Raw genomic sequence first — 72089 nt, forward strand, 5'->3', positions numbered from 1 at the left:
TTGGAACGCTGTCGACAACAGCTACCGGGCAGGAGGGAGACGCAGCTTCTTCTGCTAACACCACCATGCTTCCCTTGGACGTGATGTTACGCGACAGATTTGTGTGCGGACTGAGTGACGAGTCACTGCAGCAGCGCCTGTTCGCTGAGAAGGACCTCACATTCAGCAAAGCTTACGACATCGCCGTTCGAGCGGAGAGCGCCGGTCACCAGCAGAGAGGGATTCGCCGGAACACCGAGCCGGTACACCAGACAAGCAACCAGGTGCGCAAGCCTTCTGTTGTTGTAAAATCGGTCAAAAAGGCACAACGCTGCTGGCGGTGTGACGACCAACACAACCCCCAGGGATGTCGATTCCAGTCAGCCACGTGTAATTTTTGCCACAAGCGAGGGCATATCGAAAGAGCATGCATTACGAAACGGAGACTTGCCAAGATAAAGTCACCTTCCCAGCCTAATCACAGCGTCAACGCCTCAGAGAATACGCCGCTATCTGATCTCCATGGAACAACATCAGCAACACCATCTGTGTTGTACGACCTGAACACCATGAATCTCGGCACGCGACCGAAGATTTTTACAGAAGTAAGCGTACATCACCAGCTGATTAAGTTCGAGGTGGACTCCGGCGCAGCCTGTACTCTGATCAGTGAGGACACGTTCCGAACTTCATGGCCATCTGACGCACCCGCCCTGCAACAAGACGACACGCACCTGCGAACGTGGTCAGGACAGAATCTGCCACTATTGGGCTCTGCCAACGTGCAGGTTAACTACAACGGCCAGACCCATACGCTACCTCTGCTTGTTGTGAAGGGCACATGATCAAGCCTTCTAGGGAGAAACTGGTTTTCTCCACTAGGCGTGATGATATGCGGCATAGACCAGACGCCGAGCCAGAACATGGTTGAGCAACTGCAAGAGAAATACGAAAGAGTATTCTCGGAAGAGATTCCAGGAAACGAAGGGCCCCCGGTCACACTGGAGTTGTTGGACAACGCGCAACCCAAATTTCTGAAGGCCAGGCCGGTGCCGTTTGCTCTCCGAGATTCAGTTGAAAAAGAGTTGGACAAACTGGAGCAGCAAGGTGTCATCGAGCCGACGCAGCATTCAGAATGGGCCACACCACTTGTCGTAGTTCGCAAGAAGAACGGAACCATACGCCTCTGCGGAGACTACCGGAGCACCGTCAATCTTGCGACTAAAGCGTCCTCTTACCCGCTACCGACACCTGAAGAAGTATTCAGTGTACTGCGTGGCGCAAGAGTCTTCAGCACATTGGACCTCACCCAGGCGTATCAGCAGCTGAAGGTGAGCGAGTCAACTGCTGAATTATTGGCAATTAACACACTGAAAGGCTTGTACAAAGTCAAGCGACTGCCTTTTGGCGTAGCTGCAGCCCCGGCCATATTTCAAAAATTCATGGAGACAGTGCTTCAGGGCATCCCAGGAGTTTGTGTCTACCTTGACGATGTCATCATCAGTGGCACTTCCACTGAAGAGCATGCAGTGCGCCTAGAGCTCGTTCTCGAAAGGCTAGCAAACGCTAATTTGTGCATAAGCAAATCGAAGTGCTGTTTTGCGGTGCCAGAGGTGCAATTTCTGGGACACCGAATTGATGCGGAAGGCATTCACCCTACCGAGGACAAAGTGCGAGCGATCACAGAAGCACGAGCTCCAACAAACAAGCAGGAGCTACAGGCTTTTCTCGGACTCTTGACGTTCTACGACCGGTTCTTGGAACAAAGAGCTACCGTGGCCAACGACTTATACCAACTCCTTCGGAAAGATGTGACATGGACATGGTCGCCACGCCATCAGCAGTCATTCGATGCCCTGAAAGACCTGATTCGAAGATGTACAGTCCTCCGCCACTACGACGAAAGGAAGCCTCTGCTTTTGGCTTGCGACGCATCACCGTACGGAGTCGGCGCGGTTCTATCGCAAACTGACGAGCAAGGAAGGGAAGCTCCCATCGCCTTCGCCTCACGTACGTTGTCGCAAGCAGAACGCAACTACGCGCAACTTGACAAAGAAGGGCTAGCCATCGTCTACGCGGCGACACATTTTCACCAGTACATTGCCGGCCGGAAGGTGACCTTTATAACCGATCACCGACCGCTATTGGGCATTCTGGGACCACAAAGGCCTATGCCACCAACTTTGTCTCCGCGAATGACACGTTGGTGCATCAAACTCTCAGCGTACGACTACGCTCTGGTCTACCGCAATGGGAGTAAACATCAAAACGCCGATGCGCTAAGCCGTCTGCCACTAGACGCAACTGTTGACGAACCATTTCCCCCAGGAGACGTTCTGATGTTCGAAGCACTGCCAGAACCTCCGCTTACAGCAGGCACAGTTGCAGCATCTACGCAGAAGTGCGCAGCTCTCCGGCTAGTTTACACAGCTGTTCAACAAGGCAACGTGCATAAACTCAAAGGGGACAACTTCGACGCTTACCGCAGGCGAGCTACAGAGTTGAGCACCCATCGCGGCTGCATCATATTTGGGTCCCGAGTTGTGATGCCGAGAGAACTACGCGCACAAGCTATGTCTCTCATCCACGCCGGACATCGGGGCATCGTTGCAATGAAAAAGTGTGCCAGAAGCTACATGTGGGGGCCTGGAATTGACAACGACATCGAAACAGTGGTGCGAGAATGCAAGCCTTGTCAGAGCAGCCGGAGCGCCCCGCCGAAAGCTCCTGTCCCAGAATGGGAAAAGCCAGACACACCATGGCACACACTGCACATTGATTTTGCAGGACCAATTGAGGGCTGCACTTTCCTTGTGGTCGTAGATGCCTACACAAAGTGGCTTGAGATAAGGCAAATGGGACAGACGACTTCGGCAGCAGTCATTGACAACCTCCGATCACTATTTGCAACGTTCGGCCTGCCGCGCAAGGTAGTGTCGGACAACGGAACACCGTTTGTGTCTGCGGAGATCCTCAAGTTTTATCGCGACAACGGGATCTCATCAGTTACATCGGCCCCCTACCACCCAGCGACAAACGGACAAGCCGAGCGCTACGTAGCCGAGCTAAAACGCGCCCTTGAAAGAGATCAGACAGGCTCACTGCAGCGCCGCCTTGCGCGCTTTCTCTTCAAGCAGCACACGACGGTTCAGAGCACAACAGGCCAGACCCCCTCGAAAATGATGTTCGAGCGTGAAATGCGAACCCAGCTCACAGCCATCCTCCCCGAGCCAAAGGCAGAGACGTTCCGGGAAGAAAAAGCAATTCCGCGCTGCGGCACGCTTAATGAGGGGCAGCGCGTCCTCGCCCGACAGTTTCTGAAAAAGCCACGCTGGGAGGAAGCTACAATTGTCAGACGCATAGGCCTGCGCTCTTGGCTCGTCAACATACATGGCACAGTAGCACGCCGACATCTCAACCAGCTGCGTAGATTTACGACGCCGTCTGAGAGCTGTCCGCCAGCGGAGAGAACACGTGCACCATCTTCCCACATAGCCTGGCACCTCTTCCCGGAAGAAGAGACTTCGCCCAGGACAGACCTAGGAGACACAGCGAACAACAGCCAGCCTACAAGTGTTTCTCCCCCGAGCGCACAAAGCCAGCGCGCCTCCACGCGTGAGCGCCGACCCCCTGCACGATACCAGGCAACTTTCTAAGGGGGAAGGAAGTGTTGTGTCCCCTTATTGCTTTTGTGTGTGTAACGACCACTCGCATCCTCCTCCTAACGACCACTCGCATCCTCCTCCTAACGACCACTCGCATCCTCCTCCTAACGACCACTTGCCCCTCGTCGCACGCTGTCGCCAGATGCCCCCCCATGGTGCGCCCCCGCATCCTCCTCCTGTTTTGGGAAGCCACTCCCTCCCGTGGACGCTTCTCCGCTCCCTCCTTTCTTCGGGCGGCCAGTTCGGCTCCTGCCTCGGTCGACGCTGGTCGCACCCTCATCGGCTTTAAATAAACGAAGTCTTAAAGTACCGTGTGCGTCTTTCGCTGCATTCAACACAGCGACCGGACACGACACGCATATGAGATCCCTCGAGTACAGATCGATTAAGAGATATTGAATCAAGTACATAACAATGCAGCAAAGAGTCGGTCGCCACAATCGCCCTTTTTCTTTTCACACGCTTCTGTTTTGAAACAGAGCGTATGCATACATGTCGCATGTATTTCGACCTTTGTCTTATTGCTCAAGAACGTACTTTTAAAACTATAAATCATTTCGGCCACATTAAATTACAAATAGAACGCTTTTATGAGCGCTCCCTGGTGCAGAACAGCGAACCAAAAAGCCCCCAACCCTAAAAGCAAAGTTCGCATCTGTAGCATCCGCACGAATCACGAATTTCTCGCTTCCTGTGGCCTCTTTGGCTGAGGCTTTGGGTTAATATACGCTACGCGAAGCTGCGACAATTCTAATAAACAAAATTGGGCTGAACAAAGTTTCCTTACATTAAAGAAAAGGCGAAAACAGGGAAACTGCTCGAGATCGGCGAGTGAATTCATATACAGGGTGTTTCACCCAAGACTTTCTGCAATTTTTAAAAATAAGCTATTTGAATTAGATGTGCGCTTTTTCTGGCATAGCATTGTCAGTGGTTTAGTACATCATAATGCAGCTAAGACGTGCTAACTAGCAGGCTTGTTAACCAATATTTAATAGTTAACTTTTAAACTATTACCGTTGGGCTCCTTAATTATTGAGAGGCATGTAGCCCACCGTAAGTAATGTCCATATCCGTTTTTAGAATTTCGAGAATGCGATTATCCTCGGCGCTGTGGCCCAACAAATTTCGCCTACATCGCGCCAAAACACATGCGGTTTGAGAAGCTTGCAGGCAAAGCAACCTCTCCAGTGAACCTAACTCGTCGAAATAGCCAAAATTTGTTGGGCCACAGCGCCGAGGATAATTGCGTTCTTGAAATTCTAAAAACGTATATGGACATTACTTACGGTGGGCTACATGCCTCTCAATAATTAAGACGCCCAAGGGTAATAGTTTAAAAGTTAACTATTAAATATTGGTTAACAAGCCTGCTAGTTAGCACGTCTTAGCTGCATTATGATATACTACACCACTGACAATGCAATGCCAGAAAAAGCGGGCATCTAATTTAAATAGCTTATTTTTAAAAATTGCAGAAAGTCTTAGGTGAAACACCCTGTATATTTCAATGGGCGAGCTCGTTTAATAGCAAAGAGCATGCGTCTGGGACGCCACCTGGCGGCTTGCCGCAACCGCTACTCTGAAGATCGCAAAGGTAGATTAACCAGTTGTTGCTTTCGCATTTCAGTGCTCCCCATGACAGAAAAGTGCAAATTTCGCTGCTCGTGCAATTTCTTTAATCACGAATTTCTCGCTTTCTGTGGGCTCCTTTGCAGTGGCTGTGGGGTAATATATGCTAGTCGAGGCTGCGAAAATTCTGAGAAACAAAACTGTGCTGAATAAGTATGTGTAAATAAATAAACCATTCTTCACGCAGTGAACTTTGTTAGCTTGTGGTTAGCTTATGTTAGCATGCATTTCATATGTAGCATCATTGTTCGTCGATGCACTTAAGTACGCATTTAGTGGCCGTATTTTCCCCCTGTATGTTTAAGCAATATCCGCACCGTTCTCTTTCCGCCTTTATATCCCAAATTCACTGTTCACAGCCTTGTGAACAGAGTGGCATGCCAGCGATTTTTAGAGGCTGGCTAAAGGGCTTCTCTTTCTCACGATGACGCCGGGAACGTAGTTGACTGCATGTATTTGCATTTAAGGCTGCGTTAATTTGAAAATTGCATTTTAGAGAAAGGAAATGGCATAGTAATTGTCTCACATCTCGGTGAACACCGGAACCATGCCTGAAAGGAAGGAAGGAGCGAGTGAAAGAATAAAGAGCGAAATAGGTGCAGTAGTGGAGGGCTACGCAATAATTTCGACTACCTTGTGGTCTTTAGCGTGCACTGATATCGCATAGCCCATGGGCGCCTTTGGTTTCTCTCCATCGAAACACGTCCGCCGCGGTCGGGTTCGAACCTTGGTACTCCGGCTCGGTAGACGTGTGCCTTAACCACTGAGCCACAGCGGAGAGTTTGGACAAATAATTTTGGAACGGGAAAAAGTTTATGAGCGCCATTTTTTCATATGTTGTAAGATTTCACTATAACAATCAGCATATCCGAAGATCTCCCCCGGAAAGCCACGCATATTTTTGCTTTTAACGATTTTACTATCTTCAAAAGCATTCCCCATTGTTTTTCCATGGTAGTCTTAACTGCCTGATACGAGTGACGGAAGCACTATAAAAGAAGGATTTTAAGGCGAAAGCCTTTAATGCCTCATCGTTGTATACAGAAGGTTGTCGACAGAAGGTTGTCAGCAGAGGTGACACGCCTTTTCTAGTCAGACCAGAAAAAAAAAACTGTGCACGATGGGACTCGAAACAGCACCCTTCCTTTCCGCAGCCGAGCGTACTAATGGCTACGCTTCTTACTGCCAACGCCCCGCCGCGGTGGCTGAGTGGTTATGGCACTCGCCTGCTGACCCGAAAGACGCGGGTTCGATCCCGGCCGCGGCGGCTGAATTTCGATGAAGGCGAAATTCTAGAGGCCCGTGTGCTGTGCGATGTCAGTGCACGTTAAAGAACCCCAGGTGGTCAAAATTTCCGGAGCCCTACACTACGCCGTCCCTCATAACCTAAGTTGCTTTGGGACGTTAAACCCCCAATAAACCAAACCAATCTTCCTGCCAACGCATATGTAGTTCTCCTTGTCTAGGACGCTGGAGAGTGCTTGCAGCAAGGCGTCGAATCAGACGGATGCCTCCCAAACGCCCTCTAGTGTCTCCAGCCTTTAATACTCACAAGCAATTGTGTGCTTAATTAACATGTCAACCACACATCAATGACACAAGCAGCAACACCGCGCTAAAGGCTTTCGCCTCACCGCACTTTAGGTCAACAAAGTGACCCCCTGAATTTTTTTTATGCATGTCGGAAGAATGGACCATTACTTTCAATATTTCTAAACCAGTATATTTCTATACCAATATTTCTATACAAGGGCCCCCGCCGCTGCGGCTGCTGGTTAGGCCTACGGCCACCGGCGCATCTAAACACCTCGCCCCCGTACTGACCTCAACAATGATGGTTGACGAAATCGATCCCAAAGACTTCGCTAACGACCCGCACGATTAGGTGTCCACTGCCTCAGGGGGCCAGATATCCTTTGCTCCTGAATCTCCCGCTCTTCATTGGTTTCATACAGTTTGACGCGCGACTAAGGTGTCAGTGCACTGTCCCAGGGGGCCATGGAGTTATGCACTTTCCTTTCCTTGCTTTATCTGAAGGTCAAATGAAGGTGAAAACCTCAAGCGCCAGATGCAAATAAAGCACGAGGTTGAAGCTTACACCTCAAAAAAAAAAAAAAACGCAGTCCGCGCACGTGCACTGCAGGTTCAGATTTTTTAGGTTGCATTGTTGCAGCTTATTGTTGGTTGGTTGGTTTATGGGGTTTAACGTCCCAAAGAGACTAAGGCCATGAGAGACGCCGTAGTGGAGGGCTTCTGAAATTTCAACCACCTGTGGTTCTTTAGCGTGCACTGACATCGCACAGTACACGGGCCTCTTGAATTTCTCTTCCAAATAAATTCAACCGCCGCGGCCGGGATCGAACCCGCATCTTTCGGGTCAGCAGCAGCGCCATAACCACTGAGCCACCGCGGCCAAAAGTGCCACTACTGGGGCTAGTTGGAAATACATTCTTGAAGGTATTGGTGAGCGCCATCAAAATACGGAAAAGAGACGAAGCGCTTCGTCCTGTGTGTTCGTCCCTTTTTCCGTATTTTGATAGCGCTCACCATTACCTTCAAGAATTATTGTTAAGGTGCCTCGATCCGTGTGCGCGCGACGCACGTGCGACGGAACGCCCTAGCGTGTGTTCTCTGGGCTGAATAGAATGTCGAATGCCCGCTGCTGCTTAGCATCGGTGGCGTCAGTCACTGCTGGAGCGCAGCCAGAACTGGCGTACCCCTGAGGTTCGTCAACGCATCTCAGCCTTTTCACATTGGAAGATTCAGGACCATGTCTGACGCCGCTAAACTTACGACGCCGAAAGGTGAGTTTTCGAACTTTGACAATGCCTGTACGTCTACTTGGCTTCACTGAAGGGGCTGCTGGCTCAATGTCGATCCGAAACGGGACGCTCGAATGCGCACCTGTGGGGGTTTGTCCAGGAAATCTTTTCATTCGGCACCTGCTGCAAGATGACATAGATTATCGCTGCTGTGTTGCCACACGACAGTTGGCTTTCGTAAGCTCTTGGCCTGTCGAATTCCCCAAGTTCAGTCAAGGTGGGGAAGGCCACGTTTCGATGGAGGCGGAAAGCTTGCGTGCTCTGCGATGTCAGTGCACGTTAATGATCCCCAGGTGGTCGAAATTATTCCGGAGACCTCCATTAAGGCACCGTTTTCTTCTTTCACTCTCTCCTTCCTCCCTTCCTTACTGCGCGGTTAGGGTATCAACCGAGGTATGTGAGACAGTTATTGCGTGATTTCCTTTCCAAAAATTGGCTGAGGCTTAGCTTGGTTAAGACTGGTAAATTTCCCCTGGCTGAGCCTAGGTTGGCTGGTGGTGTGTTTTGGTGGTGCTCTTAGTAAGGGTTATGTTATCAAAGTTAGTTAATGACGCTTAAGCTTCGCCTTTAGGAGTGGAACGCGACAGCGTGTTGTAGCGCTGCCAGGTAGTGCACGGAACGCCACCACCCGTTCGGCGCGATGCCTTGCCCTTTGAACGCGACGCTTTTTGAGAAAAGGAAATTACGCAGTAATTATCTGTCATCTCGGTGGACACCCGAACCGCACCGTACAGGATGGGAGGAACGCCACCACCCGTTCAGCGCGATGCCTTGCCCTTTGAACGCAAGTCTTTTTGAGGAAAGGAAATGGCGCAGTAATCCTCTGTCATCTCGGTGGACATCCGAACCGCACCGTAAAGCGGTGAGCCTCGCGCTCCTCCCGCTAAGGGGCGCTACAGCTGCTCACCGCTGTTGGTAGCTACCGCCGCTCCACACTGACGGCGCGAGCTGGGGCCCTGGTTTTTCGCAGCTGGTGTGACGTCACTCCGGCTGTAGCGCCCCTAGCGGAGGATCGCGAGGCTCACCGCTGTTGGTGCTCTAAGCGGTGGTGTGGTCCGGGCGCTATTATTTTTCTTTCCTTTTTACACGCCCACCCTAATTTTTGTTGGTAGCGAGGCTCACCGCTGTTGGTAGTTACCTTGCAGGGGCTTATTATTTTTATTTCGTTTTCGGCTGCCCCAACCTATTCTTTGTTGGTAGCTAGCGCCGCTCCACACTGACGGCGCGAGCTGAGGCCCTGGTTTTTCGCAGCTGGTGTGATGTCACAACAGAGGTCAACCTAAAGGTCAATGGTAACTACCGCCGCGCGACGCTGAAGGCACAAACCGCTAGAAGTATTGCTTTCGCAATAAAAATTGGCTGTGGTTTAGCTCTGTTTAAACCTGGAGTGACGCGATAGCTACAGCTGGCAGAGTGGAACTCGCTCAGTCGAATTGCAGAGTCGGTCTTTCACCGTTGCGTTTTGCTGGGCGTTCCTTCTTCATCTTCCTCCCTGGACGAGGATTCACAGTTACTGCCGCAATTTTCTTTCCTCAAATTCATTTTCTTCATTACGGCCCCTCTTTCTCTCTCTTCTTTCACTCCCACTTCCTCCCTTCCTCTACAAACGGATGAGGGGTGTCCACCGAAATATGTGAAACAGTTACTGGTTAATTTCCTTTCCTCAAATACAATTTTCGTTTTCTTCATTACGACCCCTCTTTCTGTTTCGTCCTTCACTCCCACTTCTTCCCTTCCAGTACGGTGGTGGTGGTGGTGAAAAACATTTATGGGCAATTAAATTTTTACAGAAAGGTGATTGGGGTAGGACCCTATTGGCCCTTTCCCCTCACAGTACTAGGTGGAGCCCCTATTCCGGGGCCCCATTGGCAAGCAACGCCGCCCGCGTCCGTTGAACCAAGGCCTTTTGGCTCTTTAGATCTTGACAGCCGAGCAGGACCGCCTCCCAGTCCTCTCTGGTGGGGTTGGGGTTGGGGGGGATAGATGGGTGCGGTTCGGGAGTAAATAAAATTACCGACGATTACGTTACTTCCTAATGCGAAATTTGAGCGCAGCAAATAGGCTGTTTCACCTTTTCGATAGATTGAGGCAAAGAAATCGAGCAACACATGTATGCGCTATCACAGAATTTTTTTTTTAGCAGACGGAGGACTTCCATCGGTCGTCTCGCTCATGGCTCAGAAAGAACTGGCAGATAATTTCGCAGTGGCGAACGGCAGCGGCAATTTCGGCTCGGGCGGTGCACATATACAGATCCGCCGCCACCGATCTGGCTCTCTGATTGCCACCGCACAGGGCGAACGGCAGCGGCAATTTCGGCTCGGGCGGTGCACATATACAGATCCGCCGCCACCGATCTGGCTCTCTGATTGCCACCGCACAGGGCGAACGGCAGCGGCAATTTCGGCTCGGGCGGTGCACATATACAGATCCGCCGCCACCGATCTGGCTCTCTGATTGCCACCGCACAGGGCGAACGGCAGCGGCAATTTCGGCTCGGGCGGTGCACATATACAGATCCGCCGCCACCGATCTGGCTCTCTGATTGCCACCGCACAGGGCGAACGGCAGCGGCAGTTTCGGCTCGGGCGGTGCACATATACAGATCCGCCGCCACCGATCTGGCTCTCTGATTGCCACCGCACAGGGGTTGCATTGGAGGAGGAGCGAAGAAAGGAATTAAGTTCGAGCCGGCGCTTTGACAACCGGAGACTCGCAGGAAGAGGGGGGAGGGGGGCGGCGTGTACACCCAGCGGCAAACGATGGGGGCAGAAGCGCGCGCAGCAAGCGGACAACACGATAAAGGGAGGAGGGAAGAGATAGCAGCGACTGACTGATGCCGCTGACGCCGATAGTGAGTCAACCCCAGCTGCGGATGAAAGGGGGGCGGAGCTGGTTACGAGGCCGACGCCGACGACAACGCCGCCGACGACGCGAAACCCAGGAACGGACGCCAAAGAGCTGCGCTCTAAAAAATTGTTTTTTAAGGAAAAGAAATGGCGCAGTATCTGTCTCGCATATCGGCGGACACTTGCACCGCGCCGTCAGATAAGGGAGGAAGGTGGGAGTGAAAGAAGAAAGAGGTGCCGTAGTGGAGGTCTTCGGAATAATTTCGACCACCTGGGGATCTTTAACGTGCACTGACATCGCACAGCACACAGGCGCCTCGTGCGTTTCGCCTCCATCGAAACGCGGCCGCCGCGAAGGCGAAACGCAAGAGGCGCCCGTGTGCTGTGCGAGTCAGTGCCCCAGGTGGTCGAAATTATTCCGGCGAAATTAGTGGAGGTCCTCGGTATAATTTCGGGTGTCCACCATGGCGGTTGCTAGGCAACGGCTCAAGGTCGGTGCGACCACGGCCGAGGTGCAACCACGGCGAAAGTGCTACCATCGGCGAAAGTGCCACAATGCTGAAGAGGCGAGGTGGCTGGCATAGTGTAGCTATCGCTACAGAAACCATTTTTTATTTGTTGGATGTCAGTGCACGTTAAAGACCCCCATGTCCTTCCCTCTTTCGTTCCTCATCCCTTCCCTCAGGATGCGGCTGGGGTGTCCACCGTGCAGCGAGATAGATAAGGCGTTTTTCCTTTCCTGAAACGGTGTTTTAGAGCGCAGCTCTTTGGCGCCCGTTTCTGCGTTTCGCGGCGTCGCCGTCGCCGTTGTCCGTTGTAACCAGCAGCGGACACCTTAGTCGCACTTAAATCTGGAAAACCAATGGAGCGGGTGTGTCCACTCTCCTGGGGGGAAGAGGGGGGGGGGGGGGGGGGGCATTTATGCGCCTTTCCTTTGCTTTCGAAGCTTCCGCTCTTCATCGGTTTCGCAGCATAAAGCGTGACTAGGGCGTCCACTGTCCCAGGAGGACAGTTATACACCTTTCCTTATCTGTTGTCAACGTGGCATGGACTCTGGTTATGAAGATAATTTGAAGGTCAAACTTTCGGCCACGGCGAAACTGGCTTTACCTTGTGCAGTGAAGCTCTCGCTATAAAAACTGCGGTGACGGCGTATTGGTCACATGCACGACCAGCGAAGCTGATCTGGTTCCCACGCCACGGGTTCGAGTCCACTGGCGGCCATGAAGTTGTTGTTTTTTTTATTTATTAGGTCATCTGTCTTCCTGACACTTGACGTCCCTTGCTACGTTTGCGTTGTAGCTGTCTTTACGGCCGCAGGCTCCCAGCTCCTCCGGTGGTGATAGGGTTAAAAATTTGGCAGCGCGCTTTGATTGGTCCATGCTTGTCACGTGACTCCTGCGACGTCATAATTGTCTCGACCAATCACACAATTTTCCGATATCCAGGGGAAATTTTTCTGATGTTTTGCCGGAAAGTTTAATCTGCCATTTAGAGGGCACAGCATAGAGATATATTTTTACTTTTCTCAACGCAGTGAAAACGCCCCCAGGGATTCTGTTGGGACCACAGAGGCTTCTGGCGTTGGCGGCAGCGATGACCGGCTGCATTTTAACCTACTTGACATTACTTGACCCCACCAGGCCCGAGAGCAGGATGGGACGATTTTCGAAGTCGTCGACGGCTTTCACCAGTCCACGGGAATCCACCTCGATGCTGAACGTGAACTGTACGTGTAGACATCTTTATTTTGAAATTTTAAGCGGGAAACCGCTTATGAGCACATTTTTTTAATATAATGTGAGACTTCACTATGACAACCAATATATCTGCAGATCACCTGACGGCATTCTTGCAATTTTTTTCTTCTGTTAACGTTTTTGCTATCGTCAAAACCTTTCCAGGTTGGCTTTCTATGGCAGTCTTAACTGTTCGTTTCGATCATTGGAAACACTGTAAAAGAAAGATTTTGCCACATCTGTAAAGAATGGGCCATTGCCTTAATATTTTCATAAGAGTATCTTGCAATTTTTCAATTTCAAAATTTTTCTCCAAGAATGTTGGACATGCGAATAACACGTTGCACAAATGTATTGAAAACTTCCGTACGAGCCACCTCAACCGTGCAAACGTAATGATGGGAATGCGGAGCTAGCGTGATATAGAAAATAACTTGTTCTGTACAATCTCTAGCTGTTTTTTGTTTGGTTTCCATATTTTTTTTCCTGTGGCTTTCACATGATGATCGTACGATGTGAATGCCGTAAAATGTACGTACTCAGTTTTCAACATATGGTTTCAGAAAGAGGCATAGGAAAGCGTACCGAAAAAAGTTTCAGGGGGCACTTCGTCCCTCTAAAGTGCTGCAAGGCGAATGCCTTTCCTGGCGCACTGTTTGGAACTGACTGCGAGACTGTTTGTGCTGTACTAGTGCTTTATTTGATACACACTTCGACTACACATTACAACTACACACCTTGACTGCCGACTTTGACTGCTTTTTTAGCACGACTCTCTCTCTGTTTCGATGAGTTCGGTTGTATCCATGACTCTGATCGCAGTAATGAGGTATGTAATGGGGTCACCCACGGACGCCTTACGCCCCCTGTCGAAGCGGACGACAACTATTTCATTAGTTGTCGTGTGCTCCAAAAGGGGGCGCCAGGCATCCGGGGGTGACCTCATAACTGCGAATCCGCGCACTCTGACGTCATAACTATTTGTACCAACCGAAAAGCGTAACACCTCTTCTGACAACCTTCTGTCGACAAGCTTCTGTCGACAACGATGAGGCATTAAAGGTTTTCGCCTTAACAAGTAAGCGGATAGCTTGAAAGCTGCACCAGGAAAGCGAGCTCCCTGGCCGCTTTCACTTCCTTGGACGTAAACTCCTCATCCCCACACCGCCGTTCTGTTGTGACGGCAGCTGTGCGAGCGTGATGCACGGGTACTGCGTTGCAGTTTCGCCAGAGCGTGTTCTTTTGTACATGTTGATCGCAGTTATAATCGCACTCAAAGCGCAGTTGTCGCTGCCAGAAGAACGACATATCGGACGAGTTGGTTGCTTTTTTTATAGGTATTTAGAGAACATCGCTACCAAACATAACACAAAGTAGGGAAGATATACACGATACTGAAATTACAACTTTGCCTTGTCGCTGTGGGGCATGGAGGAAGGAGAGAACTGAGGAGAGACAGTTGCGTCACATCTTTTGAAGCCGGCTCCCCCCTGCTGCCTCCCTACTTGGCCTCCGTCTCAGCGAGCTTGCGCATGCGCAGCTGACAATGCAACAGACGACGCTGCTGCGCCCAGCGGCCAAATACTCCCAGAAGCCCTTGCGGAAGCACGTGACTTGCGGCACACTTTTTTGGCATGTAGCTCGGATAGCGAGGGCCTCTCCTGAGTTTTCCTCCCTCCAAGAATATGAGTCAGAAAGGCCAATGTATTAACGTAAGGCTTTTAGAGCGCCATAATTTTTTAGAGAAGAACTCAACCAACGTGGAAAAACATTGTTTCCCGCTCAAAAGTATACCGTTTTTGTTGATAGTTAAATATTGTATGTTAGCAATGAGCTAAGGAAACGGATAGAGGCAAGGGCTTTCTCATTACACGGAAAGCAAATGGGTGTATTAGCCAGCCTTTCGTAGCATAGACTTCTAAGGAAGGCTTGCTAAACAGCGGAGGGCGATTGGTGATGATCACACGTGTGATCAGGAGGCAATTTTAGAAGTTACAAGTGCAGCGTAATGGCTACAAGCATGCGCGCATGCTTGAGGACTCTCATGCTCGACCGAGAAATCGGAACTGCTGAGAGTCTGGAGAGGCAAGCAAAACCGGACCGTCCCAACCAACGAGGACCTAAAACTCAACGTCTACATAGAAGGGACGCCCATACCCGAAAAGACAACAATAAGAATTTTGGGCATGTGGGTTCAATCCAACCAACGCAGTACTCACACTTTTACCCTACTGAAAGCAACAACGCTACAAGTCGCACGCATGATCACCCGCATCACCAACAGGCGACATGGCATGCGTGAAGAAGACACACTAAAACTAGTCAGAAGCCTAGTAGTTAGTCGAATCACGTACAGCCTACCCTACCAGTGCCTCAACAAAAATGAAATACAACAAGCGGATGCCCTGCTACGCAAAGCGTATAAGACAGCGCTCCGACTACCACGCAACACGTCTACAGAAAAACTCATGGCCCTGGGATTACACAACACCTTTGAGGAGCTACGAGAGGCGCAGCTTGAGTCGCAAAAACTCAGGCTGTTGCAAACAACGACAGGAAGAGCGCTCCTGCAGAGGCTCGGATACCGCGAGCAGATGCGAGAAATGTCGAGGACGGCAACGATCCCCGACAAGCTTCGCAAGACCCTCAAGGTAGCGCCAATACCAAAAAACATGGATCCCAACCTCCATCGAGGCAGAAGAGAAGCGAGGGCCGAATTCATCGAGAAAACATACGCTCCTCAAGCCACGACCGTGTATACAGACGCGTCTTGGAGAGGAGGAGATACCAAAATCGCTGTAGCGGCGGTGGTCGATTCGTCTTTACGCGAAATGACCAGCGCGTCTCTCCGAGGCTGCACAGCTGCAGAGTCCGAGGAAGTAGCCGTTGCTCTAGCGGTGGCGGAGGGCTATAGAACCGGGCGGTCACTAACAATACTTACGGACTCTCAAACAGCCTGCCGAAATTACATGAATGGCAGGATAGGTCGTCACGCGCTCCGTATACTCCTCGCAGCGAGTGACAGAATTAAAAACCGGGAAGAACAAAACGACAAGATCCGACACAAAATTGTGTGGGTACCGGGGCACACGGGGGTGGCAGGGAACCGAGAGGCCGACAGGATAGCTCGAGGATACATTACTTTCCGAGCTTCCGACGAGACCGCGGAACTCGCGCCAGCACCCAGGGATTACTCGGCCATTCTACAAAACTATAGAGGCAGAAGAATGCGATATCCCCCACCGCACAAATCTCTCAGCAAAGAGGAAGCTGTCACTTGGAGACAATTACAAACAGGCTCTTTCCCAAACCTACATATACTAAACAAAATGCACCCTACGATATACACGAACAAATGTCCCTGGTGCGACGAAAAACCTACTCTATACCACATCACATGGGCCTGCCAAAACATAGACGTGGTCCCCAAAATACAAAACCCGAGTGCGGAGCAATGGGAGACTCTGCTGTCCAGCGACCGCTGCGAAGACCAACAAGGTCAGGTACAGCGAGCTCAACGGGCGGCAGTGGCCAGCGGAGCCCTGGACTGAGGGCAACCGACCACTGATTAGAGGCGGACGACTTCGACAGAGAAGGCTCCTGGGGGTAGAACCAAGACGTCTCTGAAGATGCCCCCAAACCGCAGGAAAAACCATTAGTGTAAATAAAGTTTTCCCTTCCTTGGGGTTTGACTACAAATTTCAGGCACGTTTTCCCAGTAAACTTAATCGTAAATTCAGCGCCTTTTATGCCTTTTGTACTTTTTCATTGTTCAGCTGCGTCGCTTTTAATTCGCGATTTTATATTTCATCTGCTGGGATGCTTCGCAAAGGCCCGCGCGCTATTGCAGGGATTTTCCTTGCTTACGTGGTCTCTCTGAATTTCCTCGTTTGCACAGTAAGGTCATGATGCGGGATGCAGATTCTGAGAGATTTAGCACAGAATTGAAAATGGCGTGGCACACATTTGAAGCTTCCACGTTGTATTATTGTGTAGGAATAGGGGAGAGATGAATAGAAAGCGGATGTAGCATTCGGATATAGGTTAGGCTCAAGAAAAGCATATAGGCTATAGGATATAGGTTGGGCTCAGGTTAGCCCAGGATAAGTTTGTGAGGAGACCCGAACAGTTCAGTAGGATTCCAAAGTTTAGCGTCCTTGCATAGGCGGCTTGGTACCAACAGACCCAGCAAAAATAAGATTCCAAGTTCATAAAGTGACTATGATTGGGGATTGGACAACGTAGCCCTTAAAGACAATATGAGTGCAGCGCTCATTAAAACGATCAAAATAGGAAGAAACAGGAAATGCACCGTATAGGCGCTGTTTTTGAATAGTACTACCTGCCTGCAGACACAACACGGCAGAAAAATTCAGGGGGAAATTAGTTGACCTAAAGTGCGATGAGGCGAAAACATTTTGAGCGGCGTTGCTGCTTCTGTCACTGATGTGTGGTTAAGATGTTAATTAAGTACGCAATTGTTTGTGAATCGTAAATGCTGGAGAAAATGGAGGGCGTTTGGGAGTCATCCGTTTGATTCGACGCCTCTCTGGAAACACTCTGCAGCGTCCTAGACAAGGAGAACTACATATGCGTTGGCAGGAAGTAGCGTAGCCATTAGCACGCTCGGCTGCGGAACGGAAGGATGGTGGTTCGAATCCCATCGTGCACCTCCTGCTGACAACCTTCTGTCGGCAACGATGAGGCATTAAAGGCTTTCGCCTCAATACTGCCGTGACGACACCACGTACTGAGCGGGTCGACACGGAACGGAGAGGCGATGAGACACCGCTAGATTCAGGTGGAACAAAACAGATGTATTGAAGAATTACATATTACCGAGCACAATATGCAGAGGCTGGGGCAAGGGCGTCCGCGGAACTTTTTTAGGGGGGGGGCAAGGGGGGGGGCGGGGGGGGGGGGGGGCACCCGATGGCCGGGTATGGGGGAGGCTGTAGGATAGCTTTAAAAAGGAACTATTTGTGGTCTAAACTGTGCGCATGAAACAAGAATTGGAAACAGCAAATTAGTGCTAGGCTTGCAGAACAAACATTGGAATTTATTAATGAACATAGAATTGAACTCAATAAGCAAAATCCGATAAGTTAATATCACCTAAGCGTGCTAATCAAGCTCTCCTGTGTAGATTTTTACTAGTGCATAAATAGGCGCCTGCGGCATTCCCCGTCTTCTCCGGGCCTCCCGCCGGCTTGGGTCTTTTCTCCTCCGGCCGGCGCTACTGTCACTCTTGCGTGGAGTGCTTGGCCAGTTGAACGCTTGTCGGCGTGCGAGTAAAGATGACGGCCAGGTTGTTGGCATTCGGACTGTAATGAGTGTTGACCCCCGAAACCCGATGGTTCCTGGCGCCGTACAGTCTCTTGCTCAAGCGCCTCCGGGGTCCCAGGAAGGGAAGATGCCGCCGGAGATAGCGGCACTCCGGAGACACGCAGCGCACTCTCGCACTGCACTGACAGGTTGCTAAGCTTTGCAATTTACACAATAACAACAATAAGAAGAATTTAGACGCAAGACGTCGTTAGCACTGCTCTTTTTTTTGCATTCCAGCGCGATTTCATGTTCGCAAGGAATTTCGTAGCTTTAGGTTACTCCAGAAGAATAAAAAGCCTGAGTGAAATCTTCAGTGTTCCCTCCTCTAGCGATCGTTCTGGCTTGCAAAGCTTGATGAGTATGTTTAACTGATACGAACGCTTATTTTATTTCATTTTCAACAGGGGCGAAATGTCCAAGCGAAAACGAGTTTCGGGCACAGCAGTACTTCAGCCCCTGGGAAGAGCGTCTTGCGCAAAAGTTACGCCTTCTTTCGCAAACCACTCCCAAGATGGAAGAAGAACGGTGGCACGCTGTCAGCGCTGATGTGCACATCTTCACCGCTTTTCTGGTGACCACAGTAGGGCGCGCCATCCACATTACCAGCCTCGTCCGGAAGCGGCTGACTGAAAAAGACGCCTCCAAAGCGCTTCCTCTTCTAGTGTGCCTTGTTCGGTCCTCTAATCGGACAACCGAATATGCCGCTAGCATCAAAATAATGTGGACCTGGAACAGGGACAAACCCGCCTTCAAGAATGCCTTAATCCTGTGTCCGCCACCGGACAAAACAAGTCTCGCTGCTCCTGACATTCAGGTTGCTGTCACATTTCGAGGTACGCGCAATAGTTCGCTCAGGTGGCTCCAGCTTCACATTCCTTCGGAAAAAGCCAAGGAGAAGTGCTGCGCTGTCTGTGTCCAGCCAATTTACGGCTCTTCCATCAGCCTCTGGAAGGTCGTGGAATTCATCGCCCACTACAGACTACTGGGAGCGGCCCGATTCTACTTCTACGACCTCGAAATGTCCCTCGACGTGAAGCTCCTCCTTGGCACACTGCAAGCTGCTGGAATCGACATAACAGTCGTTGCATTCAAACTTCTCCTTAAGGCTTCAAATATGGATATTCTCGTTCAGACTCGCGGCCAGTTGCCGGCCATGTACGACTGTATCTTCCGATCCATGTCCGAGGTGGAGTACTACATTTCCGTCGACCTCGACGAGTTAGTTATTCTGCCACTCAATGTCAACTTCACGACGATGCTCCGACGGGAAGAGCGTAAATTAGGCGAGGAACAATTGGGAAGCCTCATAATCAGCAGCAGGTTATACTGCGCCGAATATCCTATGGCTACCCTTCACGCCATTAATGGGCACCTACCTCTTCAAATGAGAACCTTCACGTACTATTGCGAAGAAGAAGCGCACGTGCAATACTCCGGATACAGAAAGTATGTCGCCCGTGCCAGGTCTGTTTGCAGCGCCGGTGTTCACTCCGTCGATAAGCTCTGCGGCAATGCTAAGCAGATATGGGTGGACACGTCTGTGGCTGTGTTCAATCATTACCGACGCTGCTGCGACCTTCGTAGAGTTCCCAGCTGTACTACCAGCAGGGTTAGTTTTCACGAACCCCCACGAGAGTACTTAGCAGGCATTGAAAGGGATCTCGCCGTAATGACTATGATATCTATTTCCCAAAGTACAAGCCAGTGAAGAAATAGCTGTGTATCACATTGCCACTCATTACATGTCGCTGTGACGGGCCCGAATAAAGGTACCGAAAAAAGACGCGTATTTCGTAATTAACAGTATATTTTTGTTTAATTTATTGGGGCTTAACGTCCCAAAGCAACTGAGTCTATGAGGGACGCCGTAGTGAAGGACTCCGGAAATTTCGACCATGTGGGGTTCTTTAACGTGCACTGACATCGCAGTATGGTGAATTGGACTCAGTATGCTCATTGGATTGTTTGACTTCGTCGCAGGCGTTGCAGACTACCGTTGTGGTGTATAAATGCGTAACGCGCTGAGGAAGGGATTCCATGTGTGAAATTCTTTGTTTCTTAATGCTGCATCTTAGAAGCAAGTTGCGCATGTGCGCTTAGCTTGCAAATGAAACGAAATAAAAGCTTTACTCTCTATCGAATTCGTTAAACACCAAGATGACGAAGATCCTCGCCATCTGGAAACGCTTTATCACCGACTTCGCCTGAACGCTGCATTTAGGAAAGCGGTCGATTAAACAGTCCGCTCTGTGGCGGCTGCGGCTCGGTAGAAACAATGGAACATAATCCTTAGCGTGCCTTAGGCAGCACAGACATGCAAGCAACTTTTGTTTGCATATTCAAAGGACATTGGACATCTTGACAAACTCGAATTTCACGAAACCTGGCGGCTTGCCGAGACCGCTGCCCTGAAGATCGCAGAGGTAGGTTAACCGGGTGTTGCTGTAGGATTTCAGTGCTCCACAGGACAGCAAAGTGCAAATTTCGCAGTTCGTGCGATTTCATTATTCACGAGTTTCTCGCTTCCTGTGGCCTCTTTTGCTGAGGCTTTGGGGTTAATATACGTCAGGCGAAGCTGCGACAATTCTGAGAAACAAAACGGGCTGAATAAAGCTTTCTTGCATGAAAAAAAGGCGAAAACATGGAAACTGTCCGAGATCGGCGGGTGTATTCATATCGATTTCAATGGGCGAGCTCGCTTTATAGCAAAGAGCATGCGTCTGTGACGCCACCTGGAGGCTTGCCGAGACCGCTACCCTGAAGATCGCAAAGGCAGGGTGTGGCTGACGACAGCGGTAATTTGAAATCATACCTTCTGTGATGTCACGCTGAGTTTCCCTGCACTCCTCTTGTGTATTGCGGAGAAGCGCAAAATTCAATCGTCGATTACGCCACTATTTTAAATGCTAGTGCGAAAACACTTGGCATGGTTTACCTACAACGTATATAGATTTGAATCCTTGAATATCACGAAATTCTCAGAAAAGTGCTGCAGTTGCCCTTTAAAGCCAACATCTTGTGGATCGCCAGTCGCCTTTATTAAGGTCCTGATGACAGCCTTCGATTTTAAACGGACAGGTCATTTTTCATTTTTTTAGCGACCGCTTCACTTCATGAGCATTTGGTGCCGTACTTCCGTATAATTTCAATGGCGACGTTGTGCAAGATGTCATTCGCCCTGTATCCGAGGGCAAAATCTGCGTGGCGGAAAGTCTTATCGGGAACCACGTGGTGAAGGACAACATTGGAGCCGAGTCTGGCAACCATGTCTTGTACGTCGTACTTGTCAGCCGCAATGTCTTCCAACGCGGAGAACAAGGCCACCGGCACTTGAATGCGCTCCAGGGGGTAAGGGAGTGGTGTAATCTGCGGGTTCCAGAGCGAAAGCAAAATACAGTCAGCTAAGGATTGCTCAGTCCCTTCCCAGCACTAATGACGCAAAGTGAAAGAATCTGAGCGACGAATGGTCGTCAGGTTTTTTATCCTTGCGGTTCCTGAACCTTACAAATGTTTGTAGGCAGCCTACATACTGTCCATAGACTTTTGTCTAGGAAGTCTACAGACTGTCCACAGACAAAGCATAGAGAATAGTGTATTGTTAAATCAAATACTATCGACAGTCTACACACAATATATAGATATAGTAGACTTTTGTCTACAGACAGTCTATAGACTGCGAACAGGCAGATGGAAATATCTATAGGAAGGCAATAGAGTCTCTAGGCAGTCAGTGGACTGTCTATAGACTACTTTTATAAGTGGACACCCTTCACTTTCTTTGGCACTGTCCGTACTCTGTATCTCTGCGAACCTCTGCCATCTCCCATATGTACACCCCATATTCTTCCTTTGAGTCAAGGCTCGAGAACTCATCGGCTCCGGCACCCAACACGTACACCCTAGGGCCCCGGGCTTTAGACCTGGCAATCTCGGGCAATATGTCCCCAATACAGATTACAACATCCCCGCCCCAGAATTCTGGCATGAAGTTAATAAGGTTTTCTTCGTCTTTTGTGCTCCCTTTCTGAGTATTTACTGAGCCGGTTAGCTATTTGGCAACAGTAGACAAGGAATGTTTCGTCTGTCGAGCATCAGCGTGTTTCTTGCGATGCAAGTGGAAGGTGATACATTAAGATGTTACTTATCATAGATGACAAGTCTCAACTTAGTATGGTGAGATTATGTTTTGCTTAACCTATATGCTGTTTCTTGCGGCAAACTTAAACCCTTTGTTTCTTAGCCATTTATGATCAAGATATAATTGGTTTACGGAAGCAAGTTTGCTTTCACGAGAAAAGGCTCGTTTCAGGCCCTCGCTTGTTTCGAACTTTTAAAAGCCACGGATGTTTTAATCAGAATACGAGGTTCCTGAAAGGCACAAGTAAGTTTTAGCCATCAAACAAATAAAAACATTTCCATCCAGGCTCGTGTCTGGCGCATGATGACCGTAGCTGCTTCCTTATCCATAGGAAACCCGGTATAACTAATCAAATAAGCAAAATTAACTATTTAACTAATCGGCACATATAATAATCGACAAATACTCAACCATCATCATCAGGCTGACTGCGACCACTGCAAGGCGGAGCCCTCTCCCATGTCTCTCCAATTAACCCTGTCCTTTGCCAGTTGCGGCCACCGTATCCCCGCAAACTTCCTAATCTCATCCGCCCACCTAACTTTCTGCCGCCCCCTGCTACGCTTGCCTTCTCTTGGAATCCCCTCCTTTGCCTTTAAGGACCAGCGGTTGTCTTACCTTCGCATTACATGCCCTGCCCAAGCCCATTTCTTCCCCTTGATTTCGACTTGGATGTCATTAACCCGCGTTTGTTCCCTCACCCACTCCGCCCGTTTCCCATCTCTTAACGTTACACCTATCACTAAACTAGGGTGGCTGAATCCTGGCCTGGATCGAGAGTGGGTTGTTGGCTCTGATCATTAGGATGAGGCTGCACCCTGTTTTGATTATTTAATTCCATTAGCCCTGGAATTTGTTTTGTAATAGGGTGGAGAATTCCGGTGCGACCGGGATTCGAACGGGGTTCCTATTGCACGCTAGGTGGAAGCTCTACCTGTACGCGATCGTCACATCCTTGTTGCTTTCATTCGAAAGCTAAATATGCGCACCGCAAGAGAACGCGGAGAAAAATAGCACTGCTAGTATATCAGACATTGTGCAAAGAGGCATTAATTAAAAGCCACGCAGGTGGTGCCCACTGAGTAATGCGTGCGACCTTGCGCAATGTGTGCGACGATAAGTACCCAAGCGCTTCAGCTACGAAAGCTGGAGGGGGAGGGGGGGAGTTCTCTTCCTGCACATGCGATGACACCAGTTGCACAAGTAATAGTAATAACGAAAATAAAGGGCGGTTGTCTGACGGCAGCTACAGTGAATACTGCATGCGTCGCCCACACGAACGGGTTGCACAAGGATATCATTGTATAAAAACAAAAAATATCATTTTTGATGCTGTTAAGTTTTTACGGAGAACTTGATAGCTCAGAGCATGAATGACGTGAACGGCTGATCTACGCGCAGTTTCTAAAGTAAGAGAGAGTGAGAATGATGAACGGAAAGAGACGGGAGGTTGTGAAGTATAGTAATATTTCTTGTCGGAGTCATAGCCTCAGTTATTACCTACATGCCCATTGGTCAACAAAGTTGAATTTTCACAAATTAGCTATTTACCTTCATATTCGAAATATTTTATATATTCGCGTACCACTACATTTAAACTTTCGAGCAGTGGTTTAGTAAGAAAAACAGAGTGCTTTGCAGGTTTCTGATAAGCCTCAATGCGCAAAAGCCGGAAATAAGCAGGTTTTAAGCTGTTGGAAGGTAAGGAAACGCTTGAGATTTATTTCACGGTGACGCAGCGAGTAATGGAAAAGGAAAAGGTAAGTATTACATCAAGAGAACGGAAGACCGCGCAATGGGTTAGGGAACAACCGCTAGTTAATGATCTCGTTTCAAATCAAGGATAGGAAATTGATGACAGTAAGGCAGCTAATGCGGCGAACATGTAACTGGTCATCCCGAGTGAATTCCAAGCGAAGGCAAACGTTGCAGGGGCGCGGCGGCAGTAAGTCAGGTTGGCAGATGAAACGAGACGAAGGTGATGATGAGTGAGGAGATGATTACTAAACTTACACTCGTGCCCATGCTAATGCCGGACTGAACTACTGCTGGAATGTATTGGTGTGCGAATATATATATATATATATATATATATATATATATATATATATATATATATATATATATATATATATATATATATATATATATATATATCAAATATTTTGAACATGAAGGCGAATTGTTAATTTGGAACACAGAATCAAAATCGAATAATGGAGAGGAGATACATATACAACAATTATAATGAATAACGTTGCTTTTTACTTAGTGTTTTCTTTTTTGGTTCTGTCTCTACTTTCCATTCGTGCGAAAAAATGATGTCTCAAGATTTCCCTCCTGTACTGCCGAGTTGAAAAAGGGGGCAGGACCCTTGTCAAGCTTACGAGCTTTTTAGTCTTCTCCTTCTCTATTTAGAGAAAATGAAACGTTGATTGATTGATTGATTGATTGATTGATTGATTGATTGATTGATTGATTGATTGATTGATTGATTGATTGATTGATTGATTGATTGATTGATTGATTGATTGATTGATTGATTGATTGATTGCGCAGCTTTTAGTTCCATCAGAAAAGACTTTGCTCCCCGCCCACAGCACGCAGGCCTCGGAGACAGAGATTTGCGCGTCCACGGTTAGAGGCTGACTGGCAGCCATTGATTAATATCGGCCTCTTCCGCCAGGTGGATGGTGGTGCGCTGTGTATCGTGCTGGGTCATGCCGGCATATGGCACGTGATGCGCACCGTGTTGCGCGTCAACCGAGAACGGCCTATATAAGCGCCCACAATAAACCCAGCGGGAGCATTGCCGCTCCCGGATTCGTAGTCGAATGTCAGTCCCTTATCAGCCTGTCTGGGGCTGATACATGGTGTGAGAAGTGGGATTTGGTGGAACCCCGCGTTAGCGTCGAGGCGACTGAAAAATTTTGCGCCGGATAGCTCCGCCTCAATATCTTCGCGTTGTGGCATCTGGTAGTGCTCCCGTTTCAAACATGCGTTTACATTTCTTGGATCCATGCACACCCTGAGGCTACCATCTTTTTTCCTCACACTAACAAGAGGACTTACCCAATCAGTGGGCTCGTCCACTTTGCAGATGATGTTCGCCTTTTCCATGCGCAAGAGTTCTTTCCGCAGGGGTTCCCGTAACGCCAAGGGGACGCGACGCGCTGCTTGGATCACCGGAACTGCATCGTCACGAAGCACCATCCGATATTCTCGCTTCGCGCAACCAGTGCCTTCGAAAAGGTGGGGAAATTGCTGTACTGCTGGGGCAACCTTGTCTGCGGTCACGGAATCCACAGCACGGGACAGTAGTGTAAGGGATTCAGCCAGTCCCAGACCTAAGATGGGCTGGCCCCGCTTCACAACGAAGAAGTCTGCTAGGCACCGACGATCGTTGATCGTGACTACTTGAGTTGTCACTCCGCAGTGCATGATTGCATTCCCGCTATAGGACCGCAAGACGGAATTACTTGGCCTCAGGCGTGGCTTCGTTCGGAATCTGTTGTACACAGACAGTGGTAATAGATTGGCTTGGGAGCCAGTGTCCACTTTGAATGCAACCTGCTGTTCTCCAACTTGGGCATTAACAATCCAGTCCATTTTCTGGATTCCGCATACGGTGACGTCCAGTATTTCGAAGTCCTCATTTTCGTGTTGCACTCCGGCAACCTCATGCTTTCTGCAGCAAACCGCGAAATGATTTCTGCCTGCACAAGCGCGGCAGATTTTGCCAAAGGCGGGGCATTTCCTTGGCTCGTGTCTTCTGTTACACTTAGAGCACTGGAACGCATTTTTCAGCCCTTGGCTGCGACGTGGATACCCTTTTTCGGCAGCGTCCACTTTTGCCTCGTTACTTTGCCATGCTTCGTTGTGTTTGCTCGCCACTTCTGCGGCCTTGCATATTTGTTCTGCCTTTTGGAGCGTCAAATTCTTCTCTCTCAGCATTTTTTTCCCTTAGTTTACCGCTGCAGGTACCAAACACGATTTGGTCGCGAATCATTGAATCGGAAAGCAGTCCGAAGTCACAGTACCTTGCTTGCTTGCGCAGGTCTCGTATGAAGTGCTCCACTGGGCTGATACACGCTGGAGCTCAGAATCCAGGCTTCATGGCAGGTTCTCCCAGGCTTCTCTATGGTCAATATTTTTGCCCGCGTCGGAAAAATTTGGGCACTCCCAAATGATGTAGTCGAGGGTCCCTCTCACCCCACAGTCTGAACTAGAAAGGCAGATGTGACATCCACCATTTTCGCAGCAATAGCTCAACGGGTCATTCCCAGCTCAGTGCTTTCCAGAACACAAATACTAACCGTTCCTTGTAATAAGCGAGTTTCACGCAAGAAATCTGAGTCGTTTGCGCGAAGCCCTCGTGGATAAAGCACGAAACGTTGCCACTAAGCGCGCAGGGTCGTCGACCGGAGAGCGTTTAGCAATATTCCTTTCACGGGCAACAGTAAATCGATAAAGCAACCGAATTGGTGACAGATTGGTGTCGTCACTGATTTTATGACGTCATAATTAACTAAGAGTAAAAAAACTTGACAATTGCAAAATTGTAAAAATTCAAGACTGCTGTCGGTGAAAGGATATATTGATTGCTATAATGAAACATCGCAATGTTTTCGTCTCTTTTAAATTTTACGAAGTTCCCGTCACTGCGGCGTAGTCTTCAGGACTAAAGAAAACAGCCAATTTTGCTATGAAGTTTGTTTTATTTCTCGCACATTCTTATGACAACGTTAGTGAATTATTTGTGCTTGCGAATGTAGGTGTCTGCAAATGTTGTAAGGCTTTATACTCTTCTCAACACTTTACTCAAATGCTTTTTCAGTACACCACCACTTCAACTTACGCTCGAAGCTGGGCAACTCCGTAGGTATTCATAACTAAAAAAATGGCTGAGGCTTAACTTGGTTAACCCTGTTGAGATGCGAAGCATATTGTGGTTTGACTTAAACGTGTAGTTTAGCCTTCATCGTGGGGGAAGACAACGGCATGGCTACAGCGGAACGCCGACTAACCCCGAGACGCGCGTTGGGTGAGCGCCTGGATTGCCACGGAAGCCGCGTCCACCTGCCCGATGGAGCGAGCGTTTCACCTACACCGAGTGTGAACGCGCGTTCGAAATGCGCGGGAATGCCGCTCGAGGACATTCCGGCGTCTGTGCGATGGCATCGTTCTCCCTCTCCCAGCGCGTGACGGCGATCTGTCGTGACGTCATTGTGTCACGTGGTGTGACGTCACCATACCACGTGGTCTGCACGGCGTGCAATCGCAGCGACGGCACAAGTTGGAGCCCTGTCTCTCATCTGTCGTGACGTCATTGTGTCACCTGGTGTGACGTCACCATACCACGTGGTCTGCACGGCGTGCAACCGCAGCGACGGCACGAGTTGGAGCCCCGTCTCTCATCTGTCGTGACGTCATTGTGTCACGTGGTGTGCACGGCGTGTAACCGTCACGAAGGGCTTGGGTTACCTATTATAATATGCTTCGCATAAAAGCATGACTAGGAAAGACGAAAGAAGACAAGCTACGTGATTCTCGTATTTCAGCCCTCATCGGCTCGTCCGCACTTTTTAGTTGTGAATTCAGCGCTTCTCAGAGCTTATGTTTATTCGACGCTTGCGCATTAGCGCCTGGAAGCTTTACAAGCCATCCTCCCAAAAAGAACAATTTTTGTCAGTGCGGCACACGTTCGGACGCAGCTTAAACCACGGATCAGTAGTGTCGTTGTTTCCCTTAGCCCCGTGCAGATGGCCCCGCTTGTCCAATCGGTTTAAAGTGAGTAGAATTTTTCTGGTAGTAGCGCAAACCTCGTCTCCCCATCCCACTATTGGAAGGCAGTGAATTTCCCAACCCTGACGTGGCCATATTGCTCTCTGGACTGCATTTTGCACCTGGAGCTACTAATCCACGTACTGCATTTGCTGCAGGGGCGCACAGCGGATCAGCAAGCTAGAAGGCCGAAAAAAAATGGTAGCTGATTTAGCATGGTTAGACCTAATGCAAAGGAGGTGCGCCAGCCCGTTTTAGTCACTGTTTTGCTGGTTATCGCAAGGTTATGGCAAAACGCACGCAAAGTAAGCATTCAGAGAACGATGAGTTCCGCACGAGACTCGATTGGTGTTAAAGTATCTGCTATAGACTTATAGTACACGTCTATGATAAAACGTAACATAAATGTACTTCCAAAGCCAGCCGTCGCTTCATAGAGGGCTTTACAATAAAGTGTTTTTCGTAGTGAGCCATAAAGTCTGCTGACAGGTTGCCACCTGCCCACCGTGGCAGGCGGCACCTGCCAGCAGGCTTCGGAGAAACAAACAAATACCAGCAAAATCTTAACCTGGGAGTTTTAGTCCTAGCGCACTAAAAATAGTTTTTGTAACTTGCTTAGGCAGCACCTAGGGCACCTATTCAGTCTTTAAAGGGACACTGAGGAGAAATTGAAGTTGGCTTGTATCGACAGAGTACCAGCTCCTGATTACAAAAACGCCACTCATACTGACAACAAAGCTCTTGTAACGTAGAAAAGAGCAAGAACCAAAATACAGGTGTCGCCGCCACAGGCCAAACTCGCAAGTACAAGCGTGATTACGTCATAGGACAAAACAGTGTTGCTGGAACCAATGGTTCTAGCAACACTAGGGCACAAGAAGCCACGAATCACTGAAGCGCAGCCAATGCATGCGCAAATCTCCTTGACGTCGCCAGATGGCGCCACGTACCGGGCAGCTACGCGCGCGCCTGCAGCATCGGGACCAATCAGCGCCTGATCACCGGTGGTAGGCGTGCCCCCGGCATTCCTCTAACGGTAACAAGGTACACGGTATGCTAAAGGTGTCTATTTGCTAGAACTTAGTTGACGACTTCGAGAACAGGATCCATCGTAACGCTGGCAAAACGCCGGTGCAAACGTAAACGAAGCGACGGTAGCGACGGCCGCAATAGCCGATAGATGCCTTCAACGTGCGGCCAGCGGTAGCTGTCTTTTCGGCTGCTGCCAGGCCGCACTGTTGACCGTCAGAAATCACGGAGTCGGCGTTACGTCATGTGCACGTCATTTGCACGTCATGTTCACGTCACTTAGTCCTGTATCGCCATAAGAGAATCCCAAGTTTGAATCAGAGCGGCGGGAGAAACTTTTTGAACTTCGAATCCAAATTTCTTAGAAATAAATCAATCTTTCGCTGCCGGCCAAGTGGCAACAAAGCCATGAAGTGCCAAACTATCGGATTTTGCTGTAAAAAAAAAATATATTAATAGAGCTCTCCTCATTGTCCCTTTAAAGGATAGCCCGGAGGCTCTAGAAAGCCGCTTATCTATGCAAATTGCGTGCAAGATATCGTGCTCGCTGCTCTGGTAACATTCATTACATGCCCTGTGATGCGGAGAGAGAGAAGGAGAAACTGTCGGCTGGCGTGGCTCCTGTAATTGCGGCAGGCGTCTTTTTCGGGTTGAGTCGACTCTGCCCGGTTTTCCGCAGCCCACCTCGAGATGGCGCAGCTGTTTACATCACCAGTATGAGAAAAGGGCTGTGGGAAACTGGATACAACTACGCAGTGACTGTAAATCTACAATTATCTTCAAGTGAAAAACAGCCCAGTGTGTGAGGGCCCAGTGAACCGCATGATGCCTAACGCTAAGCTACAAATAGAGGCTTATTCAGACCAAGATGACGCACGCGCATGTTCTTCACAGCAAGCGGAATTTTAAAGCGTCACCGGATGAGAGCATCGCTCCCCGCAATATTTCGATATCATCAATGCTTAGTGCATATGCATTAATGCTCTTTGCCTCTGCGGTGAGGGCCAGTAATTTCTTGCAGGCCATTTAGCCAGTATCAAGCAGCTAAGAGAACTTTACAACATGCTCGGGTTGAGTGTCTCTCTGCATTTCGCTCAGTTTGAACCAAAGCGTAGAGCTGCTTGGTGACCAAATGCGACGCTGTCTTCGAAAACCTGGAAACGGGCTGATGACGTAGCGTTGTTGCGATTAACGCATCCCTGAAAGAAAAAGCAAAATCTATAGAGTATGCAACGTGATCGAGCACGGACACGGTGCTTTCACACCAGTTCTCCTACGGGCCGCCCGATGGCAGCACTAACCAACCTTCTGATAATATTCCGCGCGAAACACCAGGACGAAAGCCATAGAGCTGCTTTTTAGGATCTTTGAACACCCAGCGCCACACTTCGGTACACTACAGAACACATGTCCAGCTTTCTCGGCCAAAAATTTTGCAAACTGGAAAATTTGTAAGACACGTTTATGCAAATATTGAAGATAATGGCTCATTACTGTGACATGCAGCAAAATCTTTCTTTTACAGTGTTTCCATCAATCGCATCGAACAGTCAAGACTGCAATAGACAACCAATTGGAAACGCTTTTCACGATAGCAAAAATGTGAATAGAAAAAAATACAAAACTGCCGTCGGGTGATCTGCGGATATATTGATTGTTATAATGAAATCCTACACTATATAAAAAAACTGCGTTCATAAATGGTTTCCAGTTCAAAACTGCTTTTGTTCAGAATTGCAGGGTGTGTTACTATCCCTGACGAGCAATCAGACTATCCTGGCTTTTTCATGGCACTCCCGATGCATTAAAATAAAAGCGCTAGGGCACACAGCAGCGAAATAAAGCCGGAGACGTACTTTAGAAAATCAGTGGGCATAATGAACAATGATTTCTTTAAAACAGCGCGAAAGACAGGGACACAGATAGAAAAGACACACACAGCGCTGACTTACAACTATATTTATTCATGAAAAAATACATGTATATATACATAAGGCAAGATGCGCGAAGGCGGCAAACTGGTAAAATGCGCCAAAAAATTGAAAAAAAACCTAATGACGTGTCGCGCGCGTTGCCAAGTACGCCCGTTCTTTATCAGATAGCGCAAGAGAAGGGGTGCTGACACAAAGGTCACCCAGAGCTGATATCCTTTGGGCCTCAATGATTTCCCTCGTGGTTCGGTCCTTGCTTCTTTTGAAAGTTCGGCACCTATGAAACATGGGTTTACACACTTCCTGATTTCCCTTTGTGCATTCAGAGCAGTGAAGCGGCAGGTTGCGGTCATTGGAGGTAGCCAAATCATTTTTATGTTCTCTTAATCTGTCGTTGAGGCAACGCCCTGTTTGTCCGACGTATATTTTTCCACAAGATAGGGGAAGTTCATAAACTATCCCTTCAGTACAATCAACATACCTGTTTTGATGCTTTTTCTTGCATGCAACCATTGGCTTTGTCACTGGACAACTTATGCGACTAAGGCTGGAAAGCTTACACGGGGCGGAAAAGGCTACGCGAACGTCTAAACGCTGCGCTAGCTTCTTTAAGTTGTGCGAGAATGTATGCATATAGGGAATTACTGCCGTTTTTTTCTGCTTCCGTGATGGCACTGTGTCGGGGCTATGTTCGCCTTTTTGTTCGTTCTTGAGCAAGGCCTCTGCGACAGATATCTGTAGATGCTTCGGGTAGCCTGCTGACGTTAGCCTGAACGACTGCCGAGCGAAACTGTAGTCCTGTAAGTGCTCACAAGATTTTTTCAGGGCGTTCTTGAAACATGAATTAACAATAGCTCTCTTAACCAGTTTGGAATGCGCTGATTGAAATTGAAGTAGTGGCTTGTTAGATCGGGGTTCATATGCCCAACACACGTGGTTGTCACTAAATACTATCTTTAGATCTAAAAAGCGAATTGTTCCATCTTCCGGAAGTTCGTGCGTCAGAGTTAGTGGTTTAAGACCCTCACGAAAAATGGTGAGTGTATTAAAAACATCATGCTCGTAAAATCCAGAGCTGATGTTAAAAATCACTAAAAAGTCATCTACAAACCTAAAAACTTTAAAAACGTTGGTTCCTTCAAGACTATCGCGCAGTAGTCGGTCATATTTGGCTAAAAGTAAATCGCAAAGAATGGGAGCAATGCAGGAACCAATGCAAATTCCTTCTTTTTGGAGATAAAAGCGGTCTTCCCACTTCGCGAAAGTGGAATTTAGATAAAAAGTTAAAAGTTCTAAAAAAGCACCAACCGATATTCCTGCAGAATTCTGGAAAGCCACCACTCCAAGTTGATCAATGCACTCCTCAATGCACTCCAACAATTTATCTTTAGGGAGGGAATAATATAAGTTCTTAATGTCAATGGATATAGCACTCAGCCGCTTATCGTTACAGGAGTTCAGAAAGTCAAGGACGTCGTCAGATTTCTTTACCACGAAAGGATCGTTAACACGCAAAATGGCTAGTTTCTCTTGCAAAAACAGAGCTATCGATTTCTGCCATGATTCATTTTCGGATACTATTACACGGAAAGGGCATTCTGGTTTGTGGGTTTTTGCGGAAAAAAAATAAATCTAGGTGGTCCTTATTGCTGTTTTCAATTGATTTAACCAGATGTTGCAGGTTTAACCTGCCACATAATTTTTTTGCACTTGTTTTGAGCTTGGACAGCTTAACATCATCACGATGTTGAAAAACTTCAGCAATTGCATCTTTAGCTTTGGAATAAAATGCTCCGTAGGACAAAACAGTGAACCCACCCTCTTTGTCCGCTGGAACAACACATAGCGAGTGTTCTTTGAGAAAGTTCACCACTCGACGCACAGGAGGACGGGAGACACCAGGCTTGCACTTAGTCAACACGTCGACACCTTGGGATATGCACCTTAGTCTGTCTTCTTCTGGAACCTTGCTGGAAACCTGTCTCACCAGCGACAGGAGCTCAGGTGCTGTCTTCTTTGGCTGAACAGCAAACTTTGGGCCGAGGTTAAGCACCTCGGTGACGTCCTTGGGAAGCTCCAGGTTTTCCGGGTTGTGTACCTGCCCACTTGGGGCCTGATGTTTCGGTTGTTGGTGTTTCCTTAAATGCACCAACATTTGTTGCCACAGGAATTCAGCTGTGCGATCCGCGGTGAGCAAGAGCTCTCGAAGCTGACGCTTGGCCGTAGTGGGTTCCAGGTTTTTGTGCAGCTGTACGGATAGGGATGTTCTGTGAAGACGAGCTTGTCTTTGCCATTCTGATCTTAAGATCCTGCAGATACGAGCGCCGTGGCCCACTGAGGGTAGGAAGCCTCCAAACAAGGCGATGACGTCTTCTGGGAGCTGTTTAGTTCTGATGCAGAACGACAGCGAGCGTGCTCGGCAAACAGCGACCGCAATACGCGCTACGATGAAATGAGGATCAGAGGACACATACTGAAAAGAGCCCGCCAAACGAGAGATGAAGCTTACAAGTGTAGACGTGCAGGCTAGTTGGTGAACCATGATTTCTTTAAAACAGCGCGAAAGACAGGGACACAGATAGAAAAGACACACACAGCGCTGACTTACAACTATATTTATTCATGAAAAAATACATGTATATATACATAAGGCAAGATGCGCGAAGGCGGCAAACTGGTAAAATGCGCCAAAAAATTGAAAAAAAAACCTAATGACGTGTCGCGCGCGTTGCCAAGTACGCCCGTTCTTTATCAGATAGCGCAAGAGAAGGGGCCCCGTGTAAGCTTTCCAGCCTTAGTCGCATAAGTTGTCCAGTGACAAAGCCAATGGTTGCATGCAAGAAAAAGCATCAAAACAGGTATGTTGATTGTACTGAAGGGATAGTTTATGAACTTCCCCTATCTTGTGGAAAAATATACGTCGGACAAACAGGGCGTTGCCTCAACGACAGATTAAGAGAACATAAAAATGATTTGGCTACCTCCAATGACCGCAACCTGCCGCTTCACTGCTCTGAATGCACAAAGGGAAATCAGGAAGTGTGTAAACCCATGTTTCATAGGTGCCGAACTTTCAAAAGAAGCAAGGACCGAACCACGAGGGAAATCATTGAGGCCCAAAGGATATCAGCTCTGGGTGACCTTTGTGTCAGCACCCCTTCTCTTGCGCTATCTGATAAAGAACGGGCGTACTTGGCAACGCGCGCGACACGTCATTAGGTTTTTTTTCAATTTTTTGGCGCATTTTACCAGTTTGCCGCCTTCGCGCATCTTGCCTTATGTATATATACATGTATTTTTTCATGAATAAATATAGTTGTAAGTCAGCGCTGTGTGTGTCTTTTCTATCTGTGTCCCTGTCTTTCGCGCTGTTTTAAAGAAATCATGGTTCACCAACTAGCCTGCACGTCTACACTTATAATGAACAAAATCTCACTTATATAAAAACTAAGCTATTACGTTGTGAACTTTCGTACACCGTTCCCGACTTCGGTCCTCTGGCAGCGGCAAGCGTTGTGTTCCCCTCCGACTCCCCAGATCCCAGCCTTTTATCTTTATCTTTGTGTATTTTCGCTCTTATTACCAATATTTCAACACGTTATAGTATATAGTAGTAATGAGGGGTGTCTATATTAGCAGCCTTCTGGTACTGCCATGTGTATCAGAAAGAGCCCGGCTGCAAGCCAAAGTATACTCGAGCACTTACCACGAAATTGGCAAATGCTTCGCCGTAAGCGTAAGGAATTTTCACATGTGTATAGAATGGTCAGTTCTGCAAGAAAAAAAATGGGGTGAGAAAGTACGTAGTTTTTTGTAAAGCTCTTTGCCAGCTCACATTGAGATTGTTGTGGAATGATGTGTTTTGCAAACGTCACGCTGTGTGACAGCCGAAGAAGCGCTAGAAGTCTGAATCCAAAAATACACTCAATCCTTGTATACCGGACTTTCTCAGAACCATGGCTTTACGCAATGAACACTGGAACTTCCTTGAACGTCCTGGAGACGTTTGAGACTTCTTGGGGACGTCCAGTGACATTTCAGTGCTCATTGGGTATGAACCTTCACAGTGTCCGTCCACGACAATGCATATTAAAATGCAAATATACTACATAATTGGTCGCGTGGACTGGAGGATATGCAATCCTTTTTATGGATAACTGAGCCCGGAAGACAAGGAAAATGGAGAAAAGGAGGAAGGGGTACACCAAGCGAAGACAGCCACGGTAGAATACATAGGTGGCTGCAAGTAATCAGTAGAAATTAATTTCTGCAGCAGTTGCGCAAAAATTTTTTTACATATACCGGACTTCCACATGGGCCCGTTTGAAAACTTCGATCCCTCGGGAAGTGAATACCTTAAGCGCTCCCCGATTGCCTGAAGCAAACGGAAGCGGTTGGGGCGCTTAGCTGCAGCGCGAAACGTCCTCTAACCAGCCAAGAAACCATGCGCCTGTCGCTACCGGAGTGCTCTATTGTAGCGAGAGCTACGCTACGCAAGCTCTGCGAGCCTTCAGCGTGGCACCCCTTGAGCTCCGTGGCGGCGCCATGGCCTTGAGCCTGTTGGTCACGTGGTGCGGAGCAGCTGTTGCTGCCAGCGGCGCTCCTGGGCGCGGCCATTTTCCGCCGACTGGTGCGCCGCGGTGCGGGCGTTTCTTTGGGGACTGCGGGGCTGCGGCAGCTCCGCGGCCGCGCCTGCATAGAGCCGCGCTTCGGGCGCTAAAAAAACATTGCCGAGCATACTTCCGCAGCGTGGCTGTGTTGCAGGAAGTATTCACGTTATCAAAGGGAGCCCATTGATGCGTTTTAATGACATTTAGTTTGACATTCACGTGAATTGTGCTGACGCTTAGAACGCGCTCGTGCTTATATCGCTACCGTCTTGGTGCTCCACTGGAAAAAAAAAAACTTTTTGTTCAATATCAAGTATTAGGTGTGCGGCTAGCATGCAGTTCCAATTCCCATGCATTCTTAATCCTTCGGCCATAAAGTACCACCCACAAACAGGGCTTTCTTGTCGCATGCGTGGTGCATCAACAAATTACCGCTTTGAGCTTAACTGAGTCGCAGCGCCAACGAAAAAACAAAATTTGTCATGGTTTATGCAACCTGGTGCATAAAAACGTGCTTTTGCTCAAATTATCAAAGCTTGAATAGATATTAGCAGCGAATCCAGCTTTCATGAATTCTGGGGTCCGAAGCGGGTTCTTTTTATTCGGTAGCTCTCGCCGCGTGTGACCGCGTTGCGTAGGTGTTTGGCTAAGTGTGAATTAATGTATTAAAATCGCGCATATTTTCCTATGATTAAGGTAGATAGCAAAAGCAGAAAGACACTACGGTAAACACTTTACCCCCCCCCCTTGATCCCTATGACATGCGCGCGGAAAGAGCAACTGAAATCGGTAGCGGTCGTGCTTTACAATCCTGTGCATGAAATGTGTTTAATGGGAACTAGAGCAAGCTCAGCGCAAGGAGGTGATCGAAAACACGCGCTTCGTCGGGACAACCTTCAGTCTGCAGCTCGCCTATCCAGTTACTATACCACTGAATCAAATCAATAAATCCACATTCCTATGCCTAAAATTATCATAGATGATAGCGCACGTAAAAGACGGCAACAAACGACACGCCAGCGCAGAAATCTGATTAGCAGTGCCGGTTTCCAGCCCGTACGCTACCTGGCCCACTACTCCGCGGGAAAAATTCTTGCTGTTTGCAATACTATTCCAGAATTTCCCTGAGCAGCGCCGCCGCACCAGCGGCTCGGTGGAGCAGCGTCGCCGCTGCGATGCCAGCGTTTAGAATACTGAGCCAGCAGAATATCATCACTGGAAAACGTAGCGCGAAAAACGAGACACAGAAAAGGTGAAGACAGGACACGAGCGCTAATCATCAATATCAATATCATCATGGTGGGCACAAACGACGATACAGACACGCACTGCCTCGCCGCACTTACTCACATCCAAATGAACGGAAAAAAAACTCGGAGATGTCACGTTAACGACTAACTGCGCGCAAGATTACCACATTACTGTCTGGTAGAGGGAAAATGTGAGTAGTGACGCACAGCACACACCCTCATACGTTATGATGAAGCACTACAAAGACAGAAGCGAACACGTAAACATGCATTCTACGCGCGGCGCCGGCGCGACCCGCAGTCCATCTGGCCGCGCGCGCCGACAGATGGCGACTGGTGTCGAGAGTAGGGGCGCGCTAGCAGCCTGCTTGTGAGGGTAAAAGAGATTTTTGAGCCTCTCCCGGGCGCGGCCATTTTGCGCCGACTGGCGCGCCGCGGTGCGGGCGTTTCTTTGGGGACTGCGGGGCTGCGGCAGTTCCGCGGCCGCGCCTGCATATAGCCGCGCTTCGGGCGCTAAAAAAACATTGTCGAGCATACTTCCGCTGCGTGGCTGTGTTGCAGGAAGTATTTACGTTATCAAAGCGATAACATTGACGTATTTTAATGACATTTAGTTTGACATTCAGATTAATTGTGCCGGCGCTTAGAACGCGCTCGTGCTTATATCGAATTCCGTCTTGGTGCTCCACCGCAAAGAAAATTTTTGTTCAGTATCAAGCATTAGATGTGCGGCTAGCATGCAGTTCCAATTCCCATGCACTCTTATTCCTTCCTGCCGGCCGGCCATAAAGCTCCCCTCCACAAACAGGGCCTTCTTGTCGCCGCGCCAGTGATCAACAAATTACCCCTGTGAGCTCAACTGAGTCGCAGTGCCAACAGAAAACAAATTTTGTCATGGTTGATGCAACCTGGTGCATAAAAACGTACTTTCGCTTAATTTATCAAAGCTTGAATAGATATGAGCAGCTAATCCAGCTTTCACTAATTCTGAGGTTCGAAGTCGCGTTATTTTATTCAGGAGCTCTCGCCGCGTGTGAGAGCATTGCGTAGCCGTTTGGCTAAGTGTAGAAAATGTAATGAAATCGCGCATAGTATTTTCCTATGAATAAGGTAGATACCGCACCGCTGCGGTGGCTCACTGGTTACGGCTCTCGGCTCTGGCCCAAAAGACGCGGGCTCGATCACGGCCGCGGCGGCCGAATTTCGATGGAGGCGAAATTCTAGAGGCCCGTGTACTGTGCGATGTCAGTGCACGTTAAAGAACCCCAGGTGGTCGAAATTTCCGGAGCCCTTCACTACGGCGTCCCTCATAGCCTGAGTCGCTTTGGGATGTAAAACCTTAATAAACCAAACCAAACTAGTGTAGATACCAACAGCAGAAAGATACTATAGATAAACCTTTACCCCCCAGATCCCTCTGACATGCGTGCGGAAAAAGCAGCTGAAATCGGTAGCGGTCGTGCTTACAATCCTGTGCATGAAATGTGTTTAATGGGAACAAGAGCAAGCTCAGCGCAAGGATGCCGAACACGTACTGGTGATCGAAAACACGCGCTCCGTCGGGACAACCTTCAGTCTGCAGCTCGCCTATCCAGTTACTATACTCCACTGAGTCAAATCAGTAGATCTACATTCTGATGCATAAAATTATCATAGATATCGCACGTAAAAGGCGACAACAAACGACTCGGCAGCGCAGAAATCTGCTTAGAAGTGCCGGTTTCCAGTGCGTACACTACCTGGTCGACTACCCTCGGATGTCACGTTAACGAGTAACTGCGCGCAAGATATCCGCAGTACTGTCTGGAAGAGGGAAAATGTGAGTAGTGACGCACAGCACACACCCTCATACGTTAGCTGATGAAGCACAACAACGGCAGAAGCGAAGACGGAAACATGCGTTCTACGCGCGGCGCCGGCGCGACCCGCAGTCCCTCGGGCCGCGAGCGCCGACAGATGGCGACTGGTGTCGAGAGTAGGAGCGCGCCCGCAGCCTGCGTGCGAGAGTAAAAAAATCTGGTCTATACCGCAGCCAATATTTCCTGCATCGCCTCAGACGCTTCCTATGGAGTTACGGTGTTAAAGGTGCAGTGAAGAGGAATCTGAACTCGTCTTTTTGCCGCGGGAACTCGATCTACACGTTCCCAGCATTCTTAGAAACCTCGATTTATTGCCCTGTGTGGCCGATTTCTCTAATTAAACCGAATTAATGACCGGCTCCCGCCTTTTTTTTTTAATTCTCCCCGTACGGTGGGCGGAGTCTACCAACGCGTGGAGTGCCTTTCAACCAGTCCCGTGGCGGCTTGCCGCTCTGCCATCGGCGGAGTAACACGTAGTAATCCGTAGTAGCAAATAGTCCGCCGCGCGTATTTTTATTTTTGCATGCTTATTTTGCGGCTATATTATCTGCGAATGAAACTATTTATTCACGGAAACATAAAAAACAAAATAAAGCGAAAGCAAAGCCTCCACGGAGCTGGCTTAAAGGCACTCCACGCGTTGGCCGACTCCGCCCACCGTACAGGGAGAATTCAAAAAATAAAGGCGGGAGCCGGACGTTAATTCCATTTAATTAGGGAAATCGGCCACACAGAGCAATAAGTCGCAGCTTCTAAGAATGCTCGGAACGTGCAGATCGAGTTCGCGCGGCAAAAAGACGAGTTCAAATTCATCTTCACTGCACCTTTAAGAGTCCCGGAGTCGCGCCAATTGCGGAACACGTGCTAGTGACGTCAAAGCAACTTCATGTCGCCGCAGCTGCGTAGCACGTGCATTTCAGAGCAGCCACTCAAAATTCGGATATTTTGCTAATTAGCGAACTTAAATTTACACATTTATGCTATCAGGATGATAATTCATTTCATACAAGCCAGCTAATAAGGGTTCTATGCTTTTGCTTCCTAAGAAGCATCATTCGCAACTGCGGCGATATTCGGCGGTTTCTAAACATCGAACCCAGACTGTGCTCGACGACGCCATTGCATTTTTCGATGAAAGTGAAACCAATAAAGGTATCCATTACTTCAGCCATTCCGTTAGCGCTTCAGTTCGCTCTACTGATTGCAAATAAAATATCTGCCCGGAATGTTCCACACATTACGTCCGCGTATATCGAATTTAAATAACGAGATGGATAAAATCGATGCAGGGTCGAAACGTTGCATATTGAACTCACGGTGTCTTTCACTCGCTCAGCAACGCAGTCATACAACTGAAAATAAGCGGAAAAATCAACACAGAATGCTCAGCTGACGCACTTCTCATAGCTCTCACAAAAAAGGCATTCAAAACGATGAACTGGCGTTAATGGGAAACGATCTCCAGCGGCAGATGTATGTGTAACGGGAATGTACGAGAAAGTATGCGACAAGATAATGTATGTGGTGTGTAAGCTGTTAGTTTATTTATCTGCAACTATACCAGGGGAAGGATTCAGGAGACTCATTTACAGTCATATTATTCACTGATCAATGAAGCTCGTGACCCACTAATCAAGTCAACGATGTGCATTGTGATTTATCGATATGTATTCGACATAGCCTGTTCTCCACTCTATACTTTTGTGCATATTTCATATTGTGTATCTTGTATATTGTATATTGTATATCTTCATGCGATGTTTTTCGCATTTATTTTGTTAGCGGTCTTTTTGGTTTGTTTTGGTTTGTTTGGCTTAACGTCCCAAAGCGACTGAGGCTACAAGGGGCGCCGTAGTGGAAGGCTCCGGAAATTTCGACCACCTGGGGTTCTTTAGCGTGCACTGACATCGCACAGTACACGGGCATCTGATTCGACACGGGCATCTAATTCGTAATTCGACCGCCGCGGCCGGGATCGAACCCGCGTCTTTCGGGCCAGCTGCTGAGCGCCATAAGCACTGCGCCACTGCGGCGGCTGCTCTGTTTACAGGATGGATAGACCTTCGCCGGGTGTTGATAGACCTTTTGTCTTCTCTCCGTCAGTTTTGTTAGGCAAACCAAAACAAAGATGTTAAAAAGGCAAGACTGATGACGATGAATAATGCGATCTCCCTATGTAGTGCCGTCTTTTCATGCTGATGACAGCCGCAAGCTCTCAGGCGGTGTTTGGATATAACAGCTGACGATTCAAAAACGGCACGCGCTACAACCAATCCACTGCCGGACTGACAAGTAGAAAAAAACTCCCAGGGCTTTATTGTCCTTCCACATAGTGACAACAGCTGCATCGCGCTAGACCCACGGCGCCATGAGCGAATCCGCTACCAGCCACACCTGAACTGCCTACATCCTGGATCACAAGTTTTCAGGGCACAGGGTGTGCTTTCGAGCCTTATAACACATCCTATAACACAAACTACACACAACAAAAGCACAAACTAATGGGGTGTAGATTATAACACATGCTACACTCCAAAAAAACAAGAGACCTTGGAGTGTAATGATGCAGGCTGTCATCCTGCATGAATTCAAGCTTCAGGTGTCCCTCCAGTGCCCCAGTAAACAAGCGAAAAGCAAACCACGTGACCTGAAGACTTTTGCCTAAGTCTGTACATGACCACAAATGGCACAATCACTCGAGCACACGCCACCTGGTAGAAGAAGTAATTGTATGGCCTGTGGTCAAAGCATACTACGACGCCAGAGGAGACGACGTTAACCTCGAAAGCAACGCCTACAGCTAATGCTGCTTATGCCAGAAACAATAACTGCCTGTTGAAAGTGTTACTACTAGGAATTGCGCCATTGTACACGGCATTTTGCATTGTAAAGCCCAGTGAACTACCTGGGGTACACAGTGTAAAAAACGTTCTCAAAACTACCTTGCATTCCCAACACGCTTCAAAAAACGCCTTTTCCTGCATAGTAATTAGCAAGGCAAGTGATAAATTTATCTGAAAGTTTACCCTAGCGAAACAACATCCTACAATTTAAGGGATATTAATGCTGCGTTGGCAGGTGATGAAGTGGTTTTCAATTTTGCTCTTGATTTATTGTATACGCCAGCATAGTGGCTCCCTCTTTCACCGTCCTTAGATGCTTTCAAGAACCATCAGAATTAGGTTAATTAATTAAGTCGAATGAAGTTTTCTCACAAGATATCTGGGAACGTTTTACATTTCTCCAATATGGCGTCCATAAGTGACCAAATTCTGAGTTTTTATCTTTCATCCGACGTTTTTAAGGGTTAAGTTGGAAAGCAGTGTTCATAGCAGACACCAACATGCCGGGGTGGCTCACTGGTAACGGCGTTCGGCTGCCCAGGCAGGAGATCGCGGGATCGAGCATTTCGACGGTAGCTAAATGCAAAAGCACCCGTGTGTGGCGGCGTGGTAGTCATTATCAAAGGTAAAGGCTTCTAGCATATCACTCCATTTGACTCTGTTCTGTGCCAGCTGCGGTCACCCTAACTTTCTGCCTCCCACTGCTAAGCTTGTCTTCTCTATCCAATCCGTTACCGTTAAGGGTCATAAGTTATCTTGCCTGCGCCTTACATGCCCTGCCCAAGCCGATTTCTTCCTCTTAATTTCGACTAGGATGTCCTTAACCAGCGTTTGATCCCTGACCCACTCTGCCCTATTCCGAATTCTGAACGTTACACCAGTCATTTTCTAGTGTCTCAGTGTCCTATGGAAAAAAAGCTTTTTCTTCATAGTTTTCCTTAGGTTTTTCTACCTTTGCAAAAAACGCTGTAGGTTCTCGGAGAAAATCGTACACCAGAAGTTTGGATCCACGCACAACAAAACGTCAAGTTTAGTAGAATCGATCTTTTTTCAGTAATTGGATCAAAACTTTCATGTGTAAGGTAGTTTTTTCTCTTGGAATTTAGAAGCAGAAAAATTGGGAACGTCTTTCAAAGGCGTACGGGTTCCAAGAAGAGTAGTTATCAGGAAAGTAATGAACAAGAAGGATTAAGAGCTTGATACTGAAACATTTCCTCACCAGTCCACCTTTATACCGCCTGCAGGCAAAATTTATGGTTCTATAAATAAGTAAGCTTATTTTTAGATTTGAGACCGCAGCGGTCCCTTATAAAATGGTCTTTAGACAGTCTTTTGACTTCTTATAGACTCTTAGTTATTTTTTTCTATTCATAGTCTATAGACTGTCTATAGACAAAAGTCTATTAAAAGTGCATGGCCATAAATCTGTAGACTGTCTAAAGGCTGTCGATAGCATTTGTATTGTCTGTAGACTGTTTTCTAGAATTTCCCTATGGAGAGTCTATAGACTATAGAGAGAAGTCTAGGAACAGTCTATAGACTAAAAAATTTTTGTAATGGGTGGCCTCGACGTTTGAGCGTCTTTTGAGCATGAGATTCATTTTATGCATATGAGCATGAGATTCAGGTTTCAGAACGTTTCGATTTTTGTTTCGCGGGCATTCAAACTTGCTATTTTGTGCAATCATGAACGGGAAATTTTGTATAGGAGAATTATCAGGAGCTTAAATATCCGTAACATTCTGCGCCGTAGCATATCGTTGCCAGAAAAGGCCGGAATGCCCTTAATAAAGCTTATTATCGCGAAAAAGGACATCAGTGCTAATGTGACGGCGTCCGGGGTCGTAATCATTAAAAATGGGGAGGTTGTTGATACTAAAGAACGAAGGTAGGCAACGAAATCATACAAACTTGCCCCTGTTACGGTCTTCTCCAACATTGATTCCCTGCAGGCATTGTAGGTTTTGCAGAATACGATTACCAACTGCAAAAAAAAAGTTTATATTTAATTCATGCTCATTTTTGGTGCATTTATGTGGTCACCTATATCTGTATGCATGCTTCGACCCCGAAGAGTAAATTTTTAATGTTTTACCTCCGCATGTCACTTGCGGTTTATACCTACACATGAGCAAGAGTATTGGGAACACTGGTTTCAACAAGAAGTGATGTGGCTTATATAAACATTCATTAAGCTTCTAGGCCTTTGTTTCAAAAAAAACAACGCTAACTATAAATTTATATTAAAACTGCCAGACACCAGTCGTATTCGCACAGGTAAATATATGCATACATGCTTATGTCTGATATATTTTACGCAGTGAAAAAATTCTGAGGACGATTGCGATACTCCCTAATGCCAGATTTGATCGCAGCTCTGTAGGTGTCTCAATATCTGTAGGCTCATTGCTTTCCTTTGTTGGGTCGTCTGCGCGTCTGGCGACGATATTAGTTCGATAGTAGTATTACTTGATGAGGACGACAGTGTGCAATGCACAGCGTGAGCTCGGTTACACCGATGGTGGCGACGCTACTCAACCTTCCAACGGGTGCTTACGACTTCTTTGTTTCCTTTCAGATTGCTATCAATGTACAAAACTGCGGTTTTTACTAACAATGAAACCACTCTCTCATTTCTAAAAATGTCTCGCTATTCAACCGTCTACGATACCCGCTCTCATTTTCCTTGGTCACTGCCTCTTTGTCGGACCAAATACGGTATGCAATCTTTATCTTTTATTCTGTCGAAATACCTGAACATTTTAGAAAATAAACACATATCGCTAAAATGCATCACGGTAAAGAGCCTAAAAACCATTTTGTATCTTTTTGAAGACGTTTAATTACAACTTGTTCCGAACTGTGATTAAAGCTGTAACACGTGTGAATTCTGCTGTTGTACACCTGGTTGATGTGATGCTTTTGGTTTTTTGAGTATTTATGACGCTTTTTGTTGTGATTGTGATACTAATGTTTAAGTGCCACTGTAGATAATATATTCATGTTGATACTTTATTGTTTTGGAGTGCCTCACCTGTAGCTGTCTTGTAAACTAACAACTGAGGCAATACGTTGCCTCAGCAGTGTGGGCGCAGGGTGCCTCTCAAGCTGCATTCAAGCAGCTTTTTTCCCTGCGTCCTCTCTCTCCCAGTAATACTTGTACTTGTACCACTGTAATACTTGTAATACTGTAATACTGTAAGTAATACTTGTACCACTGAGAGCGAGAAATAAACTTCAACTTCGACTTCAACGAGCAGTATTAAATAGACCCCTTTAATGGCTCATACTGTCGTCCGTTAACAAAGCGTGTCACACGCGCTTAACTCGGGAACTAAAAAATATAGAAGAAAACCAATAGTTGATTCATATAGAGGGGGAAAAGTATGAACCTAGAAGCCAAGTTTGATGACTGTAGAGTAATTAGTTAATTAAACATAGGCAAATATGACGAAATTGCGTCTAAATAGCGCGGACGTCGACATAGCCGCGGGATCAATGTGACGTCATATCCACCAGAAGTCGTCACGGCATAGTCACGGCAATTTTTAGTTGAAGAAGTCGAAGTGTAAAGCACGTTTGTACCTTGGTCACATTTGTACACCTACAGAGCTGCGGTTGCCGCCTTTGTCTTGGCCAATCCTCCGCAGTGGGTACGCGCCATTAATTAGAGGACAACAACAACAATCCCCCCGCGTGGGTATGTGGCATTTTCATGTGGAGAAGAAGAAGAAGTTCCAGCCATTATAAAGAGTATGAAGAAGAAGAAGAAGCGCGCTTAAGACTTTCAACATTTAAAGTTCCCATGGAATGTTCGATCATGTAAGACAAGGCGGTGTGAGGTGTCCATGACGCTTCTGCGATGCAGAATCCCCCACCTCAACTTGTACTTATGCAGATGCGGGTTCGCTACGAGTAACCTTTGTAACACATGCGGAGAAGTTGAATCAATTGACCATTATCTCCTCTCTTGCCGGCGGTTCGCTTTTCAGAGAAAACAGTATTTGGAAGACCCTCTTTCGAGGTTAGGACTCCCTTTGTCTTTACCAGTTCTGCTCTCGTTTGGTGTGAGCGCCACGGGATTTTCGTTAAGCACTATTTGCGGCTACCTTCATGATTACATCATTGCAACTGGGCGCTTACCCTGTTAAATCCATATAAAATTCCACTGACTGTCCAAAAGCGTATTTTAGTTTGTTTCCTGATGTATCTAATTTGCTTATTATTAACATTTCTAACAATTCATACATATTTTCTGATTTCAAACATTCTACTATTTTACTTAGCTTTTTTCCCGCACTCATACCTCCTTGGCATTCACCACCGCACCTTGGCCAATCCCCCCGCGTGGGTATGTGCCATTTTCTTATGGTGAAGAAGAAGAAGAAGAAGAAGACTCCATTTGACCGAGTTGGCATTGACCTGTATGGACCACTTCCCTACACTGCTGAAGGAAACCGCTGGGTCATCGTCGCTGTAGACCACCTGACCCGGTACGCCGAAACAGCCGCCCTCCCAGCTGCTACGGCACGGGATGTTGCAGCCTTCCTTTTGCATCATTTCATACTTCGGCACGGAGCCCCGCGTGAACTGTTGAGCGACCGTCGGCGGGTGTTTCTGTCAGACGTAGTTTCATCTCTTCTGCAGCAATGCAACATTACTCGCCGCACCACTACTGCCTATCATCCCGAGACGAACGGCATGACAGAACGTTTCAATCGAACATTAGGTAACATGTTGTCAATGCACGTGGCGGCAGACCATTCTAACTGGGACGTCATCCTCCCATCGCAAACAAATTGGCCAGAGAATTCATCCTTTCTTCCAGCAAAGGACAGGTTCCCGTGCAAGTACACGTAAAATTGAACGGTGAAGTGTTACGTGGCATTATTACCGTCAACGAGCGGGAGACCACGGCAACGCTCAAAGGCAAGATTGTGTGGAGGGACAGGGACATTGCCTTCGTCCGAAAACTGGGCAAATCTTCGATAGCACTCATCACCTTCGTGGGTAGAAGAGTGCCGCGCTTCGTCCGCTATAACACGACTATCACCCTGGTGGGAGAACACAAGCGCACTATTCCCGCCTGCTGCCGGTGTGGTACCATTGGCCACCGTGCGAACATCTGCCCCAGGCCAGTGGAAGAAAGATGCGGCCATTGTGAACACAATGTGGGGACAACGGCCGAGTGCAAGCCATCGTGCCTCGTGTGCGGGGAAGCCCACCTTGCGGGCTCCCAGGCATGCAAGGACAAGTTCCAGCGTCTCCAGGCGGCGCAGCGAACCCCCGTGCTCCGCCCTCCCAAGGACACTCTGGTGCAACGTCCAAAGTCATCGCCGGGCACCGTGCCAGTAGGTGCTTCCGGCAGCCCAGCTGCGGAATCGCGGCGAGAAGGCGGCGACGCCCAGCCCCCGCCAGCCAACCCGAAGACGCCACAGCAGCCGCCGAAGAAGCCGCCGCAGCAAAACCGACAAACGTCAAATCAGGGCGCTCCGGCCTTCCAGCCTGAGGACCTCCCGGATCTCGGAGGCGCTACCCAGCAGAAGGCCTCCAGGAAATCACAGGGCAAGGTTGGTGGTCGACCTAGGGTCGTTTCTCAGTCCCCTCCTCCCCCTCCTCATCCCTCTCCCGAACTCATCGAGATGCGCCGCGAAATGGCGGCGCTACGCGAGCAAGTTAAACAGCTCGCGGCTGAAAACGAAATTCTCCGCATGGGAAAATTCACATCGTCGCCACTGGCACGCGAAGGTGCGCCCGCGTCCGAGAACCCGGAGCCCATGAGCGAAGGGACTGTTCCCCAATCCAATGCGAGTCGTCTGGACGCTCTAGAAAACAGCGTAGCTGAAATTTATATTCAGCTTAGCGGTCTCGGCCAGCTAATTTCCGAAATTATCAATAAAACTATTTCCGAAACCACCCGGAAGATGACCCTCGCGGTCACAAGTAACATTAAAACCTGGATCAACGATTCCAACCGCCTGGGGCGTCGCCCAAGCCACACTAAGGAGCGTCCATCCAAATCCAACCGCCACATTGATCTCAGCGAAATTAGCGAGGACCCCATCGAACCTTCTTTGGCTCAGGGCGCCGGACAGGCTGCGATGGCGGCTGGCCCAGCTGGCCCCGAAATTCATCATGGCACAGGGCACTAAGCGACCCATCCGCCCCCCCCCAAAACAGCAGGCTTTTTCAGTTATTCAATGGAATTGCAGAGGTCTTAAAGACCGAAAAAAACGAGCTCATCTTCACCTCTATCTCGAGAAGTTTAATCACCCAACTGCGGTAGTCGCCCTACAGGAATCTGAGGCGGCAGTGAAGATGTCGGGATATAATACGTACCAGCGTGACCCCTCCACCTGTCGGCTTGTCCACAAAAGCTACACAGCGCAAGAGGTCTATCTCGAATTAAATCTGCCCTACTCGTATGTAATGGTCTCCGTCCTCCCCCTGAAAAGGACTGACCCCCTCGTACACATTCTTAATATTTACTGTCCCCCTAAACGTAAGAACATAATTTTTTCCGACATCTTCAGTAAGGCACTGAAGGTGGCAGGGCGCGAGCCCCTTCTGATTGTGGGTGATTTTAACGCCCCCAGCCGTATGTGGGGTTATCGCAAGGAGGAAACGCGTGGCAGAAAGCTGACGGAGCTTATCTCCACGCTGGGCATCACCCTCCAAACCGACCCTGCAGTCCCAACCAGAGTGGGTAACTCCGTCAATCGGGACACGTGCCCCGATCTTACCCTCACTCGGAACATTCAACACGCAGAATAGATCAACACCGAGGACACCCTCGGCAGCGAGCACTGCCTCATCAACATCATTCTCTACACCCGTCCGCTCAAGCGACCCCTAAACCAGGCACGACTCCCAGACTGGACGGCTTTCTGGCAGTCCTTGCCCCCGTACAGTCTGGTACAAAACGGCTATTCCTCTTGGGCCCACACCCTTATACAAAATACTCGCAAACACGACAAGCAAATTCAGCTAAAAGATATGGTGACGGATGTGGATAACCATCTCCTTCATCTCTGGGAGGCGCGTCGCAGTCTCACAAAGAGATGGCGTCGCCAGAAACACAATCGGAAGCTCAAACTTCGAATCCTCGATATCACCCAGCAGGCGGCGGACTACGCTGCCCAGCTTGCCGACTCCAACTGGGTGGATCGCTGCAATCTGGCCGCTAGGCAAATGTCTAGTCGCAACACATGGAGACTTTTCCGTAGTCTGATCGATCCCACCCAAACACGCACGGAAACCCAAAAACACCTCCAAAGAGCTATTCACAACTTTAAGGGCAATACGGACCAGCTGGCACAGACATTGCGGGATCGATATCTGTGCCAGACACAAGACCCCCGGGGGTCGGAGCATCTCTATGCAGGCAGAGAAAATCTCGATCGGCGATTTCAATTCCATGACCTACGGGCGGCTCTTGCCAAAATGAAACGAGGCACGGTTCCGGGTCGGGACAAGGTAACGGTCAAACTTTTGGCCAACCTACCGGATCCGGCGTACGAAGCACTCTTAGAATACATAAATGCCGTCTGGGAAGGGTACCATCCTCTACCCATAGAGTGGAAAACTGCGCTAGTCACCTTCATCCCGAAGGCCGGCAAACCAATCAATACAGACAACCTCCGACCCATTTCCTTAACATCTTGTGTGGGCAAACTCATGGAAACTATGGTTCGAGATCGACTCTCAGAATACTTAGAAAATCGCAACACCTTCGCGGATACCATGTTCGGTTTTAGGCCGCATAGGTCATCTCAAGACATACTCCTCCAACTAAAACACGAAGTGCGTACTCCTGTCGAGTGCCCCCATAACGACAAGATAGTTCTGGCCTTGGACCTTAAAGGAGCATTTGACAATGTTAAGCACAGCGTCATTCTCGCCCACCTGAGCGAGACTGACTGCGGCACTAACACCTTCAATTATACTAAACACTTTCTCACGGATCGGCAGGCCTTCGTCCGCATCCAGGACGAAGAGCAGGGCCCGTACAGTATGGGCAGCAGGGGTACACCACAAGGCGCTGTACTGTCCCCTCTGCTCTTTAACTTAGCAATGCTTCACCTACCCTCTAAACTGGCCGATGTCGAAGGCATCCAGCCTGCGCTGTATGCCGACGACATCACTATTTGGGCCACCCAAGGTAACGTGGGTCACATGGAGGAATGCCTGCAAGCAGCCGCTGACATAGTAGACAACTATGCAGCGTACTGCGGCCTCCAGTGCCCGCACAGAAATCAGAATTCGTGCATATTCGGCCATCGCCGAAGTGTGCAATCCCCATTTCCCTCTCTCTCGCCAGCGGCCCCATCCGTGAGGCATCGGAGATCAGAGTTCTCGGACTCTTTATTAGTAGAACACGTCGCGCAGACACAACAATGGCCAAGCTGCGTAAGGTTGGAGACCAGGTGGGCCGCATGGTCCGTCGGGTCTCCAACAAACGCGGAGGTCTACGAAGCACACATGCGTTGCGACTCGCACATGCTTTCGTTACGAGTCGAATACTCTATTCGACCCCCTACCTTCACTTACGCAAGCAGGACGAAGATGTCGTGGAGGTTACCCTCCGTAAGATCATCAAAAGGGCGCTCGACCTTCCGATCTCCACCTCCAACGCGAGGCTCCTCACGCTGGAAGTGGTGAACACCTATCGGGAGCTGCAAGAAGCGCACCTCACCAACCAATGCACGCGTCTTGCCCAGACCGTGTCCGTCGTCGCCTTTTGGATCGACTACACATTCAACACAACCATCACCCAGAGGAAAGGGTACGAGTGCCCGAAATGTGGAGATTCGCCATCCACGTTCTACCCCTTCCTACGAAAATGCCCAAAGAAGACCATGATGGCCGGTGGCAGGCGCGGGCGGATGCCCTCCACCGCCATTATGGCAACAAATACGGTGTATTTTATACGGACGTGGCCGGCCCGCACCGCTCTACGGGGGGGGGGGGGGGGGGGGGGGGGTACACGGCCGCGGTCATACACCAACAAATACAGGTGGACGGGCTCACTTTCAAAGCTCCCAGCGCAACTCACGCTGAGGAGGTAGCCATCGCCCTGGCGGCCTCTCACCCTCAGGCGCAATATATCCTCTCAGACTCGCAAGGAGCTTGTCGAAATTACGAGCTGGGTTGGGTCTCCCTCACAGCTTATCGAATACTTCGGAACGCGGCACGGGACCGAGATCCTACGCTCCGCTACTTAGTCTGGACTCCGGGCCACAAAGGCCTACCAGGTAACGAGGCTGCAGACGCAGCCGCCCGCGCACTCACTTCCCGGGCCCCTGGCGATGACCTTACTGATTCGGATCTTGACAACGAACCCCTTTTAAAATTTAAAGATATAGTCAATCACTATCAAGACTCTCACCGCAAGTACCCGACCCCCCTCAAGGGGCTGGGAAAAGCAGGTGAGCGTCTTCTGATAAGACTTTTTACGAATACATTGCTGTGCTCGGCAGTCATGAAATACTTCGACCCCTCCTTTTCTGGCCTCTGCCCATACTGTACGGAGGTGGCTGACACCTACCATATGCTGTGGGCATGCCAGAAAAATTCTTCCCTCACCCCCCACCCCAACCCAACCCGAGAGGACTGGGAGGAGTCCCTGCTCGGCTGCCACGACCTTCCGGCCCAACAGGCCATGGTCCGGCGTACCCGAGTGGCGGTAGAGTCAAATGGGGTCCCGGAATAGGGACCCCACCTAGTATTGTGAGGGGGGTGGCGCACTAGGGTCCACCTCCCAAACTACCTGTCTATGTGTAGTAACCTGTAATAAATGCTTTTCTCCACCATCATCCTCCCCTTCGTCACATATGCCTACAACACCGCTACGCAGAGCACTACTGGTTTCTCACCATTCTTCCTTCTATACGGCCGTGAACCATCCTCCCCGCTCGACACTTTTCTTCCGTACCATCCTGATTCGTCGGAATCCACAACCGTATCTGAAGCCTTCAGACACGCTGAAGAGTGCCGCCAGCTTGCCCGGTCATTCACGTCCGAAGACCAAGGGCGCCAAAAATACCGCTTCGACCACTCCCATGGCACAGACACTTTTCAGCCGCAATCCCTTGTTTGGCTCCGTGTGCCCTCTGCTGCACCAGGTCTCTCTACCAAATTGCTGCCAAACAACCACGGACCCTACCGTGTCCTTGAGCGCACTCCTCCCGTCAATTACGTCGTTGAGCCCGTGACGCCATCATCCGATCTCCGCCGACGTGGGCGCGAGACCGTCCACATTTCGCGTTTGAAGCCGTACTACAACCCCTGCGTCCAGCTGTTGACCCCCAAAATCGCCAGGATGGCTCTTTTTCCTCCGGGGCCAAATGTAAAGCGGAAGATGCTTAGCAGTCTGAGCAACAGAGCCGATGCGCGGCGCGAGGCGAGAGGACGACGATCGGCACCTGAAGCAGCAGAGCCGACGAGCGGCGCGTGGCCAGAGCATCAACTGTTCTGCGACCGAAGAAGAAGAAGAAGAAGCTGTATTAGTTGAAGACCACAACGAAGTACAAGGCACGGTGCCAGCCCGGTTACACCGACGGCGACGACATGGTACAGCCCATGAAAGGGCGCTTAAGCGCTGCGCTCTGAAAAATTACTGCTCGCACTAATATCGCGTGCGTGTCGTTTGTTTGCGTGCATGTTCGCTTAATAATATAGACACACACACTGAAGGTCACCTATGGCTCTCTCGACTACTGCTTGCATCTAGCGCTGGCCATCGCGGGAAGTGGCGTACCGCTTCCATCATGAATGTGCCAGGTGCACACAACGGGCCAGAAAGCAATATGCATGGCACCGAGAGTCCAGTGACGCCCCGATTGGAAAGGTCTTCAGGGCGTAACTAGCCTTTACAACCACCCCACGCAGCACAGGTAATCGCCCAATATGGAAATGAGTGGTTTTACCCTGGCCCTTTGTAGGACCTGCCTTCTCCGATACGTTGCCAATGTTGGGCAGATTACCTGCGCAGTTTGGGACAGTTTCTCTTTTCATCGCTCCTTGAAACTACAGTAATCAGTTTAGAGTGAGTTTCCAGACGTTCCCTTCTTTTCGCGTACTGCGGGGCCACTGGACCGTACAGTGCCACCGCTATTGAGCATAAGGAGCAAAAAGCAAGAAAAACATTTCCTTTCCACCCAGTACACATGTGCTTACATAGGTATAACAAAGATTTCCAGGAGTGCTTACGCACCTTTCGCAGTTGGTTCGGTGGCACTAATTTGGCCTGAGCGAGAATCTCCGAGTAGCAAAGTTTCATGGTCTCTCCAAAGTACGCTTTAGCTTGAAACAGTCTTGGCCCGACACCTGCAACGTCAAGGTTAAGCAGGCTCCAGCGTCACTACTCAGCGATACTTGCTTTTTACTGGTGCTTTCTGTTGCTCCTTCTGATAATCACAGTTGCACTGCAACATGAGCATGCTTTCTGTTCTGGAACTTTATCGACTGATGTCGGCAGCTGGAATCATCATCAGCAACTGTAGGACAAAGGTCTCTCGCACTGATCCCTCATTAGTCCTCTCTTGAAAGAGCCATGGTCGTGTTATTCGGCGAATCTGCTAAGATGAGAATTTCGTTGAGAAATTGGATGTCATTTGGGGATTGTGTTGTCCTACAGCTGACTCAGCTGTCTCAGCTAAGGCAACAATCGCGATGAAATCATCGCAGTTTAACGGCTCTCACTCGTTGCAACCCTTGACGACGGCGCACTTCAATAGAAAGTGTAGCTTTGGATCCTGAAATACTGTACGTTAGGAAACAAATTCGGCAAACCTTCGTGTAAGCAATTCTTCGCTAAATTGGGGTCATCTCGTTACTGGGGCAAATACTTACGCGGAAGTTGAGTGTTACAAGCAAGGTCGAGCTTCCAAAGTAAAGCTGCTGCGAACAAGCGAAGGCAAAGGCCACGTCCTGACCACGAATGCGTTCGAATGTGCCCTCCCATTGCTTGATCCGGCTGTAAGGCAAGGATCTGTTGGAAATAACGGCAAGCAAGAAGTCAGATCGGCTGCCCGGAAAGTACGCACGAATATACAATATAAGTCGTGCAATCTCAACCTTTCATGCACCGCGTTGTAGAGAGCGCATTCGTGAACCGTTGCATCTACTCCAAAAGTTCTAGGGCTTAAAATCAAATCGTCCCTTCACTTGTTATAGCGAAAAAAAAATTTTTGACTTTCGTGCCTCCGGCAAAACGTGTAATTATAGAGGCGCAATTTTGACGAGTGCTATTTCCCGTGCAGATAGCCTCTACGATGCAATGCCATACGATAAAACTGGTGGATCGTGCACGGTTCTTGGCACATTTTTCTCAACCGTGGTCTTTATCATTGCAAAAAAAAAAATTTAGAGACATTCACGAATGTCTAGCGGCAGTCTACATAAACTTTTACATGGAAGTTTAGATAAATGTGCTTCCTGAAAAGCTGTCAAGAACTTCAAACTCTAAATTGAAAGCCCGTTTTAGAAATAAAGTTCAGAGTATGTAGCTGCAAAATGCGTTTTTATCACTTATTAACACAGTTGTTCGTTTTAACTATTAGCATCAGGGATAACACTGAGTGAGTTATGTAATCAAATGCAGAAAACTATACAGTAATCAGTTATAACTTGTAACTCCTTGATCCTTAAAGCAAAAGGCGTTGCGAAAGGCATTTTACCTTCGACGGGAACGTGTTGCTCAGTCTACTCTCGCTCGCTTTTTAGCTGCCAGCTGAAGGTTCTGGAAGTACTGTGAGGGCGTAGTAGATGAGCAGCGAAGAAAACTGATCACTTGCTACCTATTTGTCTAACACTGCTCGCGCGCGTTCGCGCCCGATGCCATAGCATTTGTCGTGTGACAGCTGACGTCCATATTTCAGCTTGTTTTCCGGAGTCCCATTTGCTCAGAAGGTACCCCCGAAAAAACACGCTCGCCTTTCCTGTTCGCAGCTCGATCATTAATTAAATGCTAACGCTGGAAAGAGCGCTGAAATGCCTCGTTTCCTTAAAATTTCTCCCACATCCGACGCTGAAATCGTCATACGCAATAATTCTGGACAAAGGTTTTTTTAAACGGGAAGCCGTTTAGGAACACTATTTTTTCACATAATGTAAGATTTCAGAAAAACAATGTGTTCGCTGATCACCCGACGGCAGTCTTCAATTTTTTTTCTATTAACGTTTTTTCTACCACCAAAAGCGTTCCCCATTCGTTTTCTATGGTAGTCTTAACAGTTCGATGCGATCTATGGAAACACTTTAAACGAAAAACTTTGCTACATATCAGAAAAATAGACCATTACCTTCAATATTTCTATAACAGCATCTTAAACTTGTCTAATTTTCCAACTTTTGGCCCGAGAATGTTGGACATGAAATGTTGACAGGCGCCTGGCTTGAAGGACGGCGACGTGAGGCAGGATCTATAGGCTTCACCTGTGTAGTTGTGATGCATGGCTCTTACAGGGTCACCCATAGGCGCAAAGGAGCAAGAAAATTCTGTAACGCCGAAGCCAAAGCGATGCCCTAGCCGTTAAAACCACGGCTACGCCTTCGGGAGGTGTTGGGTTCGATCCCCGGTGCCGCCGGGTACTCACTTGTTTTTTAATAAGTTCAAGATTTCCGCTGGTTTGCTGATCCACTCTTCCGGGGTGAAATACATGAAAGGGTGTTTGGACACAATGCGCTTTAGTGCACAAGGCAAATTTCGATCACTCGAGGGCCGATGGTCCGTCGTGGAGGGTGGTTGGTCCGAGACCCTTTGCCAGAATAAACGCCATTTGCGTTTGAAAGCATTCGAATTAAAAAAAAGAGAGTTACTCTCGTCAGCGCAGTAGGGCAGAGACCACCAAACTTTACAAAATCGTTTACTAGTTTCTAGCTGATTGTTGACCGCGTAAAGTTAAAATTATCTTATAATATTTCATAGCGGATATAGCTTTATTCTGCTGCGAAGGTCGTGGGTTCGGTACAAGTTAAAATTATCTTATAATATTTCATAGCGGATATAGCTTTATTCTGCTGCGAAGGTCGTGGGTTCGGTACAAGGTTGTAGCCAGCGCTTTTTCAACGAAGCCCGAGATATGAAGACTACGCGTTCCAAAATCTCAGCACACATACAAGGGCTTCAGGTAGTAAAAATTATTCTAGAGCAATTTGATTTCCTGGCTCATAATTAGGCTTTTCTTCGACTCGTAAACTTGCAGTGTTAAATGTCTGGCAGATGCAATTGTAACTGAACTTTCTCCCCTTACTTTCGTTTTTGGCTTAGTTGTATGGGGATTCAATGTCCCAAAGCTTCTCCGGCTATGAGCGACGCCGTAATGGAGAGCGCCGCGGATGATTTCGACCACCTCGGTTTCTTTAACATGCACCGACATCGCACAATACACATACCTCTATAATTTCGACTCCATCAAATTGCGACTGCCATAACCTTACTTTATTGGTGAAATGTTTAGGGGAATCCCCCAAGGTGGAGTACATTCGTAATAAGGGAGTAATTACAGACACCCACCCGAGCGCAGCCAAACGGCTACAAAGGAAAGCCATACAGCTTTCTCAGAAAATTCGTAGTTAAAGAAAAATTCCTCCTGGTCCGGGGTTCGAACCCGGGACCACCGCTTCACCGGAGCAGTCCCTCTAGGAACTGAGCTAACCGGGACGGCAAGCTTATGGTAGGGCGAGAATGGATTGATCAATAAGTCGAAGTGGGAACTGTGTTGGTGTAATGTTTAGAGGAATCCCCCAAGGTGGAGTAGATTTCTAATAAGAGAATGGATGTAAGGCAGTGGATTGGTGGATGTTATTGAGTAATTACTCTCTTATTACCTTACTTTATTCATTAAACAATAGCGGTTGCATTGCTGCTGCATAAATGAGCCTGGAATTCGAGTGTTACAAAGGAACTGTTACTATCAAAACAAACCAGCGCTAATAGGAAAGAAAGATAGAAAGCTGTACAAGTTGGTAACAGTTCATTATGAATGGAACAGTCCGAAATGAGACAAACGACAAAGGAAAAAGGTGCGCATATATGAGCGCCAATTCGACAATAAATTTTTATTGGGAAAAATAACTTGTATACATCAGGCATGAAGTACACGGGTGAGAGGACTTGCGCAAGGCATTTCCAAGGAGTATTTCTTGAGCAATATCATCAACCACGCAGTAAACCTCTATCCAAACCAAGCCTGCCCCTCCGCTCTTTTTTACCCCGCTGGGTCAGGAATTATCAAGACACGAAATTTCTTTATCAACCGGGAATAAACAAGGCTGGCTTTTACATTGCGGTTGTCTTTTTCGGATGAAATATGCTTGCGCTAATTCTGTTGTAGTTGTATCTCAGTGGCAAAAATAAAATATTTGTATGAATAACCAATGGACTGCACTTTTTCAAGTGAGAATAGCTTGACTGGGAGAAAGATTTCAGGTGTTCGCGCAAATGAATGTCGATAAATTGGCCGGTTTGTCCTGATGTATACCTTCTTGCATGCACATGGGAGCTGGCCTGTACAGATATGGTCTGTAGATTCTCATAGACTTTGATAGAGCCTATAGCCATCCTTTAGACTTCTCCTTTTGTCTATAGAGTCGTTAGAATATTTCTATACTAAAGTCTATAAAAACCTTAAATTTCTTTTCTCTATTGTAGACTAAAGTCTATAATGGTCTTAGTTTCATTTTGTCTATAGACAGTCTACAGACTATCGATATACTAAAGTATATAACAGCCTGAATTTACCTGTGCTTAGCCTCATCGCCTCATTTCATTTTCTCCATAGACTAAAGTGTAAAACAGTTTTAATTTTCCTTTTTCTATAGACTATCTATAAACTATCTGCAGACTAAATTCTACAGCAGCCTTGATTTCCATTTGCCTATAGATGGTCTGTAGGCTATCTATAGCCCAAGTTAATGACAGCCCTAATTTCCTTTGTCTATAAACGGTCTATAGACACTATCTATGGACTAAAGTCTACAACAACCTTAGTATCCTTTCGTCTATAGACAGTGTAGAGACTGTCCATAGACCGAAGTCTATGCAAATCCCAATTTCTTTTTGTCTGTCGACAATCTATACACTGCCTTTCGACTAAGACTGTAACAACTTTGTTTTGCATTTCATGCCGAGGGGAACTATGCGGCGGGTCACAGCCACTATGGCTAGAGTCCTCCACATCCTTCTCTGTTTCGAGAATTTAAAAAATGTTGCGTAAGGAGAATGCAACGTCCTATTGTATGTTCTTTTTAGAAGTCTCGAAAAGCTCCTTTTCGTTATATGGGTACGTATATTGTAAACAAAGAACGACTATTTAATGCTAACAGTTAAAGCGCGGAAAGACGGCCCTTCCAGAAGTAAGGGTGGCCGCAAACTGTACTACGTCAAACGAATACGCTCTCCCTTAAAGGAATCGCTCGAGACAGTTCCATTCAATCTTTCCATCTTTACTGCCCAACGCGCTTAATTAAAAAGCGTTTCATCGGCGATTCCACATTTCTTTTTAAAACTTCCTGAAAATAGAGAGTCCACCCGCGTCAGAGCGGTGCAGACGTGCGTCGCATGCGCTCCCGCCAAGCAGCTGTTTTTCGGCGTTCAACTTGGGCCTGCGGGCCGGAAACTACCGCGAACAGATCCGGATTCTCCCTCCGTGCAAGGGGACACTGGATTTCGGGCAGACGGTGGACTATTTCACATTTCATGGGACTTTTCACCTCTCGGACGCGTGAGAGCTAGCTAGGCCTAACGCCCAGACCTAGCGTAGCTACCCGTGCATCGACGGGAGCCGGCCCCTGGGGCGGCCCCGTGACCACCACGACGATCAACGCCGTCGACGGAGATGAACTGGCACCCTCGGAATTTGAGAACGGTGAGTGGGAGACCGTTCTCAGCATGCACGACCGCATGAAGAAAAAAGGCGGGAAGCCTGGAAACGCCAGCGGAAACGCTGGCACGAACGCCGCCGCGAATTTCGGCGGGAACGCTGGCGATCACGGCGCCGGGGTGAAGAAATCGACTGCCACTCAGAAAAAGAGGCAAGACCCGAACATCCGAAAAAGGGCACCAATGCCGAAGCTCCCGGAGAGCGACTATAAAATAATCTTCAGGCCCAGAGGCTGGAACTTGAACGATTACGTGCCACGTCACCTACTTCAGGCCACCTGCGCGGCCGCGCAACTACCATACGGAGATGTCCTGGACGAAGACACTTCAAGAATCAACTCCGTGAACAACACGTACACGATCAGCACACCGAATCGTCAACGCGCGAGCACCTACGCGAGGATAAAGACGATAGTTATCGGGGAGAAGACCCTCGCCACGGCACCCTACGTCGCGGCTCCCGACGACGCAATTAAGGGCGTGGTATACAACGCCTATGATATCGGAACACCGGAAGAAGTCCGTCAAGGATTCATCAAACGCAACCCGGACATCGAAGTACTCAACGCCAGAAGAATTGGCAAGTCCAGATCTATTCTCATCACCTTTGGAGAGAAAAAGCTTCCCAGACAAGTCTTCTACTGGGGATCAGTGTTCATCGTCTACCCGTACCGAGAGCGGGTAGAGACCTGCTACAACTGCAGGAAGACGGGACACAGGACGGATGTGTGCTATAAGCCATGGGTAAAGCGTTGCCGCAGATGCGGCGAAGACCATCCAGACCCACCGGAGGGAGAACTGCCGACATGCAAGCCCGAATGCATCGTATGCGGGGGGCCACACAACACCGGCAGCCGGAATTGCAAGTATCGGCTGGCAAAGAAAGCACCTTTTAAAGCCAAGAACGACCTGGGGCAACTTGACTCCGGACACCAACCGAGACCGAAGACCAGGGACCACAGCGGCACCCGCCAAGGCCACCGGGGGAGAAGCAGATCGAGCTCCTTCCCACCATTACCGGGGACCGGAGGCGCCAGCTCGGGTCCTGACAGAGAGAGCAGCTCGAGCAGAGGAAGAGGCTCAAGCAAGGACAGAGACGCGGGCAAAAAGGTGAGCTGGCCAGATAAGGCCTCTTCTTGGGAAACCGCTCGGGAGAAGGAACTGGTAGAGCAGCTCGCTAAGAGGGACAGAGAGCTAGACACCTTAAAGAAGGAAATGGCGGAGCTGAGGAAACTCATTCACGCTAACACAAAACAGCCGAAGGTGGTCGAAAAACCTCCTTTGCAACAATCACAAAACGCGAGTCAGGCGCCCCCGCGTGACACATATGAAGGGGGAGACATTCAAAACGCAATGGATACAGACACCAGAGTCCCCTTGAAAAGACCTCTACCCAGAGAGGAAAACACAGACGACAGTACTCCCAAAAAGGCGGCAGAAAGTCCTAACGAGGACGCATCGGCTAAAACCCACATGAACGTTAGGCCGGACATGAACACACTATTGAAGCGGGTTGACGCTCAAGACGCTAGAATTGATGCCCTTACCGCTAGGGTAGACAAAATAGCCGAACGTGCTGACAATCTGACGGCGGAATTCGTCACGTTCAGGGAACGAACCATGGGTTGCTTCCAGCAAATTCTGGAACAACTAGCAAACATAGAAGCCAGGCTTCCCCCTGTTGCCGGCAACACCCTCCCCTCGCTGCAACCGCAGCAGCAGCCTCTATAGGACATCATGGCCCCTAGCCAACAAATTAGAATCTGGCAGTGGAACTGCAGAGGCTTCCAGCCCAAAAGATGGAACCTGCAGGCACACATTCAAAAAAACATAACCACACCGGACGTAATCACGCTGCAGGAGGCAAGCGGCATGGTCAAATTAAATGGCTACGCCGCGTACACCCCGCTAGAAGTGCAAAAAGAGCACAAACCCAAGTCGTTCACGGCCACGCTAGTGCATAGAAATCTAACGGCAACACAACACGCACTCGAAAACACAAGCGAGGACTACGTGATGTTAGAAATAATCCCAAACAGAAAGGGGGACAACAGTCTCTTTATTCTGAATATATACAACTCACCGAAAAACCGGGGCACAGGGCTGGCGGACCTATTACGTAAAGCCATTAGACTATCTTATAAGAAGGGATTAGTAATCACGGGGGACTTCAACGCCCCGCATCCGGCATGGGGATATCGAACGGCCTCCCCTAAGGGAAACAAACTATGGACAGAAATCCAAAACTTAAGGCTCACGCTACTAAACAACCCGCAAGACCCCACGAGGATAGGCAATAGCGTCAGCGTAGACACGTCCCCAGACTTGACGCTAGGCAAAGACCTCGAGGGTGAACGATGGTCAAACACAGGCCACACCTTGGGTAGCGATCACTACATCATAGAGATTGAAACACAAACCAGGCCGATGAAGGGGAAGCTGCGCGAAACGAAGCTGACAGACTGGGACACCCTCCGAAAAGTCCGGGACAGAACCGCTCCGAGGGAGATATCGGATCTAAATCAATGGGTTGAGACACTCAAAAAAGACGTAAACAGTCACACTAGACAGACCCCAACCACCGAACATGACATCACAGACTCGAGGCTAGCCCACATGTGGGAAGCCCACGAGAGCCTCTTGAAGAGGTGGAAAAAACAGAAACACAATAGAAGGCTAAAGAAGAGAATATCGACACTCGAAAAACAGATAGAAGACTACACAAACGAGCTTCAGCGTCAACACTGGGGACAAATTTGCGATGAAATGAATGGAAAGCTAGGGTGCAAGAACACGTGGCATCTTCTTCGCCACTTACTAGACCCAGGACAAACAAAGTCGGCGGCACAAGGGCAGCTTAAACGATTGATTCACAAATACCAGGGAACAGCCGCGGACCTAATAGAGGAACTGAAGAGCAGGTACCTTAACACAGACAAAGGGGGTTCATCTCCAGCTTACCAAGGAGCAGAGAACACACAGCTAGATGAGGACATCTCGATAGCGGAGGTATGGAGAGCAATGAGTCAACTAAGAACCACGTCGGCAGCGGGGGCAGATGGGGTAACCAACAAAATGCTAAGGAACCTAGATCTAGTCTCGGTCACGGCAGTCACAAATTACCTAAATGAGATATGGAAACGAGGTAGTCTACCTTCACAATGGAAACATGCCAAAGTAATCTTTATTCCAAAACCCGGGAAGAAACTTGAAGTGGGCAACCTCAGGCCGATATCGCTAACGTCCTGCCTGGGGAAGCTGATGGAACATGTCATATTAAACAGACTCCAGGAATACGCAGAGGAAAGGGAGGTATTTCCTGAAACGATGCTAGGCTTCAGGAGCAAGTTGTCCACGCAGGACGTCATGCTCCAGCTCAAAGCAGACATCATAGACCCGCCCAACAAAGGGGGCGCCAAAACTATACTGGGCCTAGACCTACATAAAGCCTTCGATAACGTCAAACACGAGGTCATACTAACTAATCTGGCGGAGATTACACCTGGAAAGCGGACCTACGATTACGTAAGGGACTTTCTAACCGGCAGAACCGCAGAAATAAATCTAGGAGATATCCAGTCAGAAACTATTAAGCTGGGAGATAGGGGAACTCCGCAGGGCTCAGTGCTCTCTCCTTTCTTATTCAACCTGGCGTTGAAGAACCTACCGCCGCTATTGAAGACTGTCGAAGGTATAAACCATACGCTATATGCGGATGACATAACAATATGGACGCATACAGGAAACGATGGGGAAATAGAACAAAATCTCCAACACGCGATCGATATTGTCCAGGAATACGCAGAATGAGCAGGACTAAAATGCTCGCCAAGCAAATCCGAACTTCTGGTGATCCGGGGGGCTAGCAAACGCGATACCAACGCAGGAGACATTCACGTACTGGTAAATGAGACTCCGGTAGCCAGAGTTGACAAAATCAGGGTCCTAGGACTTATAATACAGGACAATAGAAATAACACAGAGACAATAAACAGGCTTAAGTCCACAATTAACATGACAACCAGGCTCATAAGGCGAATAGCTAACAAAAGACGGGGAGTCAAAGAGAAAGATCTCTGCCGAATGGTTCAGGCTTTCGTGATAAGCAGAATAGTTTACGCCGTTCCCTACCTCAAGCTAGGGCTGGCGGAACAGAACAAAATAGATGGGATCATAAGGCAGGCATATAAAGCAGCATTGGGGCTGCCCCACTGCACTCCTACGGAAAGACTTCTTAAACTGGGGATCTACAACACCACCACGGAACTATGCGAGGCACATATATTTGCGCAATTAAGGAGGCTTGCGACCTCACCCCCGGGGAGAAAGATCCTGAGCAACCTAGGATTACATGATAAAATTCCGGAAAGAAACGCGCAGGCAAAATTACAGACCAAAGTTAGAAAATTACTCACTATTAAACCACTTCCAAAAAACATGTACCCTGCTTTTCACGAAGGCAGGAGGAGAGCCAGAGCAAAGGCCCTTGAAGCCAAGCTCGAAGGCTCGGAACACACAACCTATGTAGACGCGGCGGAATACGAAGGAGGCGACTTCTTTGTGGTCGTGGCCGTGAACGACTCGGGTGAAACATTAACGGCCGGTTCGGTCAAAACAAAAAACTCAGGGACAGCGGAGGAGGCGGCTATCGCCATGGCAATGGCCAGCACCAAAGCAGTCACCATAATTAGCGACTCCAAGGTGGCTATCAACAATTTTGCGCGGGGTATGATCTCCCAGGAGGCAGAACGAATATTAAGACATAAAGACTGGGACCAAAGAGAGGTGGAACTAATATGGGTGCCGGCACACTCGGGGAACAGGGGAAACGAGTTGGCTCACAGTATAGCTCGAGGTTATGTCAGCCGAGCAGTGAGCCGGGTCGAGTCCCCAAATTTCACGAGAGATGCATTCATATCATTTCACGAATACACCAATCAGTTTAAACTGGAAAGGAGGATCTATCCGCCACCAGACAAAAAGCTCGACAAAAGCCAGGAGGTAACGTGGCGTCGGCTCCAGACGCGAGCCTTCTTTAGCCCGTCGAGACTAGCACACATGTATCCAACACAATACAACGCTACTTGCAAACAATGCGGCGAGATAGCCGGATATGACCACATTTTATGGAGCTGCAAAAAGGCGCCGCCACCGGCGGACCTACTACCAGTCCCTTCTCTAGAGCGGTGGGAGGCTATACTGGCCAGCTCAGACCCGTTGACGCAAGTCCGGGCCACTGAGTGGGCTCACAAGGTCGCCAAGAGCCATGGGCTCGAAGCCACCTAGTATAATACCCACTAGGGCTCAGTGCTGACAATAAACGTTTTCCAATCCAATCCTGAAAATAAAGGAGGAAATAGGGTTGTGGGAATCCAAGGATGTGCACATCTCTTAGACACACCATTATAAATGTCTTAAAGAGCGCGGTCCTCTGCGCGGTTGCAGTTGCCATTTATAGTTTTGCCGTTTGCATTCACCTGGAAAAGTGCTCCGACGCAACAATCACAAAGGCAGTATTTTTTCGTTCCTCCCCATACACCTGATGCTTCGGAGCCGTTGACACGCTGGTGTCGCCCGTACCAGTTTTCTAAACACAAACACACACAGGAATACTTTATGCCCTGCAGCCTTTTAATTGTTCGAAAAGTAGGCCACATACTATTCAGTGGGAGACGCGGCACGTATGGACAAAACACTATGGTTTCGATTTCGTTTTCGGGAGGACAATGCTATTTTTAAAGCACGAGTGGAGAATTTAAGATTATAAACCAATTGCCCTCTGTGGCCTTGGATACGAGATCAAGCTACACACGGCAAGAGCGCGAATGGTAAAGGTACGACCATGGAGTGGGTTTCTGTTTCACGTTTTTCCTATTTTACCGCAAGGCAGTGGAAAATCATTCGGGCTGCAAGCAACTATGTGCTCGGATGTGTGGGTATCGTCGGCGTGTTCTGTCGTGGATTGCGTTGATTACGTCTCGAACGAAATCCAACTTAATCGTCCATTCACGGTAAGTCTACACGATCATGTTTTATTAATTTGGTCTCCTAAAACACTCTCAGACGAGCTGTGTGTGCAGAAAAGATTATCTGCGCAGCGACAAACTTCCTATCCTCGTTTGTAAGCTGCGTTACAAGCAGCGGAATGCCTTTTATGTCCGAGCCGCTATCTTCTTCCTAACGCGTGGAAAGGCAATTTTTGCCAAATCCGTGATTGTAAGCTTCTCCTCGCGAGCGTCGACTGGCTTTTTCGTACTGCAAGGTAGATGCACGGCCAGAAATATCAGTTAGCCCGTGAATGACGGCCGAAATGGAACTATGCGTTAGCGCCGTGTGAGCTCGACTTACTTGGCACCTCCGGAAACGCACACTCATGTTCTGAGGTGAATTATGTTTATTTTTTCGTCTTTCTGTTATCGTCTATCCGGACCGTGAGAGGTGTGCATCGCTTGTTACGTACAGACGCTCGCTCTGCGCGCGTCGTGGACAGCGACGTTTCACCAAAGACGATTTGTAGCGCTATAGACTGGAGCGCGGGTCTTCGATATATCAAAGTTGCAGTCAAGCGGCGCTGGAGGAATACTAATAGTGTGATGGCTCAATAAAGCTCGTTGCCGACGCAAACGATCAGCGTGTAGTACAAACACCGCGAAGAACCCACGAGCTGCATCCCGTCTCCCCTTACGCCGAAACACGCATGGATTCGTCCATCTTTTATCCGAGCCGCTGGCCTGCGGGTACCTGATTTTGAAAGCTGAGTAAAGGTCACCTAGAGAAGAGGTGGCTTACTTTTCGTTCCAAGAGGCTAGCTAGTTCGCGAACCCTGCTCACGCGTGCACCAATTTCTCTAACAGCATTTGCGCGAAAGGCACTGTATGCACTTCTGTTCTAAGACTGCTACATTACGAAAGCGCCAATGTAACTAGGCGCTTATTTCAGCAAACGAATGGGATTCAGCTCGCTCTGGGTTATGGCTGCGCCTGTGGTTGAAGACGTGCTTCATCGAAATAGTTCCTACTTGGAGCATGCTCGTTGTTTTCGCAGATATTTCTAGCAGCCTTACGTTGGGGTACAGCTGCAACGGAAAAAGAATGGTGATTCTACTTCCGGCCACCGAGCGTGACGGACGTGTGTATCATGGGCTCCCAAGGAGCGGATTTAGCGGCCCAGCCGGGCCGCGGTATCAGGAGTACGATCAAACCGAACGAGGACTACCAGCTGATTTTGCCGCATTTGCCAACAGGTTCGAGCGTTTTGCACACTGTTTTTTTGCATGGCGACGTCCAAGCCAGGCCATACCGTGTTGAAAACTTTCGTGACGCTCTTGAGCGTCTGTCATTGCTGCCGGAAGCGGTTGCCCTCGGGGCATATCAGATGAATCATGTTTGGGCCGTGACATTCTGCAATGAAGAAGGAAAAAACAAAATGCTACAGGCGGAGGCGTTCAACGTCAAGGACCACCGCTGTGTGGTCATTGACCCATGCAACCAGGGCGTCAGGCTGAAGCTGTTCTGGCTGCTACACGGCGTGAAAGATGACGACGTGAAGGCAGCTCTGGCGGCTTTTGGAAAAGTGACCGACAAAACTCGGGACAAGTGGAGAGTCAAAGGCTGCGTCGACAAGTCGTCTACTACGCGCTCAGTGACATTGAAGCTGAAGGTGGGCGTTACCATTGAGGACTTACCGCACCAGCTGCGTGTTGGAGAGGACGTCGCACTCGTCCACGTTCCTGGCAGAGCTCCGCTCTGCCTCCGGTGCCGCGGCACCGGACACATACGTCGGGAGTGCCGTGTGCCACGTTGCGGGCTCTGTCGTCGCTTCGGCCACGACGACGCCCAGTGCGTGCGAACATATGCTACCGTAGCTGGTCCTGGTCGAAGGGATACTACTGAGGAGCATATTATGGACGAAGTCGACGCGGTAGAGGCGACCCGTGAGAGTCGGGAAGACGCAGTACCGAAAAGCATAGCCTCAGAAAAAGCAACGCTTCCCACGGAACATGAGGCTGCCAACTTAGAACAACCACCTGTGCCTGACACCAGAACTGAGGCGGACGCGGGAAAAGCAGATGATGCTGCGGTAGGTGCAGCTGAGACGGTTTTGGAATCGACCGACGAGAAGATCGTTGACACGGAGATGCCCGCGGCGTCAACTTTGCCAGCGAAGAGGACGCACGACGAAGCTGATGACAAGGCGACGAGCTACGACGGGACGGACCATGAGGAACCTCTTCCCAAAGCGCCTCCTGTTCGACGTGCGGCCTACAAGCCCAAGCCGAACATCCCTCCTGATCGTAGGACTTCGTCGGGTGTCCCTCCGCCTTAGCGGAGGTGCCTTGCAGGGTCTTCGTGTTGGTAACCCGGTCTTCGATCGGATTCAGTGCTCACACCGCCGTGCTTTGCAAACTGGAAGGATTTTTGATGAGGTGAGCTGCAAACCGATGTCACTTCGAGAGCGGCGAATCCCAACCATTTAGATGGCGTCTCAAATAACATCTTGCTTGCGTATTGCCACACTGAACGTGAGAGGACTTTCTGCGCGAAGGAGGCAAAATCAGCTTAAGCGTCTCTTGTTCGCAAACGAAATCGATCTGTTGACTGTTCAAGAGACAAAAATTGAAACCGAAGAGTTGACAGATGCGATGGCAGAAATTTACCGTGCACAGTTCAGTGTTTGCGTGTGCCATGCAGAAGGAAAGTCGGGAGGGTGTCTGATTTTAACTCGAAACGGCAAAGTCGCCGTGGAAACTGTATTTTCCTGTGAAAGTGGCCGGATTGTAGCATGCGATTTTTACTTTTCTGGTGTAGAGTGGAGAGCTCTGTGTGTATATGCACCTAATAGAATTCCCGAACGAGATGCCTTTTTTCGCCGTGTTCAACCTTTCCTGCTGACAGAAAAGCGTGTACTATTGCTTGGAGATTTTAACTGCGTGTGTAGACCTGAAGATAGAACAAGCAACAAAACCCTGCAGGACATGAGTGCCGAGCTGCTGTCTGAGATGATTAATGAAGCAGAATTGGAAGACATTGGCATTATAATGCAAGGTTCAGAACAAGCACAGTACACGCATTTCCAAGGCGTTAGTCACGCAAGGCTGGACAGAATTTACGTTCCTTCTGAGGTTGTGCCCTTGTGTTCCCAGTACCAGACTGTGCACGTCAGCTTCAGTGATCATTCTTTAGTCGTGATCACACTTGGGGAGAGGAAAAGAACTGTCAAGTTTAGTTGGGAATTATGGAAATTTAATGACTCATTGTTGGAGGATGAGGAGTTTAGCAAGAAATTAAAAGACTCAGTCAAAAGCTTGTTAGAAAAAGAGACAGACTTTATACAAACATGGGAACAATTTAAATGCGACATGAAAGTGGCCGCTATAGAAAGAGCATGTGTTTTAAAGCGTAAAGAAAAACAGCAAGAAAAGGAACTTCGTACCGAGCTTGATTTCATGCTCAGCATGGAAGGCGTCAAGCCGGGGTTGTACAGACAAGAAATAAGAGACCAAAACTAAGCTTGAACTAATAGATGAAACGAAATATCGAGGTGCTGTGATAAGGGCGCGCAGCGAAAGATTTTGGCTTGGGGAGACGCCCACAAAAAGGGCGCTCAGCGACGAAAAACAGTATGCAGGTTCGAAAGAGATAAAGGAAATTTGTTATCGCAATGACGTAACTTCCGAATCTGAGGTGATTGAAAGGGCGTTTCTGGAATATTACCAAAACTTGTTCAGCCCTAAAACGCCTGATGTTGAACATTACAAAACTGCATTCCTGTCGCTAATGCCAAGAGTCGAGGAGGACCTGGCGCAGGTACTTGAGGAGCCCATAACGGCAGCAGAAATCGAAGCTGCAATACAGCAGCTGAGCTTAAACAAGTCGCCTGGGCCGGACGGCCTCGGTGCCGCACTTTACAAGGCCTTGAAAACAGAAATGGCAATAGCATTGCAGCGCGTAATAAGCGAGTGTTACGAAAGAAAGTTAACTCCGCCGTCTTTTCGAACTTCACACGTGGTGTTGATCCCAAAATCGGACGACCCGAGTAGGTTGCAGTCAGTTGAGTGTTACCGCCCAATAAGCTTAACTAACGTAGACTACAAAATTTATATGAAAGTGCTAGCCGGACGACTCCAAACAGTAATTAAAACCCTTGTTGGCCCACACCAGACCTGCGGCATAAAAGACAGATCCATTTTTACTAACATACACGTAGCTAGGAGTGTCCTCGAATGCTGTGATGCAACGGAGGGTCGTGTCGCCATGATGCAACTGGACCTGCATAAGGCGTTTGATAAAGTTGTGCATGAAATTATGTTCGCGCTGTTGGAACATGTGAATGTAGGATGTATCATCACTGATGGCGTGAAAATGGTTTATGATGGCTGTACATCAAGGTTCATAATTAATAACCGCATTAGTAATAGTATTCCTGTCTTGTCGTCAGTGAGGCAGGGTTGCCCTCTTTCTCCACTGCTTTTTGCACTTTACCTGAAGCCCTTTTGTTTAAAGCTGTTAACTACGCAAAACATTCGAGGTTACGCCTTTTGTTATAATGAAGTGAAGGTATTGGCATATGCAGATGATATAGCAGTGTTCTGCAGAGACCAGGAAAGCGTGCAAGAAGTGGTGAGGGAAGCCGTAAAGTTTTGTGATGCAAGTGGCTGTGCGATAAGCTGGCAGAAATGTTTTGGTTTTTGGCATGGAAAGTGGCAGGCCACGCCAGAAGTATTCTGTCGAATGAAGTGGGTAGACACGCCAGGAAAGTACCTCGGCGTGCCGCTAACCAACTACAGAGAAAGCAAAGAATATTGGGCCCATGAAACCGAACGAGTCAAAGCTCAGACAAGCAAATGGGGCGATCACAACTTTTCCATGTTTGCAAGAGCTACGGTGTGCAACATGTTTTTAATAGCGAGGATTTTTTACGTTCTGCAAGCGTTAACTTTGCCAAGGACTTCAGTGCAAAGGTTGCACAGAGTGTTTGCAACATTTATTTGGGCGTCAACATGAGAACGTACCAGCCGATGCAATCTGTTCCACAAGGTGCGGAACGGGGGGCTAGGGTTATCAAATTTATTTCTGAGACAGATAGTCACTAGATTCTTTTTCTTGCGTCAAGATAATGATTTTCTGCGAACTGTTATACAAGTGCGATTGTCAGAATCACTGCCTGATTATGTTGTGTCATCCATGTCTGCAAGGCGGAGTGGGTTAAGTGCTTTTTTGCAAGAAGTTGTTGCAGCAGTCCGTATTCTTCGGTCAAAATTTTCCGATGAGTATCTAACCATTGTAACAAGGAAAAAGATGTACAAGGACCTGCTTGATGTGTTTCTGCCAGTGCCTGTTTATCGCAGTGCTTATCTTCTGGGTCCCGAAAGGGATGTGCTAAAAAGAGTCAAAAGAATGCCGGTGAAGCCTTCAGTGCGTTCTTTCTTTTTTCAATTGCATACTGGAACCCTCCCAGTGAAGCCATGGTTGCAAAGCAAAGGCCTTTTTGTACCTTGGTCAGTAGAGTGTCTTATTTGCAAAAAAGTTGAAACTATAGAACATATCTTTCTCGACTGTCATGACGCTGTTTTTCTTTGGGATGTGTTGAAGCGCACACTGAAAAAAGATTTCCCCGTGACTCCTTTTGGAATACGCTTCCTACCATGTGCAGAGCCAGGTGAAGTGCCTTGCGACCTGCTAATGTTGCTCTGCATGCACAGCCTATGGCGTACGCGAATGGATGTCAGGCATGAACATGTTGTTGTGAATCCGGCTCATCAGTATTTCATTGAGAGCATCATGTATACTCAGGAAGTTTTCGGACAGCAAGCTCCTCAGCCTGAGTGGCTGCCTGTCCTCGACCAACTAAAATCATTTAACCCATTTTATCATCGTGCACTAGCTAGAAACTGACCTGTGCTTTTATTGTCATGTCATTGTATTTTTGTTTTGTTTGCCCGGCCAAGTCGGTAATAAAGAAAAAAAAACGTAAAAAGAATGGCACAAGTGAATCATGACCGGAGCGAAAAATTCGCGACACGCGGCGCTTTTGCTGCCGAGTGCGCCGATAGCGAGAGTGCCAGGAACATTCCATTTCCTAAAGCGGGGGTGGCCGGCAGAAAGCAGCCCGCCTAGACATTCGCCCATAAGAAATGCAACTTCTTAAACGAACGCCTGTAGACGTCTTATCAGCCAAACCGTGTGCTAAGGCGGCTAAGCACATAATCTAGTTTTATTTATTTTGTTGCGCTAGCGTAGAGAGCAACGTTATCTTTGTCACCGTTTTCCTTTAAAAATGTGCTGGGGATACGCTGTCAAAAGTAACGTGTGGCAGTGCCTGCTTTCGGATGGGCTGCTTTCTGTCGGCCACCCCCACTTTGGAAAGTGTAATGTGCCAGGCACTCTCGCTATCTGCGCATACGGCTACAATGGCGCCGCGTCTCGCAATTTTTCCGCTCCGGTCATGAGTCACTTGTGCTAATCTTTTTCCGTTGCAGCTGTACCTGCATGCAAGGACCGCCAGTTTACTGTGCTATTCGGGCTGCACTTGAGGGAGAAACTAAGTGAATTTCAGACTGTATTGACAGTAATGCGTACGTTGTCTAAAGCTCACGCTTGCTTTTAAAACGGCGCAACTGCAGACATTATGTGCTGCTCGACTTTTTCTAGATAATGCTTTCGGCGTGGAAGCGCTGCAACCCGCTTGTTTCTAAGAGCGTGCGCTGATTCATGACAGTGCTCTTCCCTATCTGTGCTTCAAATTACGGGCACAAAACTGCGGTGAACTGGTTCGCGTCTGCCTGGTACATTTTGCATGGCTTGTGCCCGTTTGGGTATCGGCGTACGTACCAGGCTTCACGCAGGGTAATTTGAAGCGCTTCTTTAATAGAACAAATTTTCTAAGCTTTGTTACTTAAGGCGGAAGCTTAAAGATGCCCCAAGTAAAGTTAAACTCCTTGCATACTCAACATTCATTAGGTCCAAATTAGAGTACGCTTCGGTATTATGGGATCCATTCATAAAGAAAGACATATACAAGTTAGAGATTGTGCAAAGGAAAGCGGTTAGGTTTATTTATAACAAAATTAGGAGGTTAGACTCACCTACAACACTAATGAAAACCAACCATATTCCATTACTTGAAGTACGCAGAAAAATTTCCCGCCTGTTGTTTATGCATAACCTTTTAACACATAAACTAAACATACCCCGCCCTGTAATTCTCAAACAATTGTCGCGCCGAACACACCATTCACGAATTCATTTGCTGGAACCCATTTTTGCAAAGTCTTACTCATTCAAGCACAGTTTTTCTCCACGGACTGTTTCCGACTGGAACTCTCTTCCCGAGGCCGTTTTCCAGTCCTCAAATTTTAGTAAAGCTCTTGAGAAGCGTTTTCTCGAGTGAATGAGCGTTGTATTTCGTTATTCTGCTCATTGTTTGTAACCCCATGTATTTTCTTAGTATTTGTCATTTTGAATGCCTTGTATAGCCCCTCCTGCATGGGCCAATCTATTGGCCTGCAGTATTATGAAATAAATAAATAAATGCTGCAATAACAAATGCTGCAATAACAAATGCTACAATATTCTTCTGTTAAAATCCCTGTCTGAGGAGAACTCCATGTGCATTTTATGGGGAGGACATTCACAACAGCTCGAAGTGAGTCAATGCTAATATGCCGCAGAGTTTCGAAGTCTTCTGTTCCAGCTTAAAAGGAATTCCATACAGAGTCAGTATTAACAACACTTATTTAGTATAGAC

At 48.4% G+C, this 72089-nt stretch overlaps 1 protein-coding gene across 1 annotated transcript; it reads left to right on the top strand.

Annotated features, from left to right (window-relative positions):
* The first annotated feature begins 8046 nt into the window (after positions 1–8046).
* On the top strand, positions 8047–19722 carry LOC149330614 (uncharacterized). The gene is made up of 3 exons (XM_089559462.1): positions 8047–8080; positions 12485–12676; positions 18419–19722. The coding sequence occupies exons 1-3, from the start codon at positions 8047–8049 to the stop codon at positions 19720–19722; spliced, it is 1530 nt and encodes a 509-aa protein (XP_089415588.1).
* The last annotated feature ends 52367 nt before the right edge of the window (positions 19723–72089 follow it).

This window comes from Amblyomma mixtum, chromosome 9, assembly GCF_055824585.1.
Source record: "Amblyomma mixtum isolate Tamu chromosome 9, ASM5582458v1, whole genome shotgun sequence".
NCBI classification, from domain to species: Eukaryota; Metazoa; Arthropoda; class Arachnida; order Ixodida; family Ixodidae; genus Amblyomma; species Amblyomma mixtum.

What these genes read in the sequence shown, in the direction of transcription:
- LOC149330614 (XM_089559462.1), top strand. Translation starts at nt 8,047, where the DNA reads ATGTCTGACGCCGCTAAACTTACGACGCCGAAAG. An exon ending in TAAACTTACGACGCCGAAAG is followed by an intron (nt 8,081 to 12,484) that starts GTGAGTTTTCGA and finishes TTCTCAACGCAG; the next exon opens with TGAAAACGCCCCCAGGGATT. An exon ending in CTCGATGCTGAACGTGAACT is followed by an intron (nt 12,677 to 18,418) that starts GTACGTGTAGAC and finishes CATTTTCAACAG; the next exon opens with GGGCGAAATGTCCAAGCGAA.